At 41.6% G+C, this 71,756-nt stretch overlaps 4 protein-coding genes across 4 annotated transcripts; 3 read left to right on the forward strand and 1 right to left on the reverse strand.

Annotated features, from left to right (window-relative positions):
- Window positions 1-341: 341 nt before the first annotated feature.
- LOC139667479 (fibronectin type III domain-containing protein 7-like) lies at window positions 342-9,539 on the reverse strand (the record flags this gene model as incomplete). The annotated part of the gene is made up of 7 exons (XM_071546949.1): window positions 9,242-9,539; window positions 7,806-8,066; window positions 6,050-6,310; window positions 4,732-4,995; window positions 3,037-3,291; window positions 1,807-2,064; window positions 342-596 (listed from the first exon to the last, which is right to left on the reverse strand). Coding segments are annotated over exons 1-7 (1,852 nt in total), but the record flags the coding sequence as incomplete, so codon positions are not given.
- Window positions 9,540-10,571: 1,032 nt separating this feature from the next.
- On the forward strand, window positions 10,572-28,408 carry stxbp3 (syntaxin binding protein 3). Its single transcript, XM_071546948.1, has 19 exons — window positions 10,572-10,644; window positions 13,004-13,053; window positions 13,305-13,386; window positions 13,692-13,768; window positions 13,857-13,929; window positions 14,122-14,222; window positions 15,354-15,499; window positions 16,164-16,257; window positions 16,727-16,851; window positions 16,946-17,044; window positions 17,403-17,460; window positions 17,938-18,003; window positions 18,945-19,025; window positions 19,350-19,485; window positions 19,722-19,828; window positions 19,949-20,047; window positions 23,391-23,476; window positions 26,179-26,327; window positions 27,121-28,408. The coding sequence occupies exons 1-19, from the start codon at window positions 10,602-10,604 to the stop codon at window positions 27,222-27,224; spliced, it is 1,776 nt and encodes a 591-aa protein (XP_071403049.1). The 5' UTR covers window positions 10,572-10,601; the 3' UTR covers window positions 27,225-28,408.
- Window positions 28,409-31,611: 3,203 nt separating this feature from the next.
- Window positions 31,612-41,655, forward strand: ankmy1 (ankyrin repeat and MYND domain containing 1). The gene is made up of 17 exons (XM_071546950.1): window positions 31,612-31,812; window positions 32,109-32,255; window positions 32,355-32,563; window positions 33,141-33,365; window positions 34,656-34,872; window positions 36,132-36,313; window positions 36,461-37,034; window positions 37,127-37,299; window positions 37,382-37,553; window positions 38,340-38,480; window positions 38,615-38,740; window positions 38,898-39,005; window positions 39,095-39,226; window positions 39,435-39,536; window positions 39,731-39,928; window positions 40,383-40,533; window positions 41,138-41,655. Exons 1-17 carry the CDS (start codon window positions 31,612-31,614, stop codon window positions 41,260-41,262), a joined length of 3,183 nt encoding a protein of 1,060 aa, XP_071403051.1. The 3' UTR covers window positions 41,263-41,655.
- A 12,699-nt stretch (window positions 41,656-54,354) lies between these two features.
- LOC139667483 (E3 ubiquitin-protein ligase RNF14-like) lies at window positions 54,355-62,805 on the forward strand. The gene is made up of 7 exons (XM_071546952.1): window positions 54,355-54,739; window positions 55,441-55,571; window positions 55,708-56,235; window positions 57,805-57,883; window positions 59,388-59,588; window positions 60,342-60,514; window positions 61,944-62,805. The coding sequence occupies exons 1-7, from the start codon at window positions 54,580-54,582 to the stop codon at window positions 62,079-62,081; spliced, it is 1,410 nt and encodes a 469-aa protein (XP_071403053.1). The 5' UTR covers window positions 54,355-54,579; the 3' UTR covers window positions 62,082-62,805.
- The last annotated feature ends 8,951 nt before the right edge of the window (window positions 62,806-71,756 follow it).

The raw sequence follows: 71,756 nt of genomic DNA on the forward strand, positions 1-71,756 counted from the left end.
ATATATATATATATATATATATAGTATATATATACCGTACTGTGCAAAATACTTTTTAATATAAATTTCTTAGAAGTCTTAGATGTTTATTTGTTTTCTGCATTAGTGTGTCAGTAGACTGCTGTTTATTGTAAATTTTTGATATTCAGAAACTTTTCATTTCATTAGTTTTGAAAGCCTCTTCGCTTTATGGATTTCTTTGACATATGCCAAAGACTTTTGCACAGTACTGTATATATAATAGAAAATAGGAATAAAAAGTAATATATGAGGTAAACAGGTACAACTAAAAAATACACAAACAAATAGAGATACAATTAATATGTCTGCCGACTGCTCACCTGTTTCCAGGGAAACGGAGAAGCTGGGTAAGCTGACGCTGAGCAGGTTGACTGCTATGGCGCTGACCTCGTAGGCGGAGCCACAGGGAAGGTCGGTGATGTCACAGCTGTTTTGGAGGGTGGTGCAGGTGTGCGTGCCGCCCTCTCCCACCGCGCTCACAGTGTAGGAGGCCACGGTGTTGGCTGCTGTCCAGCTCACAGTGATGCAGGTGGCGTTTTTCTGACTCACCGTCAGATCCGTTGGCGTGCAGGGAGCTGGTAGGGAGGAAGGAGTCAGATGTCTTTCACTGAATATGTCCTATCTTGGATGTTTACTCTTTGAATATTTGCCAATTTAGGTGAGGAATGATGATTTTGGCTCTACTTGTCAATTATGAGATATTCTAATATTTACTTCTAAATTTGCTTTTATGACTACTGTAGTTTCATAAAATATACAAAACAATCATACAAAACAACTACAAATAGTTAATTTATACATTTTCATGCCAGCTGCATCAAGTAGGCTACACAAGAAGAAATTAGTAAAAAAAAACAAAAAAAATACAAAACTTGTAGATTTGACATGCTGCTTCTTAACAAACATTTTCGTTTTGATATCTTTTGTAATTTCTATTTTATGAGGTTTTTTACATTAAAAAATCTGAGATCTTTGCCATATGCATAGTGTTTTCTAAATATTTCAACAAAAAAGCAAAATCCCTCTGTAAATCAGCAGCTACTTCATCAAAATGAAACAAGAAATACTTTCTCCACTGAGAGGAAAAAGTGTCATAACTCGTATGCAAATGTGTGCATTTTTACGGACGTATTAGCTCATTTGAATATGCTAATAATAAAACAAATAAAAGCACTAATACAAAAAGCGTTTGTATTTTTGTCCATATTCAACATATAAAATTTCAATCCGATAGAATGATCCTATTCACCTGTTCACCTGTTTTCTTTTCATCATCTTCATATGAATGGAAGATTCTAGGATTTAGATCCCAATGTGGTGCATTGCATCCTCAGTTTTGATATCTTTTGTAATTTCTATTTTATGAGGTATTTTACATAAAAAACCTGCAAAAAATCTGAGATTGTTGCCATATGCATAGTTTTTTCTAAATAATTCAACAAAAAAGCAAAACTTTTACAAATCCCTTTATAAATCAGCAGCTACTTCATCAAAACGAAACAAGAAATACTTTATCCACTGAGAGGAAAAAGTGTCATAACTCGGATGCAAATGTGTCAATTTTTATGGAAATATTAGCTAATTTGAATATGCTCGTAATAAAATAAATATTTTTGTCCATATTCAACATATAAAATTTCAATCCGATAGAATGATCCTATTCACTTGTTTTCTTTTCATCATCTTCATATGAATGGAAGATTCTAGGATTTAGATGTGGTGCATTGCATTCTCAGTCCTCAGCGTGTGTGTGTGTGTGTGTGTGCGTGCGCGTGCGTTATCCACCTGTGTATTTCTTATGGGCGGGGCAGGCGCGGTTGCAGCCTCTGATGTCATTGCAGGGCGTCACCACCACGCTGTACTTGCTGTCGCAGCTGAGGTCCGAGAGGGCGCACACCGGAGCCGTGTCGTTGCACAGGATGACGCTCGAGTCGTCGGCGGCCCGGGTCTCGTACAGCTCCGCCCCGCGCCCCCCCGCCCACGTGATCTCCAGCGTGTCGGTGCTCACCAGGGAGATGGACACGTTCACCGGGCAGCAGGGCACTGGGGGGCGGGGGGGGACACGGGGTGGAAACGCACACAGCGAGGGGTGAATCGGTTTTCTCATACATTGTGATAGAGAGGCAGGCTTACAGGCTGATTACACTGGAACATAGATAATAAATATAACTTTCAATGTTTAAAAAGCAAATAAGGAAACACCTAGGAACATCATATTTATAGGATGCTGTGCATATGCGGATTTGTAGTTTTTGCTGGTAGCTGTTGAGAGAGTCATCAGTGTAAGTTTTACTCATACATTTTAATGTTATTATTATTGTTTTTTTTTTATGTCTTATGTTTATGTTTATGTTTGCCATTTGTGTTGACTGTAATGTTTACAGTCAACCTATGATAGTTAATGCTTATTAAGCATTACCTAACCCTTAACAGTTAACTAATGTGTCTGGTAATCATTTACTAATGGTGTTCATGTTAACTAAGGTATTAATTTATACATTATTTAATAGTCATCTTTATAAACTATTAAATAATGTATAAATTAATACCTTAGTTAACATGAACACCATTAGTAAATTACACATTAGTTAACTGTTAATTATGCTTAATGCTTATTAAGCATTAACTAACCCTTATTAATCATTAACTAACCCTTATTAAGCATTAACTAACCCTTATTAAGCATTTACTAACCCTTATTAATCATTAACTAACCCTTATTAATCATTAACTAACCCTTATTAAGCATTTACTAACCCTTATTAAGCACTAACTAACCCTTAACTTAGTGTACCCTTATTGTAAAGTCTTACCCTCTCATTTGTGACTACTACAGCAGAATAAAAAGTTAGCAAATATCGCGATTCATTTTTTTTGCCCCGCGATAACATATTTGCATCGCGATATATCGAATTTCCGATATACCGTCCCCTCCCTAGAACATAACGCTCGTAACGCTCCTACAGCTCGTAATGACAGAGGACCACATTGCCGACATGTCTGGCCGCGACTCACGGGTGGTGTAGTTGAGGACCGGCCCCGGGGGGCTGGAGCCGGCCCCGTTGAAGGCGAACACGGACATCAGGTAGGTGTAGCCGCACCGGCAGCGGTAGGTGCAGCCGCTGCCGGTGGTGTTGCACGTCTCCTCGGCCCCGTCGTCCCTCTTGATGAAGGCCATGTACTTGTCGGCGTGGGCCACGGCGTTCCACGTCAGGGTGCAGTTCTCCGGGTCCGACTCCGCCACGGCCAACGACTCCGGCGGGCAGGGGACTGAAAGTACCACACAGCAGGTCACAATGATGCAATTCGTTTAGTCTCTTTAACGCATAGAAGGATGCTCGATCTGTCCGATGCAGAAAAATAGAGTTCATCTCGCTCGTTTCTGTCCAATAACTACACTGCAAAAAATATTAAGGCAGTTCAACTTCAAAACAGAAGTTTCCTTGCTGCCTTAAAATTGTGAGTTGACTGAAGTAGTGCTGAATAGTGAGGTCAAAGATCATTAGTTAGTTGTTCTAATGTAGAAAAGCTAACTGAGTGAACGTAAGACAATAAGTTCAATCAACAAATGTCTAGTCATGCTGATTCCTGTTTCCAAGTTGAATGCATTAATTTATGAACTGAAATCCAGTGTTATTTTTTTTCTCACAAGGTTTGCGAGGTTTAAGTTTGAGTTCCTGTTGTATCACATGATTAATACACAGTTCAGCATATAGTATGCAGCTGCAATACACTTACTTGTAGTGCATTGTACTTGCCATGTGCTTCAGAGAGGAACTTACTTGACTGTGAATTCCCAGATAAGATAGATAGTAGATTTTATCATGTTTTTTTTTTGTTTTTTTTTTAAATCAGAAATTGACCTGTGATTCACCAAACATACATACAGAACAAGTCTCTATCCTGTAACTTCATTCAAACCAGAAGAAGGAAGAGTTTCTGGAGAGTTAAACCGAATGCAATGCATGCTGGGAAGTCTGCTAATAAACTAACAGTGTTGAGTTTAGTGAACGCTTTATAAGCTGTTCTTTCAACTCCTAATTTTAAGTCACAAGATGTGAACTCATGATTTTAAGTCATGAAGCTCATAACTAGCACTTTTAAGTTGAAATTGACAAACACATCTATATACATTGTGTTAATGGATAAAGTTGAGTTGATTTCACTAAATTGCACTATGAGATTTTAGTGTCCAAACTAGTGATGTAAAGGTATTGGTACATCTCTAAATGTGATGCAATAATGTTTTTCATTATATATTGAAGTATGATAATGAACTCATATCTGTCGTACTCTTCAAGTGTATTAAAGGTATTAAAGGGATTTCCGATTATGCTATCATGCTTGTTATTGTTTGACTTTATGACACTGCTGGGAAAGGAACTGGGAATATGAAAGAGACAGCAGGCTGTTGCTCACACATGTGCACAGATACACCATTACTGAAATCTCTTCTTCTACTACTTCTTTTATGGCTATCCTGCCCTTTTTAAGTGAAGATGATGATAAGCTGCTCTTTATCTTTATGCAAAAATACACCAGTGGATACGTTCTCAAAGGTCACTGTGTGTTACAGCACCAAAGGGTGAGTGTCTGTGCATGTGCCAGGCATTCAATCATTTACAGTCATAACACTGTGGTGTCTAATTCTCTGTTTGGGTTTGTGCTTAACCGAAACAGTCTGATCTGACCCAAGACTCCGTGACTCACAGGTGGTGAACACCACAGGGCTGGACGGGGAGCCGGGCCCGGCCTCGTTGGTGGCGGTGACCTGGATGGTGTGGGTCTCGCCGCAGCCCACCGGAGACAAGGTGCAAGGGCTGGAGGTGGAGTTACACCGCAGGTTCTGGTCGCTGGTCACCAGGTACTGCAGCACTCCGTGGACGTCCTGACCGAGGTCCCAGGACACGGACAGTCCTGCCACCTCGTTATCCAGCACCACGGACACGTTGACAGAAGCTGGCGTGGGAGGGCCTGTGGGAAAAGACATAAGGACAGAAATGTTTAGGAAGTAAAATTCATGGAAGTAAATTCAGTTATGATGATACAGTCCTTAAAGGGGAAAAAACATAAATTAATTCATGAAAATGTCATTGATTTTAGTTTATATTGGTGGTAATTTACCCACAAAACCTTTTTTTACATGTCATCTGAAGTACATTTACTCAAGTACTGTACAATTTTGAGGTACTGGCACTTTTTCTGTCATTTTGTGAGACTTTCTGCTTTTCCTCCACTACATTTCAGGGGCAAATATTGTACTTTTTCCTCCACTGCATGTATCTGACAGCTGTAGTTACCAGTTACTTTGCAGAATAAAGTTTTACATGCAAAACATACGATAAACTCATAAAATACGTTGCATTGGTAGAGTTTAAACCAGCCAACATTTTTACTTAAGTACACCTTTGAATACTTTCAATTAAGTATTTTTCCATTATGGTGTTGCTACTTTTATTTAAGTAAAGGATTTGAGGACTTTTTGCACTACTGATGATACCATACAAACTGTAAGCCTAATTATAGGTTTTCTGGTAACACTTTACAATAAGGGTACATTAATTAAGGGTTAGTTAATACTTAATAAGCATTAACTAACCCTTAATTAACAGTTAACTAATGTGTCTGGTAATCATTTACTAATGGTGTTCATGTTAACTAAGGTATTAATTTATACATTATTTGATAGTCATCTTTATAAATTATTAAATAATGTGTAAATTAATACCTTAGTTAACATGAACACCATTAGTAAATTACACATTAGTTAACTGTTAATGCTTATTAAGCATTAACTAACCCTTAACTTAGTGTACCCTTATTGTAAAGTGTTACCGGTTTTCTATATCTTTTCATGTATGTTCAAGCTCACATACCGTATAATTATAAAGACGAATGGACATGGGACATATGTGCAAGTCTATATCTGCTATTGTTTTCCTGTCTCTCCTTATATGTGATCTGACACTCACAACACTTCTAAAAGGTATAAAAGCACATAGACAGATGTGTCCCCGTCCCGCCTTACGTGTCGTCTGGTTGATGTACGGGCCGGCCTCTCCCTCCCGGCCCTCCGCGTCCCAGGCGTAGCCGTTGATGATGTAGAGCGAGCCGGCGTCCAGGTCCGGCAGGGTCAGGCTGGTGCCCGTGGTGTTCAGCACGTCCTTGCCGGAGGAGCCGAGCTTGTAGAAGGCCACGGAGTAGCGGACAGCGTTGGCCACGGGGGCCCAGGACACGACGATGCTGTCGTTGCTGGGAGACGAGGCGGTGAGCTCAATGGGAGGCAACACTGTGGGGGGGGGGGGAGAGAGCAAATTTGATGTAACATAAGAGATGTTTAAATACTGTATATCTCATAATTCCACAAATTTGCTATTTTGTTCAAAGTGCCACACAGTGGTTTCACTGTTTCATTATGATTTCAGCATCTTTACATTGGCTACCTGTTGTTTTCAGAATTGGTTTTTATATTTTACTGATTCCTTTTAAGTCATAGATGGGTGTAGAGCCAATACACATCACTGAGCTTTTAACCCCATATAAGACGGAGCAGAGGCTCCTATTGGCTGTTTCAAAGTCTAGGTTAACAACAAGAAGTTCCTATTGGCTGTTCTAGATTAACAACAAGAGGTTCCTATTGGCTGTTCCAAAGTCTAGGTTAACAACAAGAGGTTCCTATTGGCTGTTCCAAAGTGTAGATTAACAACAAGAGGTTCCTATTGGCTGTTCCAAAATCTAGATTATCAACAAGAGTTTCCTATTGGCTGTTCCAAAATCTAGATTATCAACAAGAGTTTCCTATTGGCTGTTCCAAAGTATAGATTAACAACAAGAGTTTCCTATTGGCTGTTCCAAAATATATGTAGATTAACAACAAGAGGTTCTTATTGGCTGTTCCAAAGTATAGATTAATAACAAGAGGTTCCTATTGGCTGTTCCAAAATCTAGATTAAAAGCAAGTGGTGATCTTGCTTTTGCCATTAGGGCTAATTGACTGTGAAACAAGCTGCTTGGCTAAATCTGTATCATCCTTTGAATCACTTCTTAAAATTCACTTTTCTAGACTAGCTTTTATGCAAGGATTTGTATTAATTGTCTTTGACTTGGGTTTTATATGGTTTACTTTTATGTTCTTGCCTTTTTTTTACACCTTTGTAAAGTTCTTTGCAACTGTGTTTTGGACAGTGCTAGACAAAATAAAGATGATAAAATGGTCCAAACAATGAGGAAGTAATGAATGAATATCTCTCCAGCGATGAATAACAGCATAACAGTAAACCAAAAAAAAATGGTGAAACTGCTTGTGGCATGTTTATGGCTTATGTATCAGATTTTCCCTGTGGGATTGGGGGGGGGGGGCAGCTATGTTGTCAGGATGAGGTGGCCTCTTTGTGTTTTCTATAGAGGGGTCAGGTAGAGTTACCGCTGACACAGGAGAGGCCCCCCCCCGGGGGTCTCGGTGGACAGACCTGGATTTGCACAGGCGCTGAAAACTGGGTTTCACCTAAGAAGTGTGTGTTTACCTTCACTTATCTGCAGTGGCTCCCCTATGGGACAATAAGGGAGATCGAGTGACTTCTGCAGGGGATAGGGAGCGATGAGAAAGGTGCTCAGTGTACCTCAGTGAATGAGTGACTCATTTCTATATACAGATCAGCCCTCGGGCGTTCTTTTGTGTTTTTTCCTTTTTTTTTCATCTGTGAATGCCTCTTCACCAGGATCTCTTTTACCCTATAGATAGATCTAGAAAGTGCGTACATTCCGCATAACATGAGGATGCGTACCTGTCTTTGCCTCCACAGGAATGGACGGCTGGCTGCGGCCTGCGTTGCTAGTGGCGAGGACGCTGACGGTGTAGTCGGTGTACGGCGTGAGGGACTCGATCAGAGCCGGGGAGGAGGACACCGTCTGCTCGGCGAACAAGCCGTCGGCGTTCTGGATGCGGACGATGTAGTTGGCGACACCGGTCGTCTGGCCGAACTCCACGATCAGGCTCCTGCTGTCCCTCGGCTTCACCCTCTCGATCTGACCCATCAGCTCGGGGGCTGAAACGTGAAAAGAAGAAGAAAAGGGGTTGTTAGTGCAGAAATCAGACTGCAATGACATCCACAGAGTTACGGGGAAACAGCATTTTCTCTCCTATCCATCTCCACATCACTCATTGAATATTACCACAGAAAACGCCCCATTCAAGATACTTGCCTGACAACTGAAGAGACTTTACCTTGTATACCAAAATGCTTCTTAAGGAGCATGAGTGTAAAAATATGAGCAAAGTTGCTGAACAGAATTGTATTTCATCCTCAAGCAACAGCATTAAGTCAGTGATTCTCAACCTTTTTCATATCAAGGACCCTTATTTAGTCCACATTAGGGCCACTGACCCCCATTTGATGAGATTTTGTCTCTTGGACCCAAAACTGAGATTTTTTATTTTTTTTTTGTCCAGAATTCCACGACTATCTGTATTGTAAGTAGAGAGATAACCGGTGAAACTCTGACCAAAATAATTGTGTTAAGTAATGGTGAAGTTTGACACTTCATCAATTTGCTGGGGACCCCCTGGAACCCCCTCAAGGACCCCTGGTGGTCCCCGGACCCCACGTTGAGAACCACTGCTCTGAGTAACATTTAGGTGTTTAAAGTGACATTTTCATGGTAATTACATGAGATTTGCTATAGGTTTTGCTAGACTTCCCTCTACGTAAGACTGGGCGATAATTCAATATTATCGTTTATCGTCTTTCAGTGGAATCATATCGTGATGATATGAAGATGTTTTGATATCGTGACACACATTCCTGCTGTCTGAATTGATGATGACAAGCAAATTTTACTTAAAAACTCTCATACTATTTGAAAATTTCAGTTTTGTTTGACATCACACCTAACATTACCATTCGGTTCAATGAGACGAACATTCATTTGATTATTTAACGTGATTTTGCATACTTGAACCATATTGTGATATATATTGATATCGAGAAAAATTCTTATTATCATGATATTGATTTCAACCATATCACCCAGCCCTACCTCTACGTTCCCCTCTAATCAAAACCAATCCATTTGCAACATCAAAACATAAAGTTAACAATAGTTTGTTGTTGAAATGGAGCATTTTTTCTGCATTTTAAATGTCAAAGTATTTCTGAGCTATAACTCAAAATGCCTACTACATAGCAGGTAATATGAGCTGGCAGACATGTCTGTAACTCACCTGTCGTCGCCTCAATAGTTGCACTGCTTAGTACTTGGTCATTGTCCAGAGCTTCAACCATAAAGATGTACTGGGTGTTCGGGGAGAGGGAGGCGACCGAGCCCAACACGGTGTTGGGGCCAAAGTGGGCGAAAGCAATCGGGCTGGTCGGTGTGGATTTTGGGGAAACGGTGATCTTGTATGAGCTGGCTCCGCTGAACCTGGTCCATCTGAGGAGCATGGTCCTGGATGTTGCCGAAAACACGGATACTGTGATATCTGATGAGAGAGATGAGGAGGACAGCAAGACTTTTTTCATCCACAAATGAAGATTTGTTCATGACAATGTCAACCACACAGAAAGATATGATCATCAAGGTGTTGTGCAATTTCATCCTCATATTTGGCAGTGACACAAACAGCTACAGTGGTATTTATGCAAAAGGAGAGCATACCTGGTTGAGCTGCAGTCTGAAAATGTAAATGAATTGGAAAAATAGTTAAACAAATGTCATTTAAAATTATATCATCATAGTATTAAGCTATATATCTCTTGCATCTCAACTGTTAATGTGATGTTAATTACATATAAGGATAAGGATTTTCATCAGTGAAATTCTTGTGCCTGTATTTGCAGCAGGCCTATTTATCATAACAAATTGCATTGCATTACTGTACCTGTGAGCCTATGCCCATCAGGGCAAACATCATCAGCCACTTCATGGTGCCCATTCTCCACGCCTGAGTCTTGAAATGATCCTCTTGCTGTTTCTCACTCTTGGCAGCCTGTTAGATTTTTAAAAAATGCTTTGCTCCAACTTTTTTTCTTTTACCTTTTCTTCCACAGATTTGGGGTCTGTGCTGGTTGAAATACCTGCACCTGGCCCCTCCCACTGGAGGCAAATGCCCAATCATAGCCAGGCAGAGAGATGCACCTTGATGCATGTGCAGGGTAACAGGAGGAGTGGATAATAGCTTTCTAGCTATAGGCTAGATCTTGCATATTCAGGCATGTGATCAAGGCAACACAAAATGCAGGACATGTTGGGATTGTGTGTGTTGGGTGCAGGGTGTGTGTGTGTGTGTGTGTGTGTGTGTGTGTGTGTGTGTGTGGACCTGGAATAGAATGGAACTGTAAACATAGGCTGCCATGTAACGTGAAGCTCTAACCGGTTGGCTATGACCCTCATATCAAAACATAGCTATATCATAACCGATTATAGCCAAATCAACAAATAAACAAAGAGGTTATATGTCAGAGGAGTACTAAATCCTCCTGATATTAAACTACAGCGGTGCTCCGTCGCACACTTGTTGACACTGATGACGTAGAAGGCAGAGGACACGGGACAGGAAGAGGCGCAGAGGAAAAAGAAACAAGATGGCTGGTTTGGATCACGGGCTGAAACGGCTCGTTTGGCAAAGTAAGTTGGTTCTGCTGGTGGAATAACTGTTTTCCCGTTTAATGTTAAAGCATTGTGTTTCAGTGCGTCGCTCGGAGTTTTGTAGCTCTTCGCCGTGTTTTCAGACCTGTTTTCCTGCTTTGTGTGCTTTGAATCACGGGATGACAGTTACAGAAGTTTCACTCCACTGTTTTCTGCGGCGGAAGTTTGCAAACTAAAAACCTCCTTGACGCAGACTGGGGAAATGCTAGCTAGCTACAGAGGAACCAGACAACCCAAGCCAGACACTTGGGCTAGCGGCTAGTGCTATTATTTATTCTGACACAGCACAACCTGCTACTTGTTGTACTGTTGGCAGGAGCAGCTGGAGTGAAGTCACTTTCCATCGCCTGAAGCCCCACCCCATTGTCTGCTAGCTAACACAAGCACACATTAACACACATTAACGGTGTTAGTAACAACCTTAACGTTAACTACTAACCACTCGGTCACTCGCGTAATTTCCAGTGTTTACCGGCATTTTTATACGGAGTTCCCAGCCGAAAGCTAAGTGACGTAAATTCATACACATTTCAGAAGCTAGGTATCAAACTTCATAAATAGCTATACACGTTTAAGCATATAAAACACTAAGTTACGAACTTAGTCACAAACAAGAAGCAAGAAGCCTTAAATCCCACTTTTGGGCGACAGTTACTTCATGTAGAGAATCGGTATTGGCTGATAAATGGAAAAATAAGAGCCTTGAATACATAGCCTGCACTTCTTACAAGTATCTGTAACATTGTGAAGGTACAGGAAGGGTTAATAAAGGGTTAATATCCAGTATATGAATACACCAATACGGACGAAAGTAAGTGTCCGGAGTTGGATACGAATTTTGAATCTCAGAAATAGGTGCGCTATCAGCAGGGACTGGAAGAAAACTAACCAGTAGACACCTGTCAACCCTGCCTTGACTTACACGCTTCTATTGGCGTTCATAGTGAAGCAGAGTGTGAAAAATAAGTGTCTTAACTACTGAGCTACTACACACAGCAGCTAATCAGCCACAGCTACACCTCTGGATATGGCTGGGATGGCCCCGATTGTTTTACTAAGGAGGTCAGTCACTCTATTGGCCCACTCGCTAGCAACATCAAGACCACCTCTAAGAATCTTGCTATTCTTTTTGACCAACATTTGAACTTTGAACCTCATATTACTTAGCTTATTCAGTCTTGTTTCTTTCAGTTGAGAAATATTGCAAAAATCAAACCCATACTATCGGAACTTCTAGTGCATACCTTAATCTTTTCTCGCTTAGACCAGTGATTCTCAACCTTTTTCACATCAAGGACCCTAATTTAGTCCACATTAGGGCTACAGACCCCCATTTGATGAGATTTTGTCTCTTGGACCCAAATCTGAGAATATTTCTATTATTAGATATGATTTTGTCCAGAATTCCATGACTATCTGTATTGTAGGCAGAGAGATAACATTGAAACTATCATCAAAATAGTCATTCTTCTACATTCTCTAATTGTGTTAACTTCTTGTAAATGAAATAATGGTAAGTTTAAGAATTCATCAGTTTGCTGGGGACCCCCTGGAACCCCCTCAAGGACCCCAGGTGGTCCCCGGACCCCACGTTGAGAACCACTGGCTTAGACTACTGTAACTCCCTCTTCACTTGCATTGCTCAGTCCTCTCTAGCTCGTCTTCAGTTGGTGCAAAATGCCGTCGGTCCCACATCACTCCAATTCTTGCCTCCCTTCATTGGCTTCCAGTAAAACACAGAATTGATTTTTTAAAATTTTACTAATTACGTACAAGGCCTTGCATGGCCTGGCCCCTGCATATATAGCAGAGTTGTTGAGCCCCTATACTAGAGGTTGGCCACTCCGATCATCTGATCAAGGCCTTTTATTTGTTCCGTTCCTATTTTAAATCCAGAGGTGATCGTGCTTTTGCGGTTGTAGCTCCCAAACTTTGGATCAGCCTTCCCCATCCCATCAGATCTGCTGAATCTGGTTTGTTTTAAGCAGCTTCTGAAAACTAATTTCTATACGTTAGCCTTTTTTATAAAAAATCTCTCTCTATTTTTCTTCAGTTTTGTTTATTTTGGTCGTGTGCTTTAATTTTTGCTAACGTGTCATATGCATGTATACATGTGTTTGTTTGTGTGTATGTATGTATGTAGGTATGTTTGTATACTTGCATTTGTATGTGTGTATTTTATATGTGAAAAAGTGCTATATAAATACAAATATTATTATTAAGTACTTCCATTCTGCTCACTGTTGTGATCCAAGCTGCCCAATGTCATCTGTAATGGAATGATTTTGCTCTGGGTTGATTAATGGATGGTCTTCATGACATTTTCTCTCTCTCGTAGAACTAAAAGAAACGATCATTGCTGATTGCAGAAAATCTGAAGTATGGAAGGTACGACTCAATACTAATTCCTAAGATTGCAATTGAAAATATGGACATTCTCCTCATTCACGTCTCCTTATCTGATTGATTCCACTTATGCAGCAAATTAGAAGTGTAATTTCTCACCCTGGGACCCAAATTGATGAGAATACACCCCTACACTTGTCACGTCCCCAGAAGTAGACCTGCAACCTATTAAGTGAAAGGCACCTCTGTGTGATATATATCAAGTGACCGCTATCCACTTGTCTCCTTCACAGATCTTGATTCTGGACCCGTTCACCACCAAGCTCCTCTCATCATGCTGCAAAATGTCAGATCTGATGTCAGAGGGAATAACAAGTAGGCAGCAGCGTTGTTTGATAATGACATGAGCCGACTTTCCACAGCAGAGCGAGAATCATGCTTACAAAGCAGGAGCAAGAGTACTGTTTGAAACCAGATCACTATTGTTGGTGACAATATACAAGAGGATTGCAGACATGTTGGTTTTGGGGGAAATAGAGTGGTATGAATAATGAATCTCAGATGACAGCATTTTGAAAACAGTGTTTGTACATGCATATTACTGATAATAGCCTAGAATGGTGTCGTCCATATGTCTATGTCTGTAGCAGTTGTGTTGAAATGAACATCTTTTCTCTCAGTTGTGGAGGACCTGTTCAAAAGCAGAGAGCCTGTTCCAGAAATGAAGGCCGTCTACTTCATGTCGCCTACTGCAAAGGTATGATACATATTATAGTTTTCATTTTTCTGTGAATTCAAAAGTTATTTTGTCAACCAGCGCTTTGATATCTTACATTTTCTTACAGTGTGTGGATGCCTTCATTGCTGACTTCAAGCTGAAACCCAAGTATAAAGCAGCATATGTTTATTTCACCGACTGTAAGTAAATTCTAAATCACCGTTTTGAATTTGCTTACTTTGGACTAGAAAGTAAATTATTTTTTGTATCAATGGTCTGGGGGAGCTAGCATGATAGGAAGAGCTATTAATTGTCATGACAGAGTTATTGTTGTGATGAATGTGTTTTGTTTGACAGTTTATATGCAAACTAAAACCTTTTTGTTCCCACAGACTGCTCTGATGACCTGTTCAACAATATGAAGCTGTACTGTGCCAAGCACATACGTGTCTGTAAGGAAATAAGCATGTCCTTTTTGCCACAGGAGGCACAAGTAAGTGTTTTGTTCTGTAGTAATTATCCATTTCCCCTTTTATCCCGGCTGTGTGATTACTTGCTAAGTGAGGAATCATTCACTTTTGCCAAATGTTTTCATACACCATCGTTATTGTTTAGCCAAACAGTTTTATTAAATACATATTTACCGGGTCTACCTGTCAAGGTCGTGTTTCTAACAGTGAAGTAATGTAGACTGAGAGATCAGGGGCCAGTTGCATAAAGCTAGTTTAATACTAGTCTAAGCCTTAGACTGGTCTTAGATTCTCAGGTTGGACTAGGCTAATTAAGACTGTCTGTTGCTTAAATATAACGACTGATTTATTTTGAGGTAGGAAAGTTAGCCATCTTCCCCCCTGGCTAATCTTGAGTTAAGAATTTTGTTATGGCAACGAGTCGGCCTAAGTCAGAGTGGGAAGTTTAAATACTGAAGTTATTTCATAAAAGATAGTAAATCTTTGGTTTTTGGAAAGAACCTGAAGAAGAGAGAGAGTCTTTAGAGACAGAAACAACTCATTAGAGATCTACAACAATCAAGAAGTAGTATGAACAGGTAAACATACAGTAAGTGTCTATAGCAAGTTTGACCAAAGGTCACATTTAAGTCTAAGACTAGGTCTGTCTTTATGCAACTGGCCCCTGCAGTGTTCTGACAGTGCCTCTGAAGGGCGTTGGCTGCTCTAAACTTGATATTATGTAATAGTGCTACAAGCCATATGTTCTGACTTCCTTACTGAAACTCTGGATAACCTAACACTGGATACTCAGTATTTTGAAAAAGAAAAAGGCCTGAGGATTCCTTCATATTTTGAGGTTTTATAACACTCAGAATAAAATGAAATTGACGTTGATCAATTGAATTCTACATGTATGAGGGAATAAAAAAGAATAATAATATATAGGTGCAATAACCTAGGATTTCAGTAGGCAAGTGGACAATGACTTGAGCCCACACAAGAAAAAAGAAAAAAAGAAATAGAAGAGAGAATAGAAACGATCATAAAATGAAGCACTATCCCTTTATCTCTTTCCTTCTGACTACTGTATTGTTTTCCAATGAGCGGTATTATTATTTGGCTACATGCAATCACAGTGATTCGCCAGCGGCTTGGATCCACTCCTTTTTCAGGTGTTCACATGTGATAATCCGGGGGCTTTCCGGAGCATCTACAGTCCCCACAGTCAGGACAAAAGGAAGACACTGGAGACTCTCGCAGACCAGCTCGTCACGCTCTGCGCCACGCTGGATGAGTACCCAGGGGTCAGATACAAGAAGTAAGCAGGAGAAGATTCGCTTTCTCAGCTTACAGCACTCCTTAGCCCCCGAGCAGACGGAGACCTTTTTTATGAGAAGAGCTTTTTGCGGCTCAGTGTCTTTATTTCTCATGGCTGACGAGTACAGTTTCATATCACAATTCCCCTTACTCTGCCCTTGTAAATTGTGAAAGAGCTTTGAGTTTTTAGAGAGTTTGCTTTTTTTTAACTTTTTTTTTTTTTTATGCACCTGCACATTCGTTTTTGGATGTGTGGATACCTCGAGTAGGCCTGAATGAGTTTTTTCATACATCCAAGTTCCAAACATTGAAAATGAATTGCCCCCAAGTGAAACAAAATAACTGGCATGTGGCTTAGGGGAGGTTACAATACCATTTTTCATAATACTAAACTTTAAGCATTGATCAATGCCAAATACTGATCTGTTACTTTAGCCAAATACACTAGATGTAAGCCATTCTTCTCCATTTGAGTGTTGCAAAACACCATGAGTCACTTTGATTTCTGACATGTTACGTGTCCTATGCAAGTTTTCTTATTCCAAAAACCCTATTTCTGTCTAGCATCTGCCTAATATCCTACACCAATATTTATATCAGTGCACCCCTATTATGAATTACCTTTACTCTGTGATAACTCGTGGCTAACCCTGTATCATTATTAGGGAAAGCAACATGGAGAATGCCAAGACCCTGGCAGAGATGGTGGACAACAAGCTGGCCAGACACTACGAGCTAGACGACAGTGGCAAGAAAAAGGTGAGGCATCTGTCTCTCGAAGAAAGTTGACGGAACAAACAAGGTTACAAACAAGGTTCCTTCAAGTCCCTGGAAACATTATTATCCGTTGATCTACCACAGCCAAAGTTTGAAATTCTGCCAACTAGAATTTATAACCTCCTCCTCTCCTCCTCTCCTTGTCTCCTCTCCTCTCCTGCTCTCCTCTCCTTGTCTCCTCTCCTGCTCTCCTCTCCTCTCCTGTCCTTGTCTCCTCTCTTCCTCTCCTCTCCTCCACTCTCCTCTTCTCTCCTCTCCTTGTCTCCTCTCCTCCTCTCCTCTCGGGACACACAAACACACAAACCGCTCTCCAAATATAGTAGTGGGATGTCACTGTATGCTGATGACCACCGGTTTTATGTAATATGCAGTTTTCTTATGTTTTTCTTTTCTCATCTGTTGTATTTTACCCCCCCCCCCCCCCCCACACACACACACACACACACACCAGGGAAAGACTCAGGCCCAGCTGCTGATAGTGGAGAGAGGCTTCGACCCCGTCAGCCCCATCCTGCACGAGCTGACCTACCAGGCCATGGCCTACGACCTCATCGCCATCCAGGACAACATCTACAAGTAATACAAGCTATCCGTGCCGTATCTCTTGCTGTTTCTCCACGCTCACATGGCAGACAAGCTGTCATTGATTGAAATTTGCTTTTGCGGTCAGGTACAAGTCTAAAGACGGCTCGGAGAAGGAGGCCCTGCTGAACGAGGAAGACGCGCTCTGGGTCAAGCTGAGGCACATGCACATCGCTGAGGTCTCAGAGTAAGTGTCACAGATCTGAGGTGGGGGTTTTATTTGTAGTTCTGGTTGAGAATGTTCTGAGAATTGTTTGATGCATCTAAACAAAGCATATACCATTCAGCAAATATTAGCAAATGCACCTAATTTAGTTGAGCTTGCCTCTATCCCTTCTTTGAAAAACTCCTTTCTACTTCTACATGTTTAGTTGCTACATAGTAAAACATGAATAAAATGTTCTACAACTATCATGTATGTGTCAAAGATGTGACTTTTCATGATTTTGTAGAATTTTAGCATCTTGGACAGCTCCAATTCTTGTCTTCCTCATTCTCACCCTAACCCCTTCTTTTTCCATGTTTTTTTTTTTTTTAAACAATAGACAAATCCCCAAGCTGGTGAAGGAAATAGCTGCTAACAAGAAACAGCCAGATGGAAAGGTACAGTACAAAGCTTTTTTCTCGTATTCTTTCCTGACCTCTTGAGCTTGAATTTCATCCCTTATTGCTATATGGAACCAACATTTTGAGGCAGTATAGACAAGCAATTTTGCCAACAATAATGACTTTATTGATTTCCTAATCCATATTTGTTTTCATTAGTTAACATTCATTTCTACAATATACCGTCTGACTAGAACAGGTGGTATTTTTTTGCATTGTGGCATGCTTTTATGAATGGCATTCACAATATGTAAATGATCAAAAGGGGTGGAAGTACGGGGAAAACGGTAACGCTACGATATTTCACGTTTATGAATGAGAAAACATATATCTTACATACATATCTTCCCCTAATGTCACGCTAAACCTGCCGGTAAGTTTTAAGAATGAGCCCCTAGGTGCTTCGGTCAACTCTCGATTGCTTGCATTCCTTCATTATTTGAATGATTTAATGATCATTTCATTTTTTTCCAGATCACGATCAGCGGTTTGTCACAACTGATGAAGAAGATGCCCTCAGTCCGTAAACATGTGACTCAGGTACGCAGCACCAGGTGATCATTAAAATCATGATGAGTGTGGTTTCTCAGAGGCCTTGTAATAACACAGGATCAAATGTGCTCTTGGGGACTTAAGGACTAATATAACACTAATTACTTACTACTATAATAATAATAGTGAAAGTGATCATTATGGTTATTGTTATGTTGTGGTTGGGTGCGGTGCCTCCAAGGCCTAGTATCAGGTGGAGCAGCCAATGAGCATCATCTCTATGGCAGCAAGACAGAATGGAAAATCACCATCTCTGGCCTCTATTACAACTAGCTTAGTCATTCTTCAGGGAAATCATTTTAAATCTCCATCAACAAATATACCAACTTAGATTAGTATATTAAACACTATTATCCAATTGAGTTCAATTGAGGTTTTTCTAGCCCATTTCTGGTACAATTTTTTTCCTAATCTACTAGTTGCTTGGTTCTTTTTCTGTCCCAAGCACTTTCTTATCAGGCTACTTGTTTTATTGAAGATAGGTGAATATTCTGCAGACACAGGAATGATTTCTGAGTGTCTTGCCAATGTTACTTTTGCCCTTTCAGTTGTGCTATTTTGTCTGATTGTCATGTCGATTCAGAAATTTTAGCTGTTGCAGCTATTGTACAGTAAGTTGTGCTGTAAGGCTTTGCTGAATCTTCAAAATGTAAACCGCCTTCTCGGCCTCAGCAAACGCCAGATTGTCTTCCCCAGCCAGAATTTGACTAGTTGTCTGATGGAGGTGGTGTTGGACATGGCAGCTAAATGACCCCACCGGGCTCATGGCCAAAATCCTTATCTGCCATCCCTGGAGTGGAATCCATGTCTGTGGGATTTACCACGCTTTTGTTGAGTTAATCCCTCTCTTCTGTCGAGGTTTGATATTACTAACACGTCGCTCTATTCAGATTGTTCTGCTGAGCTCTGTCTCTCTGTCTGAACCCTAGAAAACAGTTCATCTGAATTTGACCGAGGACTGCATGAACCATTTCCAGAAGAATGTGGAGAAACTCTGCAAAGCTGAACAGGTCTGTCTACGCTCTGTGATCTATTACAGTGGAACAAGGGCCAAACCCATGTACCACTTACCCCTGCATGAGCACATCAATGGGCAGCAGGGAGGGTGTAGTAATGTCTTTCTTTTGGAAGGGTCGGGTTGTCCCCTGGGAAGTCCCCATGATGTGCTGAAGCGTTGAGCGAGACATTGAATCCCTACGAGCTCTAGGGCTGCTGTTTTGTAGCTGAGCTTGACCTCTGACCTCTCTGTGGAGGGGGGCTCTTGCTGCTTATTTATAAGGCATCATCCAAACTGGCCCCCTAGAGGCTCTGTTATGACGTGTGCTGCTGTGCAGGACCTGGCGGTGGGCTTGGACGTGGACGGGGTGAAGGTGAAGGACCCCATGAGGACGCTGCTGCCCGTGCTGCTCCACCCGTACAGCACCCACGACAAGATCAGGGCCGTGCTGCTCTACATCTTCAGCCTCAACGGTAGGCCTCTTCCCGTCTTCAGCATGCCGGTCTGCTTCGACTGTCCATTCACTGGGCGTTCTGTAAAGTAGGCCGCAGCTTTTCAGCCCCTTTCCTCTGGGGTGTTTACAGCCTATCAGACTTTTTCTTAAGGGAACAGCCAACATTTGAATTACACTTGCTTGGTAGAATTCAATCCAAACAACAAATTTTCACATTATTGTTTGTGTTTGGGTGTCTGCATGTGTTGTGAATAGGAACCACAGAAGAGAACTTAAGCAAACTCATCCAGCATGTAAAGATCGAGGACGAGCGGGAGTTTATCCTGAACTGGAAAGACCTGGGGGTCCCTATCATATCAACGGTACTGGGGGGAAAACATGATTGTTTTGATATTTATAATGTTCATAGTCAGTCAGTTGTCATTTCAGCCATAGGCACGGCTTTGCTCTTGATCACCGCTTTCTCATACTTCTGTTCCCAGGCCAGTCTGTTCTCCCGCAAGCCGAGCAGACGGGATCGCTCCCACGAGGAGACGTACAACCTCTCCAGGTGGACTCCTGTCATCAAAGACGTGATGGAGGTCAGTGGGAGGAGGCTACCGATTCATTATCCTGTATTATGCAGGCTAACACTCTGAGAGGAAGCCTTGTTCGGAAGCCTTTGTTACCCCAAGTGCCTATCGCTCGCATCTCTAGGTCACAGAAAGAAACAGTCAGTCAGCCGGCGACAGCTTTACCAGATTGTACTTTGGGGACCATTTTGCATCTTGTGTTAGGAGTTGTTATATAGTCCGCCATTACATTGCACAATATCTAACACTCTAAGGATCAGCTGTAGAATTACATTACTTAGAGGAAAAGAGGAAAGAGAGGATAGGAAGGAAAAAGAGGATAGAGGAAAAGTCTATATTTGGGGTAACAGACAACCCATGATTGGGAGCGATGACAGAAATAGGGAGGCAGGGTGACTGGCAGGAGAGGCGTAGCTATAGCCTTCTATATAAAAATAAACATTACTTCCTGGAAATAAATGTCGCTAAAGAATGATCAGTCAAAACTCTGGATTTGTATTTTATGCCTTTGCACCTTAACAGGAGGCTCTGGCAACTACGGAAGTGCCATAACTCCAGATGAAAGGATTTGGGTGCAGCTAGGAAGCAACAGTGTTAAATGGGTTTAGATTAGGATGTAGGATAGAGTCGAGAAAGAAAAGAGGTTTCCGGCGATGACGAGGAGTCATTCACATCTCAACGCATAGTTCGATCTAGGTCGCTATGCTGTCCTGACCTCCTTCTGAACGGCGTCTGTGAGAAAAAAATGATGAATGAGGCTGAAAACGCCACAAAGGCAGGTTATCAGATTCAGGTCATCTGATAGCTAGTATCAGATATGTGCGTGTTATTCTGTTGGTACAAGGCCGCGCTACAGCTTCTATAAGGTGTGATGCTGCAATACTTGAACCTTGTGTGTGTTGATCTGTGGGGCTAAGCCATTGACATCATGTCCAACTTGTTTGAAGGCTTTGGAAGTAGCGTTTCAACAAGGTCCCTCTACACTACTCCTCAGATGTTTTTTTTATTGTATGTTATGTATTCCACATGATAGGTTTATAAGAGTAAGCTGAGATTAAGCTCTGTGTTTGTTCGTTTGTTTGTTTGTTTGTTTATTTAGATCCCCATTAGCTACTGTATTGTAACAGTAGCTACTCTTCCTGGGGTCCATTAGCATTTTTAACAATACTTCAATAACAGACAATACATCACTACACATCCGTAACATTCATACTAACAATAAGACTCAATACATAACACAACCACTAAGACACATAACAACAAACACCAACTCAAAGCCTGTCTAATACATACGATAGCTCTATATAATAATTTCATCTCTTGAGTAATTGAGAAAAAGAAATCACTTAGCAACTCATCCACTAAATCACAAATAAAAGTGGGATGGATAGCTCAAAAACAAAAAGTCATATAATATTCTACACTATTCCTTGTGTAAACAAATACAATCTTAACTTTTTTTTAAAACATGTTGCATTACTTTTTGAAATCAAAAAACTTGGTAATGAATTCCATGCCACCATTGCTCGATAATGAACTGTTCTCTGTATTAAACTAGTTCTACACGGAGGCAACAGAAAACGACCCTCTGATGACTGCCGAGTAGAATAATGATAGGTTACTATAAAGTATTTCTGGGGTTTTAGTTATGATGATATTTTTAATAAAGCACACTAGAGAATAATGCAGCCTGCTTTTTACACTTAACCAAGCCAAATGATTATTCATTGTACTTACTCTTGTTCGATATGGGCAGTGAAGAGCAATACAAGCTGCTTTGTTCTCAACTACCTGTAACCTATTCAAATTACTTTCTGTTGTGTTGGACCAAATCACTGAACAATAATCTAACTGTGATAACACTAAAGCTTGCACTAATCGTTTGGATAGATAGCTAGGCATGAATTTCCTACAGTGTTTTATAGCAGCCATGCCTCTGCCCATTTTTACCACCATTTGATCAATTTGGCTGTTCCAAGACATTTTACTATCAACAGTGATCCCTAATAACTTTGCATCTGTTACTTGTTCAATATCTATATCTCCTGTAGTTAAGTGTAAAATTGGTGCGACTTTTAATGAATATTTTGAACCAAATACCATACATTTTGTCTTTTCTATATTGAGAACCAATTTATTTACCGTTACCCATTCTTCTATTAACTTTAATTCCTCATTTAAAACCCTAGCAAGTTCTCCAGGTGTGTGTGCTGATGCATATATTGTAGAATCGTCTGCATACGTCGCAATGGTGGCATAATTCAAAATTAGAGGTAAATCATTTGTAAAAATGGAAAACAAAAGCGGCCCTGAACAACTTCCTTGTTCCTTGTGTTTAAAACACAGGTAGCATGTCGGGGGCAGGTGCTGCCTTTTCGTGGCCTGGGCAGTAAAACAAGGCATATTGATTTACCTTCTCACCTTTTCTTTTGACAAGTTCGCTTATGGCTATTTCTTTTGAGTCATGTAAGTTTATAGGAGACATAAAATATCAGTTCCAAGAGGATATTTCATTTAAACCTCTGTTGTTGAGTCCACTTCTCAGAAAACGATTAGGAACCCGAGAGAGACAGAGTTACCCGGATGCCCTTTGGCTGTGAAAGGTCAAATTCTAGTCGGTTCATTTCAGGTACTCTCCAATTCACTGTGTCTCAGCTTTCTAAAACCATGACACACCTGCTCACAAAGTATCAGTTAATTTCATGTTAAGTCTAGTATGGTCACATAGGCTGGTGACAATTGGTGATTTCACTACATTTCACTACATTTGGAAGAAGCCGATGCAATATTTATTTATTGCGAAGTACTGGACAGCGGATTGTTTTCACATCCCCTGCCACATCATGTAGTCACTAGAAGTCTTCTTGTGGTCAGCCAATCATGGCTTCTGCTTTCTCCGTAGTTAAGCAATTTAAGTTTCCCAACTTTCCCAATCGAATCCACATATATTATTGCTGCAGCAGTCTAGACTTGTGTGCAAGTGGTCTAATTCCCAAAGCTTAAAAGAGCAAAGACTCAAATCTCAAGCAGGATTTTTGGGTCACCTTGGTTAATGACAAATAAGAGATTGGCCTGATTTTGCCCTGAGTGATTGTTTTTTTTTCCAGAGAAATTTTGATTTAAAATGTTTTGTGACAATGAAATCCATCTCATTTGGGTATAAAAGGTCAAACATGATGACTCCTCAAACTCTGCTTCAAATCCAGTTGACAGTGAAGGAGCTCCAGAAAGTGTCTCTTGATGACATTTCAGCCAATGAATTGGGGCAAAGTCAAATATCGCTAGGAAAAAACAGGAAAACGTCAAGAGAAGCATATGAATTCAAATGTTCTGTGTGGTTTGTTTTGTCCAGGATGCCGTGGAGAACAAGCTGGACCCCAGGGAATGGCCGCACCAATCTGAATGTCCCGCGGCCTGGAACGGCTCCGGGGCCGTCAGGTGGGTTTTAACACACCAGAACCGGATCGAGTGATATTTTGCAGATAAATTCATCACATTTCCTTTTACCAGCAGGGTAGAGATTACAGAATGAGGACACTCTCACATACTGTCCTGTTCGATTGTCTCGACTTCCTGGCGCTCTTTGCGTCGTCTCATGTGGCAAACCCCATCCATCTGGCACCTAACGAGGCTAAAACCACTGAGTGTCTGCAAATTCTCTTCTCTTCTTTTCATGTCTTCCAAAGAAACTGCAAGACAAAATCTACCCATGTCCGTATCGCACATACAAGCTCCCACTCGCTCACAAAAACACACACACACACACCCACACCATAACAGTGAGTGATCTCCCTCCAGTGGTGAATTTAAGCTACTACATCCACATCCAGACCCATTAATCCAATGTGTGTGTTGGTGTCAAGTGTGGTGATTTTGAAGTTTGTTGAACATGTTTTTGAGTTTCCTTGCTTCTGGCTCTTTGACGATACAATCTCCTGCAAGCAAATAACACCATGACATACTTTGGGGTGTCTGTTGATTCCAAGTAAATGATAAAATATGCCAAACAGAAAGCAACTCACAGGGGTTACAGAACAGCCTTTAAAACCGACAATAATATAAAATAGACACTGGCCCACTACTGGCGTTCTTTATCGGATTAAAGGCATTTTGTTCATGCTAGCATTCATTGTCTGAGCTTTTGATTCAAAGGCTGATACAACGGAGATTATGTGACAGCTAAACATGAATTTTACATGTCATTGAGGCTGTAGGATGTTTGTTTCTATTGGTAATAGTTACACACCGGAGTAAAATACGCAGTGGTGGAAGAAGTACTCAGATCTTTTACTTAAGTAAAAGTAGAAATACCACAGTATAAAAATACTCTGTTACAAATAAAAGTCCTGCATTCAAAATGTTACTTAAGTAAAAGTACAAAAGTATTAGCATCAAAATGTACTTGCAACAAAAAATGCAACAAAAGTGAAAGTACTCATTATGCAGAATGGCCCATTTCAGAATAATACAGTATATATTATATTATTGAATTATAATTATTGATGCATTAATGTGTAAGCATCACTTTAATGTTGCAGCTGGAAAAGGTGAGGCTGATTTCCACTACTTTATATACTGTTGGGTAGCTTACAGTAATCTATAATAATACATCACAATTTATTAGTTGATTATATTTTGTATTAATAATCTGAATCTGCAAAGTAACTAGTAACTTAAGTTATCAAATAAAGGTAGTGGAGTAAAAAGTACAATATTTCCCTCTGAAATGTAGTGGAGTAGAAGTATAAAGTAGCATAAAATGGTAATACTCAAGTAAAGTATAAGTACCTCAAACTTGTACTTAAGTACAGTATTCGAGTAAATGTACTTAGTTACTTTCCACCTCTGAAAATACGACTATATTTTAAGTTATAATGGGTTATGCAAGCTCTTCAAGTACATATATGACAGTACCCCAAATGTAGATGGTCAAGTAAATCTCACATTGTGCTCTTAGACTGTTTAATTTACTCTGAGAGAATTCATGGCACTTAATGTGCTTTGATAGATGGGTTGGGTATTGAGGTCAGGAGACACACTCACACTGGCTTCCACTAACCACTGGGTGTGTTGTGCATGTGTAAGCTGATAATAACTGTCCCATACTATCTTATTGAGTCAGGCACACAAGCTGACCACATCATCATTTTGAACAGTTTGTTTTCATCCATTACAGGTGATGAGTCACCTCTGTGGCTGCCTTGTTTTTCTGCCGAGCCCCAACGTCAGAACACCAAACGGATACCATGAGTCATTTTTCAAATATTTCCTGGTGCTCCCTTTCAAATGATATCAAAAGAGTCCCCCCCCCCCCCCCCCAAATATCAGATTGTAGTTGAATCATCCAAAAACTATATCTCACCCTCATTGCCTGATTCATTTTCTTCATAATTAGTCGTCGTCCTCTGACACTAAACTAAAAAGATAGAAAAGTTTATTTTTTCTCGGTGGAGAAAGCCCAACACTGCTATAGACCAGTGGTTCTCAACGTGGGGTCTGGGGACCACCAGGGGTCCTTGAGAGGGTTCCAGGGGGTCCCCAGCCAATTGATGAAGTGTCAAACTTCACCATTATTTGATTTACAGGAAGTGAACCCAATTAGAGAATGTAGAAGAATGACTGTTCTGATCATAGTTTCTCTGTTATCCCTCTACCTACAATACAGATAGTCATGGAATTCTGGACAAAATCATATCTGACAATAAAAATATTCTCAGATTTGGGTCCAAGAGACAAAATCTCATCAAATGGAGGTCTGTGGCCCTAATGTGGACTAAATTGGGGGTCCTCGATATGAAAAAGGTTGAGAATCACTGCTATAGACAGTGGAGACGGCTAAATACTCAAAAGTTGATAGGACTAATATCATGATAAGCTAATTAGAATTCAATACATCCTAAGATATGCTTCACCATCAGAGGGTCAAATCAATTATTGTTACTACGTTGGGAATCTAGTGCTGGGGACAAGTGTCTACCCCACAGCCTCTCAATGGGATCGTGACTTTGCAGTTTCTTTCCAGGAATTCCGTTTTTTTTTTTTTTCAGACACGCGCTTCCTGCTTTTTCTTTCTTTCTTTCCTTCCATTTCGTCCGTCTCATCGCTCTTCTGTTTTCCCACCCCTCTGCTCCGCCCCACAGTGCGCGTCAGAAGCACAAGGCCAGCGCTCAGGACGAGCGCCGGAGCGGCTCGCGCCTCATCATCTTCGTCATCGGCGGGCTCAGCTACTCCGAGATGCGCTGCGCGTACCAGGTCACCCAGGCGGTCAAGTCCTGCGAAGTCATCATAGGTGGGCATTAGTAGAGTATACGCAGGTATAAGGCTTATTACACCCGCCTTGGCAACAGAGATGAGTTCTGGAATTCTAATAGTGGCTTTGAGGCAGTGTTAGAAACATGAAAAAGCTAACAAATCACTGCCCATTTTCCTTCCTGGTGCTTTACTCCCCCTGCTGGAGCTAAACGGTAATGTAAAAGGAGGTTTGAATACTAGGGCTTAATGATACAGTGGACAGGGTTCCTACGCAGGTCTGGAAAAGTATTAAAAATGAATTTGATCATTTCCAGGTCTTGAATAGTTTGGGAATTTGAAAAAAATGTCTGGAAAAGTATGGAAAATGTTGCGGTTCAGGTCCGATACAAACATAATTCTATCTTTTATGTTGTTGTAGAGACACTTTGAGTCCACAGTTTTTGTTGATGTGAAGAATAATGTTCAGATAGAGGGACGCTCTTATTACCCAGCCGCTGTCAGCATGAATTATATCAAATACCCACCAAAATCAAATCCGGTCAAGAACATAGGGTCTGGGAAAAATATGGAATTTTAAAATGGAAACCGTGTAGGAACCCTGCCAATCATCTCACATATTCTGATATTTGTCGCTGTGAAGAACAATCTTCATCTATACAGTGATATGACCTAGTTAGCAGGGGCAAGATGTCTATCTGCGTAAATCATATTGAACACCAGACAAAATCTTCAAAACAAATCAAGGTCTGGAAAAAGTATGGAATTTTCGAATTGAAAATGTGTAGGAACCCTGAGTGGATTGAGCGATTGCTTTTGCTTTTGATTTCCAGGGTCGTCCCACATCGTGACCCCCACCAGCCTCCTGGACGACATCAAGGCCCTGAGCAAAGGCCCCATGGAGACTTTTACTATAGAGGAGAGGAGCAACGCCTGACGAGCCCGACCCTCCCCTAACCCCACCCCCCCCACCCCCACACGCCTGCCTCCATCTCATATCACTCAGTGCACTCAAACTTCCAGGATGGAATGGAAGACCGAAGGGAATTAAACTTATACTCACCTCTTTTTTTGTCTTAATACTCTTCTTTCAACCCTGGCGCACATTTGCAGCAGGGCTGTGGACAGTTCACTTTCAACTCAAGTCAGTTCAGGAAGCCGATTTTCTTCTTCACGGTCATACCCACCTTATTAAGACATAAATGGAAGTGAATGTCTTTGCATTAGCAGATTAATCGCACTTTCTATACATATTCATATATTACAAGTTAATTGACCCCCACCCTGCGGATCATTTTCTGCCCTACGAGGAGCATTTCTTTTCATCATTCTGTCTAACCTGCCTATCTGTGTCCGTTTTAGTCCTCACAAATATGCTGTTACATGTTGGAAGACCTCTGAGAAATGCTCAGAGACAGAATGAGAGGGGGAAAGTAGCGCTAATCTAATGTATATACTGTATGTAAGCACTGAATCCCCGCTACGCCATCTTCACTTTCCTCTGTCGCCACTGTTTATATACTATTCACATATAATTCTGAAGAGTGTTTTTAACATAGAGTATTTACTGTTTTTCTTGCATTGAACAACTGACGAATAAATGGATGAAGTGGTTCAATCTTGTCACTTGTAAAACTGAATGTTGCTGTGTTTTGCAGGTGTTTGTTAGATAGCTGCAACATCAGATACACTTCAGTACCTGTGCTTTTTTTATTTGCTGCAAGACATTAACTTAAACCAAAACCTGAACCCAGTCAATCAGAACTCTGTATTCGTACCATGAGCAACTATCAGTGGTGGAAAGTAACTAAGTACATTTACTCAAGTACTGTATTTAAATACAATTTTGAGATACTTGTACTTTACTTGAGTATTTCCATTTGATGCTACTTTATACTTCCACTCCACTACATTTCAGAGGGAAATATTGTACTTTCTACTCCACTACATTTATTTGACAGCTTTAGTTACCTTTCAGATGGAGATTTGACACAATGGATAATATAACAAGCTTTTAAAATACAACACATTGTTAAAGATGAAACCAGTGGTTTCCAACCTTTTTGGCTTTTGACGTCTTACAAAAAGCAGTGTGTAGTCGGGTCACATTTCAGATGTCTATGAGTTGTTAACAGCTCCACCAAATAGTGATTTTTCCCTCTAAACCTCACGTGGTTTCATTTCAATAAATGTTCAAATGATCCAATATTTCAGCAAAAATAAAGATTAGAGAAAAAGTCCAAAAACTGAAAACATTTTGTCATGTATTTGTGTATAAGAACTTTGTTTTTTCTTCTTTCCTCTCCCATTAATCATCTCACGACCCCTCAGATTTATCCGGTGACCCTTTGGAGGGGCCCGACCCCTAGGTTGGGAACCACTGGACTAAACTAGCTAACTGTATATAAAGTAGTTCAAACTAGCTCCACCTCCAGCAGCTACAACAGTAACATGCTGCTTACACACTGATGCTTCAGTATTAATAATCTAATGATGTCATATATAATAAAATATCAGTCAGAGGGACCAAACCAGGGACCAAATTTTACTTAAGTAGGATTTTTCATACAGGACTTTTACTTGTAATGGAGTATTTTTACATTGCTGTATTGGTACTTTTACTTAAGTAAAGGATCAGAGTACTTCTTCCACCGCTGGCAACTATACACTAAGAATTCCAGGTCTGTGGTTGGACGATACACACGCCTGTCCGGTTGTACGCATGTGTGTGAGGATGAATAGTTTGCTGATAGAATTATGGTAAAAAAAAACAAAAAAACACTTAATCAGATTGTCCCATCAGAACAACAGCAACTCGATATTCTCCGCCTGCACAGAGTCAACCAGGCCCCTCCGTGAATAGAGGAGGAGGCCGAGCGCTCAATAGACAAAGCAACAGGAGCAGCCAGTGTGAGGACAGAGGATATTATGATCGCTCCGTGGGACAGAGGTGTCCAATGAACACGCTGCGCTCATACCTGCGGGACAGACAATGGGGGAGCCTCCTCTCACCGAGGATATTGTGAGGCTTCTGTAATGTTATATATCAAATCTGCCCTACTTTTCGCACTCTCAAGGTAATAGTTCCACAGCATTTTTTTTTTTTTTTTTTTTTTTTTACAGCTGGTGGAGTGTTAGCTGCATTTTCAAAAGACTGTACACACAGTATAGGGGCATTGTGTTTTTTAAGTGGCGGGGCAGTATATGTAGGTTAATGGAATGTTTGTGAAGCTTATGTCAGAAACCACTCAGGTCTTAGTGCAGTGATTGCATGGGAATAGAAAACAGGATGGAGACGGTTTAAAGCAGTGTTTCTCAACGTGGGGTCCGGGGACCACCAGGGGTCCTTGAGGGGGTTCCAGGGGGTCCCCAGCAAATTGATGAATTGTTAAACTTCAGCATTTTTTCATTTACAAGAAGTTAACACAATTAGAGAATGTAGAAGAATGACTGTTTTGATCAGTTTCACTGTTATCTCTCTACCTACAATACAGATAGTCATGGAATTCTGGACAAAATCATATCTGACAATAAAAATATTCTCAGATTTGGGTCCGAGAGACAAAATCTCATCAAATGGGGGTCCGTGGTTCTAATGTGGACTAAATTATGGGTCCTTGATATGAAAAAGGTTGAGAATCACTGGTCTAAAGCATAATTCATGACAGATTACTGATCACTGGTTTATAATAGCGTTGACCCAGACTCAATGCACAGATGTGTTAAAATCTATTGTAAAATATTGGAATCATTGTCATTCAGTGTTATGTCAGATGCGTAGAAAATCTGTTTATGACCATTTTTAGGCTCAGGCCCGACTCCTGATCCTGTGGAAAAGTTTAATAGGAATAACTCAAAATCATCTAAGGGAAATTCTCCCTTACTCATTAACAGATATTAAGCTACGGTGTCTCTGTTTGATTGGTCCCATTATCTCCATTCTCACCCAGCAGTGGATAACCAGCAGTATCTAGTGGTGAGAGTGTAGAACTGCTAGCCCATCAAAGAGAGTCTGGTTAGGACCAGGCATTAAATTACATTTCACTGATTTTACTCACTTCAACCACAGCATTGGTGTATTTACATCTACTGAATTCAATTGTATTTACACAGTATTCACATATTCCTGAGACTGAATCTCAATAATTAATACGTATAATTTTATTTGTGTGTGTGTATTCAATTTATATGATGTAAACTTCAATCAAGGTGTCTCAAGGTGATTAAAATGTGCATTAATCAAATTATTATTGTGTTCACTTCCGCAGAACGGGGCCGAGATATGTTAAGTGCAGCAGTGTCACTTACAGGGAAAGTGTCAAGTGACATATGAACACACACACACACACACACACACACACACACACACACAGGTCGTCCTGCTCCATTGGTCCTATAGAGGTGCACTTACACTCAACAAGGATAATCTTGCTCTCTAACAATGACCTACTCTCCATTTCCAGTCCTATTTATATTTCATTCTAGCCTTCAAGCTGTAGGCCAGGGTTTCACAAACACTCTCATGTCACAGACCCCCCCAAACAGACTCTAATTTGATAAGGTTTGCACCCATATGCAAAAACATGTTGTTGATTTAGAGTTTAATTGTATAACTCTCCACACTGTACATGGGGAGATAATATTGTTGAGATTGAAATCTATGATAAGAATAGTCATTTAATTCGGATGATTTCTAGTAAATTAAATTATGGTGAAATTAAACTCCTCCTCATTTTGCTGGGGACCCTGTGGAGCCCCCCTCAAGGACCCCTGGAGCCCCTGGGTATTTCTAGGCTGCCATAGACTACTGTACAGCCGTCTGCCTCTGAGGGATTGTCCCAAAGCAGGAGTCTCTCTCTCTCTCTCTCTCTCTCTCTCTCTCTCTCTGTGCCTCTCGTTGCCTAGGAGTGAATGAAACTTTCCTTTGAGAGATTCCTGTTGTTTAAATAGATCTAGGGAGTGCAGACATTACAGCCGATATTTTCTTGCATTTGATTGGTCGACAGTAAGAACCATAACGATAAAGCTTATAATTGATAGATCAACGGGATTAAAAATAACAAAATCATGTAATTCTCATTGTTCAAGCTGTCTCTGAACTACTCTTTCCTTTCTGCGCATGCGTGACCGTTCTCTTTCGCTCCGCGCGGACTTGATTCTACCCGTTGTCATAGCAACCAGCACTGCCAAGAAAGTAAAAACTAAAAGCTGACCTCTGACAGCTCGAGTTTTCCCCATCCAGAAACGTTTGTCATTCTTGCACTTGTTCTTACTCACATTTATTCAGGTGAGCTTAGTCGTATGAAGGATACGCCCCGGATAAAATGCTGTCAACCTGCCAAGGTGCTGCAGGTGGGCGGCCGAGGGCAGGGACACAGCACAGCGGCTACAGAGGAGCTCAAACCGGGGAGGAGAGACGACGACGACTCGGCTCTCAGGAGTGGCCCGACGGAGCCAGATATGAGGGAGAATTTATGGACGGTTTGAAACACGGCAGAGGGAAATACACCTGGGAAAACGGAGAGGTAACGTGAAATGAACAAGTCAGAAAACCCACTGTCATGAGTCTGGTAGCTTTACATTATTTTCTTTGTTCCAATTCAGTCGAGTTCAGTTCAGTTCACTTAAGCTAGCTAGGTTAAGTAACTTTTATTTGCAAAGAGAGACATGCTACACACTGAGAGCGAGGTTGTCATATTCTGCTGTGCCTTGTGTGAAAGGCAAAAACATTTAAATTAACGAACTAACTAACGACGTTTTGTCTTCTTATCCTATGCGAGAGCCACTGACTGCTCTCCCTCTGTGTTTGTCCTGTGTGTAGCACTATGAGGGCTCCTTCTACAAAGACTACAGGCACGGTGAAGGAGTGTACTGCTGGCCCACAGGACACAAGTTCATTGGCAAGCTCTACCTCAACAGGAAGGAGGGGTACGGACTGCAGCTGTCCCCTGATGGAACCGCCTTTCAGGTAAACGAGATAGATGGATGGCAGGTGTTGGATGACAGTGAAGATCCAGTTAATGAACTCATCCCCTCCCCTCCTCTCCTCTCCTCTCCTCTCCTCCAGGGTCTGTACCATGTTGACCAGAGGTTTGGTCCAGGTGTGGTTAGTTATCCGGACGGTGGTCAGGATGTGGGTCTTTGGCACAGGGAGCGCCTGCTGAGGCTCTGCACCTCCATAGAGGGGGGCTTCAGCCTGAACAACTTCCCTGAATACGCTGCCTATATGGACCCGACTGCCACCATAGACTCCCTGACTCAGGTACATGCTGACCAGTGTCTCACCTACTACTGAATAGATAGGGCGGGCTCTGTAGCAGTGTTTCCTCTGGGCGAATGACATGAAATGACATGAAATATATTGTATATATGTGTATATTCAAGAAGCAAAAAATTTTATTTAATATCAAAGAGTGTGTGTTGGTTGGATATGGCCAAGGGTGTCCAGAGTTGGTCACCAGTACGTTACATTTGTCATATTTGTCAAGGATTCTTAATCTTTCTCCTCTCCTCTTTAGACCCCTACTCCTTCCAGTGGTCTCCAGACAGAAGCCAGTCCAGAATGTGAGGTGAGCTATTTCTGTCATAATCAATTGCATTATCTCCTCGAATTTACTCAGCATCATCAATGCATCACCAAATACAGCTTCATAGTAATGTATTCCATGTATGATCCTTTTACACATTTTCTGTTTTTACAATCAGTCCATCATGCCATCAACCAGGCAATCACTTGCTCATTCAATCAATCAGTCAGTCAGTCAGAAAATTAGTGAATGTGCCAATTATCAACCAATCACCCCATTCCCCATCCCGCTCAGGTGGAAGCGGACCCCCTGCTGAGCCCCTACAGAGACCTGCTGTCGGATGAGCGTTTCGTCCTCCCCCCCGACATGGAGAGTTACTCCACGGACGGCGACCACCTGCCGCTGCCTCCGGGCCGCAGGAGAGAGCTGGATCAACGCTTCCACGGCGAGCTGTGGGAACCGGACCCCCGCCGGAACAGAGGCCACGACCGAGACCCGCTCTGCACCCTGCCCCTGCTGCCCCGCATGCAGGCTCTCATACACACACACAGGTGAGACAGACACACATAGAAACACAAATACAGCTTGGTCATACAGACTTCAGAGTTCCTACGGGCATGGAAAATCTGAATTGTGTTGTCCAGGCCTGGAAAATTTGTGAAAATGATTAAGTAATTGCATATCATGATTTTAGTTTCTAATAAGGAATTTGAATAATCTTAGAATATTGGTATATCAGCAATATTGAAATAGGGCTGGGCGATATGGTTGAAATCAATATCATGATAATCATAAGGATTTTTCTCGATATCAATATATATCACGATATGGTTCATGTATGCAAAATCACATTAAATAATCAAGTTAATGTTCATCTCATTGAACCGAATGGTAATGTTAGGTGTGGTGTCAAACAAAACTGAAATTTACAAATAATATTCCTACTATACTTCATTTTATGAGAGTTTTTAAGTAAAATTTCCTTGTCATCATCAATTTAGACAGCAGAAATGTGTCACGATATTAAAATATCTTCATATCATCACAATATGATTCCACTGAAAGACGATAAACGATAATATTGAATTATCGCCCAGCCCTATATTGAAACATTTAATTTCATTTATAATGGCCGCTGTTGTTAAAAATTGTCAAGATGTTGATAGAAGATGCCAGATGTGCAGGATTTTATCTCCAAGACTAATAGTTGTGATCACAATGTCTAGCAGAATAGAAATCAGGATTATTATTGTGCATTATATCAGTGATTCTCAACCTTTTTCATATCAAGGGCCCCTAATTTAGTCCACATTAGGGCCACGGACCCCCATTTGATGAGATTTTGTCTCTGAGATCCAAATCTGAGAATATTTTTACTGTCAGATATGATTTTGTCCAGAATTCCATGACTATCTGTATTGTAGGTAGAGAAATAACAGAGAAACTATGATCAAAACAGTCATTCTTCTACATTCTCTAACTGTGTTAACTTCTTGTAAATGAAATAATGGTGAAGTTTAACGATTCATCAATTTGCTGGGGACCCCCTGGAACCCCCCCAAGGACCCCTGGTGGTCCCTGGACCCCACGGTGAGAACCATTGCTTTATATAGTTGTGAAACAGTTGCAGAAACGTTATGGCAGAAACGTTATGGCATTCAATTTGCAAAAATGTGGCAGGGATGCAGACCAACAAGACACAAGTCAGACAGTAAAAAATAGACCTTCTTGCTTGCTTGCATAATGTATGCTAATGTGTACTTGTGTGTATGTGATTTATGCGTATGTGTATCTGCATGCGTACCTGCTGCCTGTGTGTGTGTGTGTGTCTCCTCTCCCAGACTGCAGGCAGCGGGTGTGGGCTTGGACGTGGCAGCGGTTCTGTCTCTGAGCAGGGAGCGGTTCGGTCCTAGAGGCCCGTTAGAAGTCAGCTCGGAGCAGTTGATCCGGCAGGCCTCCCTGGGGGAGCGGCAGGCTGTTTCCCAGAGCCTCCACAGCGGCTCGGTCCACCCCGACGTAGCAGATGCACGGGGTCACACCGCACTCATCGCTGCCACAGTAACACATTTTATTCATTCATTTTTCCCTCCATTTGTTTGTTGATTGATTCATTCATTTATTCATTCACTGTCCTTTTGAGACTCCACTATGGGCAAAAATTCAAGTTCTTTTTTTGATTGTGCCATTACATCAACAGTTGACCATCAGTTGTTGTCCCTCATATACAACTTGATGTGAAATCCATTTAGAAACTCAACAGCAAAAGATACCTATAGCTGCAGTATTGACTGTATGTGCCTTTTACAAGAGAGGATGGACACAAATTCTATAATGAATTGAGATACTTTTGTTTGACCCTGAAGGATTGTGTGTACAGTTGTAAAGATGAGCCTACTGTATGCATTGACAGGAATACTTTGGTACTTGGTAGGAATACTTTGGTACTTAGAACAGTGTAACACAGCATTCGAATGGCTTCATCAAAACGGTGTTGTTACACTGTTGTAAGTACACTATGTATTAGGGAGATTTTCATCAAGTACGTACACAGTAATAAGATAAGATAAGATATCACTTTATTAATCCCCTTGGGGAAACTCGGGTGCCACAGCAGCAGCTGGCAGAACACTACCAGGGAAAAATAAGTACAGGAGATAATAAAGAGAAGAGGTAATAAGATAAAAAATAAAGGTAATGTACATAATATAAAGCTATAGAGACAAAAATGCAAATAAATACAAACAATAATAATAAATGCATATCCATATATATATACAGTACTGTGCAAAAGTATTAGGCACCCAAGAGTTTTTATATAAATTGTGTTAGATGTTTATTCATTTTTTTTCCTGCATTAGTGTGTCAGTAGATTGCTCTTTATAGTACATTTTTTAATATTTCGAAACTTTTCATTCAATTATTTTTGAAAGCATCTTCGCTTTACTTTTTTTCTTTTACATGTGCCTAAGACTTTTGCACAGTACTGTATATGTAGTGTATATATACATAATCAGTGGTAATATTGTGTACTTACAATACATTTCCACTGGTTAATACACAGGTTAATACACAGGCCATTGTAAAGTAAAGTGTTACCTAAACTTCAAAGGTCACGGTATCCCTTTATCTTCCAGTATTTATTCAGATGTCTTATTTCTTGGACGGGCAGTGACATTTATCTGTCCATCTGCCTCTGTCTGTCTGCCTTTCCATTTGTCTATCTGGTGTATCTCTACCTCTATTTCTCTGTCTGTTTGCCCCGACTTGTCTCTGTTTGTCTGTATTCCTGACTGTTTATTTTTTTTTCTGTCTGTCAGGTGAACTGCCATAACGATGTAATCCACGTGTTGCTGGACATGGGCGCCGACATTGACAAGTTGAATTGCGAAGGCATGTCTGCGCTGGCTGTGTGCCATGTCCTCTACTACCCCATCCAGTCTCTACACACCACTCTTGCCGAGAAGATGCCCCATAAACCACTTTATAAAATGCCAAAAATGTATGGGTTCCAATAGAAAAACCAGCTGTTTTTTTTTCCGATGCGTGATGCAAAGGTTTTGTAGGATACTAGCCATTTGCTGTTGTTTGGTCATGTTTATTAAATTGATGTATTAACTCAAGTTCCATATCTGTGGTGGCGTATCAGGACAACAGAGGAGCTGACAGAGCAGATCCCAGGTCAGGGCAGCGACGTGTCCGATGACAGCGACCGCGGCGTCTTCGCTGACCTCCACAGTGATCCACAGGATAAACCTGAGACCGATGGAGACACTGAACACTTTGAGGAGGAGCAGAGAGAGGAGGAAGAGGGTCAAGGGGGGGAAGGGGAGAGCGAGGAGACAGACAGGGAGGGAAAGGCGAGAGAGGGAGTGGAAAAAGAAGGCAGCGATAGGGACAGCGAGGAAACGGAGAGAGAGGGACGGGAAAGAGAGGTAGAGGGAGAAATAGAAGGGAAACAGGAGAGAGCCATGGGACAAGAGGAGGAGAGAAATGTGGTAAAGAAGAGGGGAAAAGCGGAGGCAGACATTGAGCTCAGTGCAGGCAGAGAAATTGAGGCAGCAGAGGAGGATGAGGAGGAGAGAGAGAAGAATCAGGAGGAGGACGCAGGAGAGAGGGAGGAGGAGAGAGAGGAGCGCTCTATCCAGGTGCTGGACGGTCACATCCCGCTGGGCAGCGTGCGGTGGTGGGAGGGCGGAGCTCGGACAGCAGGAGCACTTCAGGTAGAGAGAGAGAGCACAGAAGTCCCGTCCCGTACTCGGTTTGACTGACCTGGAGGCACTCTTGTCCGCTCACCTGTCTCGTCTGTCGGCAGCAGGAACGCGGCGTCACCCCGACCTTCGACTCGGCCCGCTCCGTGGAAAGCTACCGCATCCTGGTCACAGAGGAAGTGCTGCAGCGCTCGGCGGAGGCGCTGAGTCGCACGGGGATCCCCCAGCGGGCCGACACGCAGGAGACCGTCCGCAAAATGGCCGCCATGAAAACTGAGTGAGTGTCCCGTTCTTTTCTGTTCTTTTCTGTTCTGTCCTGCCCATTTCTGTGAATATGTGTTCCATCCGTGTGTGTGCAGGCACCGTGCTCGCTGGAACACTCTGAAGCTGTTGCTGGAGCGCGGAGCGGACCCGAACGCATCCAGAGTCCCCGTGCCCGTCCTGTTCCTGGCCGTCAAGGCCGCTGACACCGAGGCCGTCAGGAGACTGCTGCTGTGCGGAACTCGCACTGACATCCCCCTCCCACCTGAGGTAATCCCAAAGCCTTCTGTCTACATACATAGCACAATGAGGGATTTGGAGCTCCTGGGAAGCCAAAAGTCAGCTCACTAGTAGGAATTTAAAGGTCCCATATCATGTAAAACAGGATTCCCCTTGCCTCTGTGATGATAAAGGAGTTGGATGGTCTATCTAAACATGGTGAAAGTATCAAAACACACAGTCAGCAACTAAATCCAAACAATCCATATTAGAAAAGCGAGCCTCTAAACGAGCCGTTTGGACTTCCATAACTTTGTGGCGTCACAAAGGTTCGCTCATTATCATTTTTGTAAGAAATAATAGACTAACAAAATGTTTTTTTCAAAGCGGTTGAGCGGTTGTCATTGTTTATTACCGGAGAGTTTTCCCTACCTGTAGCTGCCGGGCTGCGGTGTCTCACGTTTCACTCTCGAAACGGTTAGCCTATCGGAACGGACGGGTCGTTAATATTAATGAGCCTTAAAGACACGGCGACAGAAACAGCCTGTTCTCGGTAAGGCTCAGAGAGATGCTGGAAAATGAAGGTGTCAAAATGGATTGAGAGTGTTTTTTGGTACATGACACCACACACACAGCTTTGAATGGACCTCAAGACACAAAATAAAACACTAGCTACCAAAAGAAAATGTTGAAATCTGTTTTACTTTTTCATGTAAAATGCTTCTGAATGAGGTTTCTTCCTCACTCAGGGGTCCTGAATAGATTTTAGCAGCCTCAAGTTTGCTACTCAGTTGTTACACAGCAATGCATATCTCTTGTTTTGTGTGTGTTTTATAGAGGAACGGCCTGTATCCCCTGCACATAGCTGCAGCACTGCCCGGTCCAGCAGGTCCCAGAATCACAGAGCTGCTGCTGCACGCTGTCACCGACCCGGACGCACAGGCGAACGACCAGGACGACACCTATGAACTGGATAAGGTGTGTGTGTACTTTTAGCTCCTTTTAGCTCTGTTAGGGTCCTTGCTAGCGTTTGGTATTGTAATATTTGGGCTGGTAGGGAAAGATTTTGGTATTGGTGACAACAGCCCTGCTTTAATCTGGGTCCCCTACAGACTTCAGTGGGGTCCCAAGCAGCAGCTGGCCCCAATGCTGAGTACAGCTCCGCTCCCAGAGAGGCTCCTGTGGAGGGGGGCAGGACGGCCCTGCATGTGGCCTGCCAGAGAGACAGCGACTACAGCGTCAGTGCACACACACACACACACACACACACACATGCACACACCCAAACACACCATCATTCATATGAAACATGTCTACTCAGATAATAAGTTGCACAGTGGATTAGGGTTAGGGTCTGTTTAAATGAATGTTCCTGCTTGTGTGTTGTGATTGCAGCATGCCAGGGAGGTGGTCGCCCTCCTGCTCTCCCACAGAGCCAGCACACACCTCCTCTGGAGTGGGCACTCCCCGCTTTCCCTGGCTATAGCTAGCGGCAACGACCTGGTAACACACGCACATACACACACACACACACACGCACACACACACACAACGTCTTTCTGTCCTGGATTTGCCCTCTCCCCTTGCCCTAGGCGGTGGAGGAGCTGTTGAAAGGAGGTGCAGATCCCAACCTCCCCCTGGGCCGCGGGGTAGGCAGTGCCCTTTGCGCCCTCGCTAACATCAACTACCACTCAGGTGGACACCCATGCAACAAAGCTAAGCTGGTACACACACACACACACACACACACACACACACACACACACACACACAAAGACAAACAGCCATATATGTGAATGAAAATGTATCAGGGCCAGGTGTTTAACATTTTGGATCCCAGATGAAAAATACAAGCCCTTGTATTGAGTCAAGTCACAAAACCTATCTTTCTGTGTGTGTGTGTGTGTGTGTGTGTGTGTGTCTTTGGTGCAGCTGGACATGCTAGTTAAGGCTGGTGCCAACATGTTGATGCCAGTTATGGTGGGTGAGGTTCTGGGCACCGCAGTCGACTACGCACACTACGCCTTCAACCAGGTAGGTAACCACACATATATACATAAACACTTACATAGTACATACACCTGCACATATCATCATTCATACAGTACTCATACCCATACATATACATATACACATACACATATGTACACAGAAAGAGAGAAAAAGCTTCAAATCAGTTCTATCTGTCTGTCTAGCTGTCTGTCTGCTTTATCTGTCTGTGTGTCCAGGACTTGCGTATTGCCAACACTCCCTTCCATGCGCTGAACATGCGGGAGAGGGAGACGTTCAACGCGCGGCGCCAGCTGCTGAGCATGATGGGAGATCTGCAGAGGCAGGCCGCTGTCCACATGGAGAGAGAGCGGCTGGAGAGAGACCAGCGCCTCCGACTGCACGGTCAGTACTGTCTGAGAGAGCATGTCAGGAGTGTGAGTGTGTGTGTGTGTGAGTGTAAAACATGACCCTAACCCTATCATGAGTGTGATTCTTTGTGTATGTGTGTGTGTGTGTGTGTGTGTGTGTGTAACAGGTACCAGCAGCACAGAGAGGTTTGTGTATACGGGGGCAGGAGCCATTCCTCCAAAGGGGCGGATCCCCAGCTGTGAAACCCAACTGCCCATCAGGTACACAAACACACACATAACACACACATACTGTATGTATATGCTCACACATACACACACACATACACACACAAACATACACACATGGATGTATCTGCACAGTGTCTCTTTCTATTCCTTGTTTTGTTGTTTCCTGCACTTGTACTTGAACTGGTGTACTTGTGAGTATAGGACAAAATGTAATGGGTGGGTGAAATGCCCCTTTAATAACTAACCAGTTACCGTGTGTGTGTGTGTGTGTGTGAAACTCCCCAGGAAGCCGCTGTTGAAGTTCTGCTACCAGTGCGGTCGCTCTGTGTCCGTGGTGCTGACAGCCTGTAGCCGCTGCCACCAGGTCCTGTACTGCTCCAGGATCTGCAAACTGAAGGCCTGGGACGAAAGACACAAGGACGAGTGCATCCGGGTGTCAGGTGGGAAACACGGCCTCCCCAACCAGCACTAACCACCCCCAGCAAACCCAAACTACACCCCAAACTACCCCCGCCGCAGGAGCACTGAAGATCAGGCCAGAAACATCAACCCATAAGCTGTTATTAAAGGGAAAATGTGTAATAACATTTTTGATAGTGTTTTTAATCTCTGATATCTATAAAGTCTTCTGATGTTCTCCGAGATGTTCTGGAGCACCACTGCTGATGTATAATATTATTATGTCCCACCATCATGATACATGGTAATGCGGGAGGGGATCTGTGTGTGTGTGTGTGTATGTGTGTGTGTGTGTGTGTGTGTGTGTGTGTGTGCCATAATAAAGAACAATACATGATAGAAACTTCACACTCACACCACAGGTTCCCCTTGTAGAGTAGATCGTATTCGATTTTGGAGCACCTTGCTGCATACATTTGCATATTAATGAGGGAAATTACAGGACATTAGGCAGCTCAAGTGTATCAATTGGAAAACGTTTCTATGAGGTCAGTACGGTTCTTACCATAACCCATAAGCAATGGACACTTTTTTTTTATCTTTTGGTCATTAAAACACTTTCTCTAACTGTCTGTTTCTCTCCAGCAAGGGGAGCTGGCAACCAGCAGAGTGTCGGGTTGAAACCCCAAAGGAGCCCCAGGCCCTTGAGCATGGCACAGCAGATTTCGGAGAGCCACCTCAACCTGAAGGAGAACTACAGCTCCAACTGAGCCACGCTATTAGACCACAGCTTCACACAGCTAGTAACGGCTGACCTGCAACTTCATCGAACAAGTACAGTGAAGAAAACAATATCTATCTGTCAAACTGCATGGGAGAGAAGTGAATTTGTACAAATGTATTTGCACATTGTTTTTGTTAAAGCAGTTATCTATTACATCCGTTCTCTTGAGTCTTGGAACTTGAATGTCTTGTTTCATGGTGAAGACACACTGACAATATTTTCAGCCAATACAGATGGCCAATTTTGCACAAACATTTAGCCAACAATAATGTTTTTTCTTGGCATATTTGTGGTTGTATAACCCATCATATTTTCCATAGTGATTTTGTCATACGTTTGCAGACAGGATCTGTAGTACATTGCCTTCAAATTATGTGCCATGGCTTTAAAGGGGCATTTCACAGAAAATGTACCTCAATATTTCAACAGTGACATTAGATAAACAATGTGATTCAACATTGATATTGGATGATTGTAAGCTTTTGTTTTGATTTGAATACCTTTGAAGACCTATACAGTTGCATGAACTCTTCCAAGTATATATACTAGATACAGCATGGTCCACTAATTCAGCAGAAAAATATGAATGTCTGTCCCTCTCTGTGGGATTGCAAGGAAAATCTAGCAGCCATTGAATGTCCACAGTTACATATTGAGACAGTGAATTCAGTGGAGCCCACCAGTGTCAGATTTTTTATGTCTGACTTTCAAAATGTATTCCTATTACTGTTATTACTTTTCATTTCCAAAATTTCGATCATACCAGCCTCCCTCTTTCCTCTTTCCTCATTCTGTTAGTACTCTGGTTGTGTACTGGTGCAATTCCTGATCTGGTGAGCCAATAGAACAAGTGTAAGAAAAGAGTTACACAAATGTAGTTATTATTGTGTCACCCAAGGTCAGAGTGCCTTGTAGCTTTTTTTCTACAGGATTTCTCCTACTCAGTGTGTTTCATATTCATATTTCATGTTTCCATATTCATATTCACTTTTCTGTGTGCTTGAGTGAGGAGGCAGAGGGATGGGTTGGGGGTTAATCATTGTGTCACTTTTTTTTTTTAGATTTTTGTACTCTTTATATTACTGACAATAAACACGTCTTTCATATCCAATATATTTCTTTGATTTATTTCAATCAAATGTATTTTTTGAGGGCAAAATAAAAACTCAAACACAATACAATCTCTTTATTGGTCATACACAACCTACATGGCCAAAGGAGTTACCCATGCTGCTGGAACAGACCTGACCAAGCAGCTGTCTCTGTCTCTGTCTAGAGTTTTAGTTTAGTTTGGGGAAACTGTATTTCTTGGATTTCTGTGTTTGATTGTCAAAGTAAAAGGGCAATGTTCTCGGTTCTCTTAAAACTGCAGTTTCATTGTTTTTCTTTACACAATATTGTTGAATTGGCCATTACGTGATGATCTGAACAGTTTATATTTTCCTTAGCACTAGTGTAATTCCTATTGTTTAGACACATGTGCAGACACAGTTTTTTCAGTCCTATTATGGTCAGTTGAGCGGATATGGAGAACAATTCCTTCTCTGCAGAAAGAAAAGTCAGTACCATTTTTGCAATGAATGATTGAATGATTCTGAAAATGTTCAGGCCGTCAAACTGTGCATAGGTACCACATTTCTTGTGTTTTTACACAAATCTGAAAGTAGAAGTAGAGGAGGCAGGTTGAGGGAAAATGGGTGCACCAAAAAAATAAATTGCAACATCACAAATTGGTGAAATCTAATAGTGTATAAGTATCTAAAGGTGGATCTTTCCTTTAATGTTCTATAGTGCATCTTTTTTTGCAAACATTCTGTTTCTACTAAATACATCACATCAAATCAAATTACTCTTTTCAAATTACAACTTACAAAGTAAGTTCATGTTGAAGTGTTGTTGCAATGCAACAAGAGGATGCAAACAATTAAATTGTAAACAAGAGCAGAAATGTAATTTCTGAAAATGCAGTCTATAACTTTACATATATACATCAATACATATACTAAACTGCAAACTACTGTATATTAATTCATATTTGGATAACACTAGAATAATGAACATTTGTAAGCCTTAAACTATGATTTAATGATGAATGAAATAATAATAGGTTACTTGTGTTGATGAATATTTGAGTAGAAACATTATTAGTAATGTGAATAGTGAAAACGTGAAGAGTACTACTGCAAGTACATCATTTGTACATGATTAACCAATGTTATATATATATAAAAAAAAGTCATAATAAATGTCATCATAAGAATGTATAGTTAGACCTACATAGGAGCCAATAAAGTTACATTTGATTTTAATGATGATGTATATTTGATGATGTGTATTTGTATCTTGATCATAATGCTTCAATGCTTCATAAATTATTTACAACTATTAAAATGTTGCACTGCACTTTACTCATGCGTTACTTATGTATTATAAATGATTTGTTGGTGCATTTCTCAGACTTGTTGAACAGTTGTTGAACAAGTTTTTGTCGCCGCTAATCTTAGGTTGAAATTGTTCATATTGTACAAGCATGTATAAGGGTTTTTAAGCTATTTGAGAGTTATTATTATTGATTTAGGTCTTGTGTTTTCACCTTGTTGTTTGGAGTCTCTGTTGGATGTTGACTCGACTTTTTCTGCCTCTCCAAACTTGTCTAACACATTTTTCTCCACTTTAATTGATTTTCTCCCCAGCATTACAAAGAATTTAAGGGATTTTACCTGTCTATATTATGTAATGGTACTAAAAAAAATCTATGCAATAATTAATTGGATGTTGAAGAGTTTAGTACAGAGCTCCTGATAGATCTACATCTCTGTTCATCCTTAAGAAACTCCTTCATTACTTGAACATTTGGAAAGACATGCACACAGTTTATTGCCTCTTGGTCTTGAACAGAACTCAACTTGCTCTGTTGCTGGCCTTGACTTAGTCTTGACCCCCTTTGAACCTGGTCTTGACTCAAACTCTGAGGAACCTGGTCTTAGAATTTACTTGGATTTGAGCCCTCGTGGGACTTTCTCCACTTCTAGCAAGCAAGTGCAGCAGATCTTCTCTCCATGGTTTCTCCATCTGTCCAGTGGGATGTGACTCAGTGGAACTTCTCTACTGAGCTTGTTGATGTGAGCAGCAGCTTCCTGTTTTCTGCTCTCCAGTGGTGAAGTGGCTTGGTTGCTGTGGGCAGTTAATGCTGAGTGTGTAGCACTAACATAAAAGCAGCTTTAAGACAGAACTAGGATGCTGTCGGGGGCCGACAGCAAGGGTATATCCCCGAAATTCCCCAATCCTCGAGGCCCCATTAGGTCAAATGTAATAAAAAGCCATTCAATAATCACACAATGAGACTCCAGGGTTAATCTTCCCAATTATACTGGTTGTAGGTCCCAACTGTTTTTATTTTGCCAAATAATACAATTTTTACTTCTTGGGCTAATCTAAAGTTAATTATATTATTACTCCTAAACAGTCCAAGATGAGTGGATATAATCCTCTAGGGATTGTCTCCCCAATAATAAAGGGTATGTACCTATGGAAGAAAAATTTAACATATATGTATGAACAGCTGAACTGGGGTTTCATGATGAATGACCACCTCACTGTAACCCTTGTGCCATAACTTTCTGTGCCCGAGGTCTTGTTATCAGAGTGGCTCCTGGATGTCCCCGAGATGTCTGTGGAAGCCCTAACTTATCTGTTCTAATGTCAGCACACCCTGTACATCCTTGGAAGATACGGTACATAAAGGACTGGTCTTTCTATTCCTCTTGGAAGAAGTGTATGTAGCCTCTGAGCTGTGTGCATCTCTTCCTCTCATGAGACTCCTATTAATAAATATATATTCAAATTAGATGAACCTCTGACTCAAGAACTCTTTCCTCAACAGTACCTTAACTATTTTTTTTAAAACTCAATAATACATTTAAGTAATTAAATATAGCCACTGGCGGAGATGGCTGGGTTCATGCCACCATAGCAGCCAGAGCTGAAACATGGAAGTTTGCATTAAGATTACTGTCAGTTTTGTCATATTAGACTGTTGAGCCATCAGGCCCCAAGCTATCAAGTTCTGATACTGAACAATGTAAAAGCAAGTTAAAATGTGTCAATATCTAACTTCGTACTGGCTTTACTGTGTTTAGCTGTACACTCAAAATGCTGCTGTTGATCTGTATGGAAATTGGTGTGCATGTTCCACATAAAGGTTGGAACATGATTACCAAGTTTCATAGCGATTGTGTGAAATTCTGTTTGAGTTATAAGCCAAAAAGTCATAGGCCACGCCCACTTTCACTAATGATGACCAAACTTCAGATCTGGCACTGGATAAAAGCTGGGTCACTGTGTTCAAGCAGGTTTATCCTCAACCGAAAATGGTGGCGGGTAATAGCCCAAATTCTACAAACTGTTATGTGTGTGGGTTGATCCTACACAGTACGGATGAAGGACTTCCACTGATGGCTCCACCTAAAACGCTGTGACACCTGGTACCTATTCCACCTTAATTCCACCTATGAACATTATACCTGCCCCAGTGTGTGTGTGTGTGTGTGTGTGTGTGTGTGTGTGTGCGTACGTGTGTTTGTGTGTTGCATGTGCACGTGTTTGAGAGAGATAAAGTCTGTATCTCTGTGTGCTGTTTGAATGAAACATCACACCTCTAGAAGTAAAACTAGCAGTGTAGAAGTGAATATATTCCTGTGAAAACATATAATACTGACAACAGCACAACACTGAATTTGTTTTTTAAGTGAATTGGTTTATTTTTGAAGGGAGAACTTATTCATTCATTAATTTTCATTGACATTTATTCCTTTTCAGGGTTAAAGGACTAGCAAGGAGTAGCCTGGTTCCAGACTCCAGATTTTGACGAGTGATTCAGAGTCTGGTGTTGCTCTGGGCAACGGTGATTTTCGGAGAAACGATTGAGCCAATCAGCACCTTTGTGGGCGGGACTAAAGTTTTTCATCAGCGTTTCAGCAGAATAATATTTGTTGAAATCACCCCCTTAACCATATTGTCTTTGCAAAGACGATATTTTTGTCAAAAGCGGCCGACATTCTTGGTGAAGTCAGAATATCAGGCTAGGGCTATTTCCCATGATGCCACATGCATTTCCTATCAATATGGCGCTTTACAATACACACAGCTCATTGGCTGTGGCTGTCATTTGGTTGTAATGACCTGTTAATTTATTACAATCACCTGTTATTTTCCTACCAAGATGGCCGTGTGGTGATGTAACAGAATACTGTGAACACTGACTTTTTAGGAGTTTGGTCCATTGGTCACCTTACCCAATATGTGACCAGAGGATTGGCTGTAAAATCATCTCTGTGTCTCCGCTAGGCCTATCCCAGCATTTAGATGTATGGGCAATTTAGAGTCTCCAATCCACCTGAGCTGCATGTCTTTGGACTGTGGGAGGAAACCGGAGAACCCGGAGGAAACCCACGCAAACATGGGGAGAACATGCAAACTCCACACAGAAAGGACCGGGTATGGGAATGGAACTCGTGTCCTTGCTGTGTGGCGACAGTGCTAACCACTGAGCCTCCATGCTGCCCAGAGATCTATGAAGGTTTTTCTTCTCCTGAGAACTTGCATGATGGATTTTACACTCAGAAAATGTTCACCCACCTGTGTTCTTAGTCTGAAGTCACAGAAAAGATGGATTTTTTGTCCGGTTTGAATCGGGACAAAATATGGCGGCTATCGCTATCGAGCTTTTTACATCAAGTGAGCTAAAGTCTAATAAGGGAACTTACCACTGGTGACAGAATGGAGAGAAATGAACAAGCCTAACATGCGTATTAAGCACATTCCACAGTTCTAATTAAGACTGTGGCCCATGGCAGTTAGCTAACATTACCATAAAATGCAACATGTCTTGTAGCGTAGCAAAGCTCCGCAAGTGTCAAATAGAAAGGCTTAGTAGCTTCACAGCTGCAAAACTAAACATCAGTGGCTCTAACGTTACCTTTGTAAGGACCCAAGCAAAATTTCAGTTAAAAAAAAACAGTTCCAGCCCCGGTAATGTAGCAATGTCTTTTATTACATTTTTGGCTGTGTCATCTAACTATAATTTTGCTTAGGTCCTTACAAAAATAGAGCTACATGTTTAGTTTTGCAAATGTCAAACTATGCTTGCTGATTTGAGACTTGCTGAGCTTGACTACGCTACAAGACATGTTGCATTTTATGGTAGTGTTAGCTTACTGCCATTTATTTTATTTATTTGTGCTTAATATGCAAGTTAGGCTTGTTTTTTTCACCAGTGGTAAGTTCACTTGAGTTCAGTTCAGTTGATGTAAATGGTTTAAGTATCACTGTGCCATTTTTTTTGGGGGGGGGGGCATTTTTGCCTTCATTCGATAGTCTATAGTGAAGAGAGACGCCCTGTGTGAATATTTTCTAAGCGTAAAATCCGTCATGCAAGTTCTCAGGTGTGTAGTTAAAAAACCTTCACAGAAAACTTCACTTCGCATGTTGGTTCTTGGGCGCAAAGCAGCGGCGAAGTGCCTTCATCATCCCGGAGAAGAAGCGTCGGATTCCCTTCTTCTTCTTCTTCTTCTTCTCCTCCTTGGGCTCGCTGACCTCTGAAAATCAAAAGAGCACAGTCAATGCCTCAGCCTACCTTCATGAATTAACTTGAGTGTGGGAGGACTGGACAAATCAGACACAAGTTGAGGTGGAGATCTCCTACCAGATGTGGTGTGAGAGGACTCTGTGCTGACCAGGTGGCTGCTCAGGGAAACCGATGAGGTGTCCACAGCAGCAGAGTCCACAGCTGGAATAGCTGCAGCTCCGACCTGAGAGGAAGTTGTTATTATTAACAATAATCACATTCATTACTGGTTGAATCCATTTTTCTACTGTACAATATTGCTAATATATAAATCATGCTCAGCAAGCGGTGATTCCTACCTCTGTGGCGTTGAGTGAGGGAGTCTCCTCAGTTATGGCAGAAGCCATGGCAGTTTCACTGATAGACTCCAACATGAGACCGCTATCATCCACAACTACCTGTGTGGCGTTCAGTGAGGGACTGGCCTCAGTTATAGCAGAAGCCATAGCAGTTTCACTGATAGACTCCAACATGAGACCGCTATCATCCACAATCTCGGGACAGCTGGAGGTCTTCTTCAGAACTGCCTGGGGTCTAAACACACACACACACACACACACACACAGAGTCACTGTTGGAAGTTTTATAGAGCAGCACTATACCAGAAGTGGAGTGACCAGAAGAAATAATCTTACCTAATTTGGTGTTCCGTAGCCCCATCCTCCTGCATGCTGTTCACGGAGGACATAGGGCGAACCAACATGACACCTGGCTGTGGTGTTGTGGAAGTTGCCCTAGTGCTGATGAATGAAGACACAGTTAACATATACTGCTCCCTCAAATTTGTTGTTCAGGTATATTCAGTAATTCAGCATTCGATTCAGCAACATCAAAAGGTTTGAATCTGATAATAAAGCAGCTGTGGCCTCTACCACACAATCCTCTAGCACCAGCAGGCCAATGGAAAGATGGACCAACACCTACCAATCATCAGCCTTGGTCTTCTTCCCGGTTTCTTGGGATCTGGTCTGGGCCTGGCTGCTGCGGGGTTGCAGTGCTGCAGGCTGAGACTGCTTTTCATCCACATTCTCACCATCTCTCTGCATGGTGGTGGCAGGAGGCAGAGCTTCACTGCTACCAAACAACAAACTCACACCGTTATACTCAGGAAACAGGGCTTACCACAGAACAAAGTATGTCAATCAGTGAACCAACTGATCAATCATCACGTACGCCACACACACAGAAACACACACACACTTACTGAGAGCTGTGGCGGGAGCCGTTGAGGTGGCTCATCGTAATAAACGGATGGGCGAGGACTTCGCTGGGGGTAATCCTCTTCCTGGCATCCATTTGAAACATTGCCTTCATTAAATCCACAAACTCTCTGCTATCATCAGCCTTAGTCCTGTTCTCTTCACCCAGGCTCTCCTATTTTTGGAAACAATAAGCAAATTCCAACCGAAAATCAGACAAATCATCTCGTCAGTGAAAGTCCTGAATTCAGCCAATGCTACGTCTTCACTCTTCAGCAGCTTCCACCTACTTGACCACCTACCTCCTTCAGTTCATCCAGAGAGCGGAAGGTGTAGTGCCTGTCGTCTCTGGACTGTGTGCCTGTTCTTTTGGTGAACTCCTGTGGAGTCTAAAAGAACATAAAGTCTATTTGAGATACCTCTTCCCAACAAACAGAGAAGAAAATGTTCAAGAGAAAATGAAAGCCAAAGAAGGGGTGTTGTGGTACCAGGAGCCTCCAGCGTGGGCCCCGAACGTAGAAGGGAGCTTTTTTGAAAAACATCTTCGATTTTAGCCCGGCGTTCAGAAGACGGTCCGCAGGCTGACCCAGCATGTCGACCATGAATCGCATCTGGAAACAAAACACAGCATCATCTTTCTAGACTATCAAGACTCCATATGCTGTTGGTGATTTGTCTGCTGTGAACATTATCTGCTGCTCTTATAATAGCTACTGTAATCAATAATGAACATCTAGACCCTGTCATTCTTTACACAGAGAACTGAGTCTGGCCTTTCAGTAAGAGTATAATTATGTGGATGCAGCAGTACTAGATGTATTAGGAATAGTGTCCAGCTGTAGTAAGGTACTGACCACATCATATTCACACTGCCCAGGGAAGGCTCCAATGGCAAGATACAACATGAACATCACACAGCCCACTGACCACATGTCGATGGCCTCACAAAATGGCAGACCCAAAAGGATTTCTGGAGACCTGAGTGTGGAAGAACAGCAACACACAAAATGAGAAACATTGTCATGTTCTGAGGAAAAAGAATACAACATGGGACATGGCAGAAATCCCTCACAAACAAGAATGCACAGCATCAGTACACGGTTGTCACAGCAGCTGAGAATTATGGAGCCGTGAATTCATCATTTGTCCTAACAAGTATGGAGAGGAAACACACACACTGCTATTCATTTACAGTACAACTGAGAAACTGCAAGCACCCTCCAGTAGAGATCCATGTTTCTATAGACCTCACCTCCAGCAACGGGCCTGAAGCTGAGTGCCTTGGAGACTCTTGGCTTCACGTGTCCGAATGGCCAAGCCGAAGTCGATCACCTTCAACTTGAAGGGCTTTGTCAGTTGATCCACCAGCATAATGTTGTCCAGTTTCAGATCTCCGTGGATCACTCCGATGCTCTTCAGGGCTTCGAGTGCTGTGGCCATCTGCAAGTACAAAGTCGCTCATAAAATATAGAGCATGTGCCACAGCTGAAAATTTGAATTTGGCTTTCTATCTGATAGTATCTGTACCTGTTGGATGATGGGTCTTATGTGTTTTAAAGGCAGAGGGCGACATCTTCTGAGCCTCAAGTAGTCCAGCAGGCTGATGTCCAAGACCTCGAACACCAGACTAGTTCCACTGCTCGTCTGGAAGGAGTCATGAAACTTCACGATGTTGCTCTTGTCTGGGTCCAAAGCTCTGAGCCTTCGTAGAATGGCCAGCTGGGAACACATGACACGTTTGACATGCTTACAATATGTTATCAAAAGATAGTTCATGTGTTACATAGCAAACCTTTTAAACGGCTAAAGCGAATTTGGACCAACTAATCAAATGTGACACAATCTTTGCAAGTGCAAAATCAGTAAAGTAGCCCACCTCTCTGGCGATGATGTGGTCCTGGCTGCTTTTGATGGTCTTTACAGCCACAGCCTCTGCGGTGTCCAATTTAATACATAGGTCCACTTTTCCAAAGACCCCCTCTCCCAGATGGTCCAGTACCATATAGTTCATGGAGGGAGGTAAAGTGTCCTCGTCGTCTTCCATAGTATTTCTATCACGGAAACTGAGGAAAATGGGGAGAAAAGAGAGAAATCAAGTTGCTATTTTCAATCTCTACTACTTCCATCTATCTATCTATCTATCTATCTATCTATCTATCTATCTATATATATATTCCTTTTAATTATAAGTTAACTCCATATTTCAAATACAATAACAGTTTTAAGTAGGCTAATAAGTTTAACTGCATGTTGGGGCTGATGAAAGAAGAAAACCACTGACTTACCTTAATCAGTTGCAACAGTAAACTGAGGAAAATACACATCTTGGACATATATATGTGCATTAGTTCCACAACAGCTTTATGATGCAATAATCTACAAATTCTTTTTTGACTGGGCAATGACAATTGGTTCCAACCAGCAGGCTAAGACAGTATCTTTACACTAAAATCACATTTAGACCAATAATAATGTAGTAAATCATGTACTGTCAGATAAATTGAGCAGAAATAACTTTTCATTCTAATAGAATTGAAAAAAATGCAGAAAGTGGGTGGGGTGGGGCAGGGTGTGAAGACTTTTTCTTGCCATTATACTTGATGGATGGGATGATGGATGTTCTGCAAAACATCAAAGTCCTTAAAGGTCCCATATTTTACACTTCCCAGGGTTTTATTGCATGTTTTGAGGTCCATTAAAAAAAGTTTGTGTGATGTCATGTATTTAACATGGGTGTAGGAAGCAGTTGGCCATTGGGGGGGGGGGGGGGGGGGGGGATATAATAACAAAGATAAAGAGGTCAGGTGAAACTATGGGATGGAAATGGCTGGTTATGCACCGTACCATGAAGCATGAACCTCTCATCCCACAACTGCCTCATCAACTTAGACAACTGTTTTCTCTATACATACACCATTGATTCCACAGTGTTTTCTGTAGCTGTGGTCAGGGAGGAACCTCCATCATATTAGAGCTGGACGACACCGACTGGCCGATATTTGATATTTAACAAAAAGGCCAATATCGGCCTGATATATCTGCAAACCAATACATTGGTATAACCCAGGTGTTGTCTACCTGATGGAAGGAGTTGGGTATTTTCTGTCCAGGATGTCAGTGGGGACTGCTGTGATCTACACACACTGGCCATTTTATTAGGTACACTGCTTGTTACTACAGTCTCTAGAGTACCAGAGAATGGTGCAGTGAACAAAAAACATCCAGTGAGCGGCAGTTCTGCGTCCGAAAACACCTTGTTAATGAGAGAGAATGGGCGGACTGCTTCAAGACTGAACTGACTGGCTCCAATAACAGTCTTTACAACAGTGGTGTGCAGAAGAGCATCTCACAACACAAGTTGTTGGCCCTTATGATAAATGGGCTACAGCAACAGATGACCAACCGCTACTAGACAGGTGTACCTAATAAAGTGGCTGGTGAGTGTATATACGTGATAAAAGTGGGTTAACCTGTGTTGTAGTTTGTCAGAACTTGTGTCATGAATACCAAAAAACCTGTAAAAGAGGGAAGAATTATGCTGGAGAAACAAACAGGGAAATCGTCTTTGAGATTCAGGTAAGGAAGTATTTATTCTTTGATTTGTGTGGAACTGGGTTAATCATGAAATCATGGGTTGATCGCACTCACAGATACACACACACAAACACAAACACACAGTCTAGGGTGCTAGCCTGGCTGACAGACCAACAGGTAAACAGTGAGTCAGTGCATCAACCAGCTGTTAGGGCCCTATGCTGGAAAAAACATGTTTCCTTGTGACCTTCTTGCAAAAATAAAGTGTCCCATTAGAATGTCCCTTTGGATGAAAAAAGGAAATAAGGAGACTGATGTTAAGACTTACACACTTTTTCTCATTTTAGATCATTTAACTATTTAGTTGACAATAAATCATTTGTTGTATTACTTTGAAACATGTGTGGTCTCCATTTTTGTCAAGTCCATTGAGCCTGGGCTGTGACAGTGTGTGTGTGTGTGTGTGTGTGTGTGTGGGAGCACATCACACAAGGAACATGTGTGATGGGAGAGCACAAGGGATAGCTGCACTGTATCCTGGGTGTTAGTTAAGTGTCTGCCTCTTTGCTCAGGTCGATCCACTCAACCACATCGCTCCTACATCACCGGCATCAGTGAAGTAGATGAGGTCATCTGGATCCTTGACAGCGACGAGGAAGAGGAGAACACCAGTCCTGAAATCGATGTCGTCATCCTCAGCAGCGATGACTCCAGCTCCTCTGACTCCACTAAGCTTCTTATATTCAATCATCTACACTGTATTGAGTTTTTGTTTTTAGTCTTAGCTTTTGCATAATCATTTGGTATTGCTATAAAAATAGAGTTTTGGATTCTCTATATCCTGATTTGAACTGTGTGCTTTTTCCCAGTTCAGAGATTAGTGCATCAGACAACAAAAACCTTGTTTTCATTCATCAATCACTTTTTCATTCCAAGCTTTTTGTTTTATAAGGGATAACTGTGTATCTATTCTGGTGGGAAAATGTTGGTTTAATACCTCTTATGTTTCTGAATATAATACATCAAGGGCTTCATTCCAAAATGGACAGAACTGACCTGTTTTTACTGGTCAGTAATACTATTCAACCCTGACTTTTACTTTTATGATAGCAAATCATTTTTTAGTCGGTGTCTTAGTTTCAAAATGGAGGGAAAAAATGATGATGATGATGATGGTGGTGGTGGGGCAGGTACAGCAGAGAGGGAATGGGCCAGTACTGAGGCTTATGGTGTTCCTGTATTGCACAGCGGTATTCAAGGCTGCAGCCTGATAGAAGTTACATGATAGTGAAAAATAAATTGATACTAGTCTGAAAATATAATTATAGGCCTATAATTGTTATTTTTTTAAAATTTTCTAATTATTTATTTATTGTTTGCTAACATAGTAGTCCCACTGCATCACTGACTCTATAGCAGAAAACTTTACTTTGGGGAAGAGGTGCTGTGATGAAACTTTGCAAACAAGTGAGCTCCATCCATTCTCAATTCGCCTTTCCTGAACTATTTGATTGAACTGAACTGACAGCTGTGGAAACACAGAGGGCACGTGCCGTGTGGTGAGTATGACTCATGTAAAGCACTCTGGCCTGTTTTGACGAGCCATACCAACAACAGTAGGCTGAGCTAGCTTGCTGCTGTATCCTCTGTCTTGCATCAGACCGGCCAGATAAGATAGACAGGTAGACGGGAAACTGACCGACTGCATGGGATAGACTGGTGTATTGAACAGTGTGAATAACGGGTATTTCGAACAAAAGGCACAAATAGAGACAACCGTAGCCCGAGACTTCGACTTTTAACAACGAAAGTAGCTCCAACTGTCAACAAACCGGCAGACTGTGAAGAATAAGCTGTTTCGTTTCAACAAGTTTCAGTTTCGTCTGAAGCGTGTGTGCGGAAGGGAGGTTTTTACTCGGGAGTCATTTTGGGACGGGACAGAGGTATGAGTGCGGACCTGGAGGAGCAGGAAGATGAACTGCTGGCCCTCCGCAGTATCTTCAGCCCGGAGGAGTTCGTCCCGGCCGGAGAGGAGCCGAACTGTGCCGGAGAAATCCGAGTGTCCGTCGAGCTGCCAGCGGACTTCTCTGTGGCTCTGAGAGAGGGTAAATCACTAAATCAGGCAGAATAGTGACCGTGTTACGGCTATGAATAATAAAGTGTGGATAGTGATTAGAAGAGAATATTTAGGTTGGCTTTGATTCCCACTGGTGCCACCCATGCTGAAAATGTATGGACTCTGGATGGTGCTTTAAACCAAACCAGTGGCACAGAATAGGCTATATATTTGTCTGACTAGTATGGAAGACCAAAAGAGTCAAATTGAAATGCAATCACAAAGTACAAAATGTATTTACTGCCACAATATTATGAAAATATGAAAATTATAGTATCAGAACAACATGAAAATTCACAAGCATTTTCATTTGAAGGTTAAAAGTTAAATCTAAACTTTAAAATTAAAATAGAAAATTAAAATAGTAAAGATTAAAACAAATGGGGGAAAAAAAATCCATTTGAAAATTAAATGGGGGGATTAAAAAGGGGAAAAGCCAAATGGGAATGGGAAAAAGCAATAGGAAACGTCAACCATCATTAACATTTGAATGTTGCTTTTAATTTCACATTTCGATTTCTAATTTTAACTTTTCATTTTCAGCTGAGAGTAAGTTCAGCTTCCACAGCCAGCTATGCAGTCACACAACAGCATTAGATAGATCAATCCCTCTTTCAAAACCAGTTAGATTTCCTATAGTGTTTTAACTGTACTTTGGCCGTGTTGTGTCTTATTGTTGTTCTTCTCCAGGAGACGGGCTGAGGCAGTACGGGATATCGTTCCTCCCCCCTCTGCTCCTGACCTTTGACCTCCCTGAGGACTACCCCTCCTCCTCCCCTCCCTCTTTCACCCTCACCTGCAGCTGGCTAACGCCCACACAGGTAGGCCTAGAGGGGTGTGTGTGTGTGTGTTTTGTTCCATTCGTTTATATAACCGGGCGGGTCCATCGTAAACATTTATATTCACATTTACAACCCGGCAGTGTGTGTGAGTGTCAGTGTGCTTCCGCTCCCACAGCTCTCTGCACTGGGCGCTCATCTAGCTGATCTGTACGGGGCCACTGGGGGCGGAGTGGTGCTCTTCTCCTGGGTGCAGTTCCTCAGAGAAGAGGCCCTCAGCTTCCTGGACATCCGCTCTCTTCTGGAGCTGCCCTCCTCTGAGGAACGCGACCCCCTGAGCTCAGACCCTAGCCCCTCTGTCCCGTTGGCGGAAGAGCAGGCCGCTTCTCTGCCGGCCCGGGAGAAAGACGAAACCCTCTCCCGTCTCCCCCCGGCCCCGGCCCCGGCCCCGGCACAGACCCTCCCGTCCCAGCTCCTGGTCCACAACGAGGCCCAGAAGCAGAGAGCGTTCGCGGGCACGGTGTTCGACTGCGGCGTGTGCTACGCGGCCCGGCTCGGCTCGGACTGCGTGGAGCTGAGGGAGTGCGGCCACGTCTGCTGCCGGCCCTGCATGAGCCGGTTCTGCAGGGCGCAGATAGAGGAGGGGAACGTCCGAGGCGTCACCTGTCCCGAGGCGGACTGTCCCGCCACGCCTACACCCGCACAGGTACGGTCTTGTCTGTCTGTCGGGCTGTCTTTCTGCCCAATACAGGTGCTTTCTGAGTGGCATGCAAATATGAGTATCCAGGAAGCTTTTGATGACCATTATCTTATTTATTTTTTTTACAATATTTTTTATTATGCTTTTAAACACAAACACAGACAAATTTAACAATACACAGTGGCCACAAGAACTAAACATCTGGGGTCGGCTGCACAAAACACATTAAGTTTTCTCCTTAAGTACGACACTTAAGGCTTAATTTGTCCTAACCTGAGGGACTTACTTAAGGGTGTTGCACAGAATCCCTTAAAAGGTTTCCTTAGTTAAGGAAAAATGTTAAGGCATTTACTGCATTGAAAGAGATTTTACAGCGGTAAAATTCTACAGTTTCCATGGAGACCGTTTGTTTGCTTGCACTTGCGCTCGTGATACCTGTTATCGCCTCACCTGTTATCGTCTCACAGAGTCGGCCTATAGATAGTAAAAAAATGGCAGAAGACAAGAACACCAAATTGGAGTTCTTGTCCTCCAGAAGATTATACTTCTGGAGGAATACAATAAAAGAAAGCACATACTAAAAAGTAAATTTGCTGTTATTTGCAAATTTGCAAATAACAGCAAACAGAAAACAACGAATGTGGGAGGAAATTCAAGAAGTCTGGTGAAGAGGTCCATACAAGAGGTCAAAAAAAATATGACAACTTCATTTATCGCCATAAACTCGGCCATGTTGCGGTGAGGTACCTTAAGTTTTTTTCCTTACTTTGGTTGCTAAGGTCTTTTGTGCAACTGTTTAACTAACTTTAAGGGACTCCTTAAGTATAAGACCAAGATAAGGAGAAAACCTTAAATACTCAAGTGAACATTTTAAGGAAACCTTAAGGAGAAGACTTAAGGGTGTTTTGTGCAACCAATTTTACTTTAAGGAAACCTTAACTCGGACTTTGAGGAAAATCTTAACTTAAGGTGTTTTGTGCAACCGGCCCCTGACTTAGATCCCTGATACATGACACATATAGCACGTAATATACTCGAAGAAATGATTGCACACAATCACATAAATAGGTCGTGGAAAAATGTCATAGCATCTATATATGTATAAGCATAAGGAAACGCTCAGTCCATTACAATCGACAGTGATGCAACAACTAAACATCTGGAGAGAAAAAAGGGGAAAAAAGAGAACATATTATAATTAAAGTAAATAAATTAAAAGATTTAGAATGTTAAGAAAACTCAGAAAACAAAGCATAGAAATGGATAAATAAAAATCAATCAACAAATAAATAAATATACCACCTTATGTCCCAAAAATGTCACTTTGCCAATTTTCAGTACTGCGATCTATCATTCCCTTTAATACAGTATTCATAAGTCTTTTATCAGCATATTTAAAGAAGGATGTCCAAGTCTTAAAAAAATCGCCCGTTTTACATTTAAATCTGTATTTGATGACCATTATTGGCAAATGAAAAAAAATCTCTGTCTCTTTCTGCCCCCTTCCCTTCTCTTTTTGCCCCGCCCACCCTCCCAACACACACACACACACACACACACACACACACACTGCAGGTGAAGAGCCTGGTAGGGGAGGAGCTGTTCAGCCGCTACGACCGTCTCCTGCTCCAGTCTACTCTGGACTGTATGCCTGGTGTGTTTCTTTTTTTTTTTTTTTTTTTTTTTATTAACAAAAGGATAATATACAAACATTCAGGTAAACAATAGCAGCACATATATCAAATTTAAACACACAAATGTATATGAGGAACATAGAGGGAAAAATTTAAAAGATAATTACATAAAAATAAGAAACAGGAGTACACATATACACAAATGTAAACATATTTAGTCAGAGGTTTCAGGGAAAAAAGTTCCATAATGTTTCAATAGCTTATTACTTTTTTTGTTGGTTACTAAACTGAGTGATTTAAGTAGAGAATTCAGTTCTAGGAGAAAAGGTGAGATCTTAGGAAGTGATTTAGAAAACTTTTGTTTGTGAATAAAAAACTTTGCATATAGGATAGTGAAATTAATCAGCTATTCAAGAGCGCCATCATCTGGATTATCATAGTAACAGATAATATCCCTAAGATTAAAAGAGTAGACAGAGTTAGCAGCTTCAAAAAAGTGAGACTCTAGATCTGTCCAAAATTTTTGGGATATTTCACAATCAAAAAATAGGTGAGAAATTGTTTCTATATTATGTTTGCAGAAGGTACAAGAAATATCAATGTCTGTAAACTTAGCAATAAGACAATTAGCAGGGTATATCTTATGTAAAATTTTGAAATGTACTTCCTTAGCCTTGTTTGAAATACTCTGGTGTGTTTTCTCCTACAGTATATGTAACACTGGATGTGTATTCAAACCCTGTATACATCAGTGTGGACAAGTTTGTATTATAGCTGTCATATTGCTGCTCCCTCTCAAGAACCAACAAGTATTGACTACAAACATGTAATAACACCCTCAATAACATTGTGAATATTGCCTATAACACAGACAAGTGGGTTAATGTAGCTTTATATTTGATGCCAAACACTGCAATGCCACAACTCTTTCTATGCACACATGCATAGACACACACACACACATAGTATTACCTACTAGGGCTGAACGATTTTGAAAAAATATCTAATTGCGATTATTTTGACTGATATTGCAATTGCGATATGATTTGCGATATTACAGGGAATGATAATTTTTACATCATTATTCTCATTTTCACTGAAAAACGTATTCAAATGATTATGGTGTGATTTTTGCGGGGATCTGTACCAAACAAAGATGTTTTCTTAAGTCTGTAGAATATGATGTGTAGGCCAGGACATCTCTGCAGCACCACAATATTTACTTTAAAATGCTATTTTGACACATTTCACCTTTAACAAATATTGCGCCTCCTGCGATTTGAAAATTGCAGTAGGGCCATATTGCGATTTCGATAAAATTTTGATTAATTGTTCAGCCCTATTACCTACCTACATTGTCTCAGAATGTTGCATGTGTATTATACCCACTGATGTAAAATGGGGAACAAATGATCTCTTCCAGACATCCCACTGGTCATGGAATTTAGAGAAGGGATATCAGGGAGTTTTACATTTGAGTCACTTCACAGGAATATACCTCCTCCTCTCCTCTCCTCTCCTCAGACGTGGTGTACTGTCCTCAGCGCTCCTGCGGCTCGGCCGTCATCCTGGAGACGGGCAGCAGGGCGGCGCTGTGCCCGGCGTGCGGCCACGCCTTCTGCGTGTCCTGCAGGAAGACCTACCACGGCGTGGAGGACTGCCACGGGAAAAAACGGGAGAAAAAAGAGAAACAGGACGCCTATGCGGACGTACCAGAGACTGAGGGTAGGCAAGGATGTTGCTTGTGTGTGTGTGTGTGTGTGTTTTTATTTTGAAAATGGCACGACGGGAACCACACTGCTTCTGGGTCTGGACCAATAGAACACTGTCTTAGGTGTAAAATGACAATTAAAGGTGTAAGTTGTGATTTCTCTCTCTCTCTCTCTCTCTCTCTCTCTCTCTCTCTCTCTCTCTCTCTCTCTCTCTCTCAATTTTTTTGAATTCAAGGTGCTTTATTGGCATGACAGTTCACAAACAAACAATATTGCCAAAGCACGTAACAAGAGATTAATCATCAATTAAATTATTAAATAACACAAAAAAAATAAGTAACAGAAAAATAATTCCATCTCCTCCCATGTATTATTGTGTGTGTGTGTGTGTGTGTGTGTGTTGCTGTGCCTCCACTGTCTACTGACTATCATTGTTTCTGTATTTATGTCGCTTGTGTTTCTGAGGAAACATAAACCAGCAAAATATCACCTTAGCCAATTAAAAAACAGAACTTTTCACATACATTCATATAGTATTCTTCACATTTCTCATTCAGCTGTGTGTCCCTCTTCCCTTAAAGTGTGACAGCAATCTACAAATTTAGCAGCTAATGCTGCACACTGACTTTTCTCCCCACACAGGTAGGGCAGTTTGAGAGGATCAGGCAGATGGTTGAACTCTGGGTAAATTCTACCTATCCTCTCAAAATAAGTCTGTCTCACATCTCTCTCTCTCTCTCTCTCTCTCCCTCTCTCTCTCTCTCAGCTGGTATGGTGGCTCTGTGGGAGGACTATGCCAGCGGCAGTGCGACTCGGCGGAGATTGTTGGAGAGCCGGTACGGCCGGCGCACACTGCGGTCCACCATGTTGGACGCCCTGAGCGAGGGCTGGGTGGCCGGCAACAGCAAAGACTGTCCTCGCTGCTCCTCCAGCATACAGGCCAGTATGATGCACACACACAAGCACACACACACTGACGCACTTCCAGACACACACAACCTTTTCATCGCCTTGAGAAGATAGAATTCACAAAGACTTTCATGGCAGCCCTATGGAAGCCCATTTCCGCCAGTGTGATGAAAAAAACGGTCCTGTAAGTCATTATGAGAAACTTAGTATCTCAAAATAATGAGAAACTTTCTCAAAATAATTAGTTCATTATTTTGAGATACTAACTCATTATTTTTTAGAAAGTTTCTCATTATTTTGAGATACTAACTCATTATTTTGAGAAGGTTTCTCATTATTTTGAGAAGGTTTCTCATTATTTTGAGATACTAACTCATTATTTTGAGATACTAACTCATTATTTTGAGATACCAAGTAATTATTTTGAGAAGGTTTCTCATTATTTTGAGATACTTATTATTTTGAGATACTAACTCATTATTTTGAGATACCAAGTCATTATTTTGAGAAAGTTTCTCATTATTTTGCGATACTAACTCATTATTTTGAGATACAAAGTCATTATTTTGAGAAAGTTTCTCATTATGTTGAGAAAGTTTCTCATTATGTTGAGAAAGTTTCTCATTATGTTGAGAAAGTTTCTCATTATTTTGAGAAAGTTTCTCATTATTTTGAGATACTCATTATTTTGAGATACTAAATCATTATTTTGAGATACTAACTCATTCTTTTTTAGAAAGTTTCTCATTATTTTGAGATACAAACTCATTTTGAGAAAGTTTCTCATTTTGAGATACTAACTCGTTATTTTGAGATACAAAGTCATTATTTTGAGAAAGTTTCTCATTATTTTGAGAAAGTTTCTCATTATTTTGAGATACTAACTCATTATTTTGAGATACTAACTCATTATTTTGAGATACTAACTCATTATTTGGAGTTTCTCATTATTTTGAGATACAAAGTCATTATTTTGAGAAAGTTTCTCATTATTTTGAGAGTTTCTCATTATTTTGAGATACTAAGTCATTATTTTGAGATACTTAGTCATTATTTTGAGATACTTAGTCATTATTTTGAGATACTTAGTCATTATTTTGAGAAAGGTTCTCATTATTTTGAGATACTAACTCATTTTGAGATACAAAGTCATTATTTTGAGAAAGTTTCTCATTATTTTGAGATACTCATTCATTCTTTTTTAGAAAGTTTCTCATTATTTTGAGATACTAACTCATTATTTTGAGAAAGTTTCTCATTATTTTGAGATACTAACTCATTATTTTAAGATACTAAGTCATTATTTTGAGAGTTTCTCATTATGACTTACAGGATCTTTTTCTTTTTTTCATCACACTGGCGGAAATGGGCTTCCATACAGCCCTCTCGCGGTTGTGTGACTATTTTAGACAAATGCGTGCAGTGTGCTCATGTGTGTGTGTTGTGTTTGCGTTTGCAGAAGAACGGAGGCTGCAACATGATGACGTGCACTCGCTGTGGACAGTGCTTCTGCTGGGCCTGCCTCACCAGACTGTCCAGCACTGCGTCCAGACACTTTCTGAACAGCGCCTGCGTCGGCTACGATGTGGGCACATGAGTGAGGAAACACCAAAACTAGACCTCTGCATATCGATGAATACGCTCCTCTTTCAAAATAAAAGCGCGGTGTAGAGCGGCTAAAACGTTGACGACAATGCAACGTGAAAGCTACTGCAATCCGGCTGCACAGCATCAGATCTTATATATACACTACCAGTCAAAAGTTTGGACACGCCACATTTTTCTTTATTTTGACTGGTTTTCATATTTTAGAGAAATAGTAAAAACATCAAAACTATGAAATAACACAAATGGAATTATGCAGCGACCAAAAAAGCGTTAAGCAAATCAAAACTATCTTATATTTTAGATTCTTTGCCTTGATGGAAAGGCAAAGGCTTTGGAAAGAAATTCATACATGGGATCACCTTCACTATTTCTATTTGTCTAAGAAACTAATTTCAAGCATTGAAGCATAAGCCTTTAGATCAAAATGGCTTTAAGAGAATGAAAAACAACAGATTCAATCAGGTGTGTCAAAACGTTTGACTGGCAGTGTATATATATATATACTGCATATATTGTTTATTTTATCATTATATAAATTATTGGTAGCTGTGGATTTTAACTTATTTTGCTATAATCAAATCAGATGTATTTATAATGCACTTTTAACATGCAAATGACAAAGAACATTAACTCATGAATGAATAGATCCATTTCAAATATTGATAATTCTGTACTATTGTATAGTACATGTTTTAAAATGAAGTATCATCTCAAAACAGTTTGAATGTATGAACCTTTTGTACACTGTTTTGGCAATATTGTTTCTGATGAACAGTCATGCCAACAAAGTAATTCAATTTCAGATAAAAAAAAAATAAAAAAAAGAGACACAAACAAGAAAGTATTTAGTATTCCTAATCAATTTCAGCCTGTTTGTTTTCCTCACCCTCTATTAGAAAACAAAACTTCCAATTGGCAATGCTTTCTTTTCTACCCTTAGACTCTTTCACAAAATCACATCATGTGTCATACTGTCTAATGACCAGCAGAGGACGCTACATAACAAGAGTGACCAGGTGCCATGAGCTCAGGCTCAAGGAAAAGTTTGATCAACTTGAACCTTTTTCGATTCAGTACTTAAGAACTCAAAGTAATTTATTGATCCTTTTTATGTAATATGGCACTTTAAGCTCTGAATGCAAGGATTGGTAATGTATGTAAATGTTTTTTGGCAGACACAGGGTACGAACCATTTAAAAGTGTTCATCCCTAAGCCATACTTTCTACTCAGGTACATGTGAAGGTACCTGATGCCTAGAACTCTCTACTGTGTCATGAGAGTCAATTTCAAGTAGTTATAGTCTTTTCTAATAGCATTTTTGGCATTAATGAAGCTCTACCTCTGCAGGAGTTTAGTATGGACCTTACCTTCTTTTGCAGCTGTGTTCCATTAGTGTCTTATATAGGCTATAAGGCCTGGCTGCTCTGCTTGATATGATCAACAAACTGCAAATCGGAACCTAGTTCTTTACTGAATGGTCTCATTTTGTCGTCATTGTAGTCATCAGATGTAACCCAGGTTGCTTGTTGCCATGGCGACTTTTTGGGCATAGAGGAACTAGGGACCTGGAAATGAAGCCCGAGCCCCCGCGACGTTCAGGCCTGACCCGAAACTAAGCCCGACTGTAACGCAACATTTGAAGCCCGAACCCGACCCGAAACCCGAAATCACAACGTTCCTATTTAAAAGCCATAGCCTCGTGGTCCGTGTATTTTTTGGTCATTCTATTTTCTTTACAGAAACAGAAATTGAAAAAATCCACATCAGAAACGGTAGATACTGCAACATTTCTAAAGGACTTGATTTTCCCTTTAGCATTTGTAAAACAGGAAATGAAGTAGTGAAACAAAAATGAAAAAAGCCCATTGTTGTACTTATTTCAGCACCAGTGACACAGCGGAGAGAGAGAGAGAGAGAGAGAGAGAGAGAGAGAGAGAGAGAGAGAGAGAGAGAGAGAGAGAGCTGACACAGAGCTTCAGGAAAAAGCGAGGAGCATAAAACATTCCACGCATGGAAAAAAAAACAACCGAGCCCGAATTATTTATTTTTAAAAAACCAAGCCCGACCTGGTCCGACATACAGTCTCGGGTCCCGTCGGGGTTCGGGTCGGGTCGCGGACCTCCGAGAGGAACTGTGTTGAGGGTTTTCACGAACGGTCATAGACCTCAGGTGCAAAGGCTCCTGGGAATTGTTTGTGGGACATTTTTCATTTTTCTTCACAGATAACGGCATCTATCGGGCGTTTGGATCGGCTCCCCGTTCCTGAACTCGTTCTCCTTTTTCATACTATCCCACATCTCCCTCCTTTTCCTCCGAGTTCTTGAATGTCCCCGAGCCATCCGAGACATGATTACAAATCTACAGCTGTCTCTCGTACGAAGCCAAGAAAAATCCTGGCCCCTCTCTTTCGCTGCGTACGTGTGCGTGTGTGTGTGTGTGTGTGTGTGTGTGTGTGTGTGTGTTTGCCCCGCAGGGAAATCCCAGTTTCCATACAGGGGTCGTCACTTCCTTTACAAAGGTCTAAGCATCTGTTCTCCTTGCTGACCCCGCGGTCCTTTAGCTGGGACTGGGACTGGAGCTGTGTGTGTGTGTGTGTGTGGGGGGGCCGGGTGGGGGTGGGGGTGGGGGTGGGGGTCGGGGGGGTGTGGTGGTCAGACACGCCCCAAAGATGAACTACATCGAACAAAGCAGAAATTCGAAGAAAGTACACAGAACGTGAAAAGAACCGGACGAGGTTCAAACGGGGTTCACTTGGAGAAAGGAAAGCAAGATCATATAAGCTTATGAATTTGAACTAGTGATGTACCATGTAATATTTTTACTTGGAGGATCAGGCGAAGGGGGGGGGGGGGGGGCCGGGCTGAGGATATCAAGATTAAGTCGAGTTTAGCGATGTGAAACAGCTGATAAGGGCCGACTAGAAAGAGTTTAAGAATGCTTGAATAATTCACTTGACGTTCTTCTTCTGCTGCTCTGATGTCGCGTTAGTCCCAGCAAGACGAACCGTTCTTAAAGTACCATTCATTCATTTGACGCTATATAGATGAAATATAAAATAAAACATGTACATAAATCAGGTGGAGCTCCTTCTGTCTTCCTTGGATGTCTCGTTCATGGCCAATCTGCTTTAAACTGACACTGTACCAAGGAGCTTTAGCATCATATTCTTGAAGTTGACCTTGAACTTTAAGATAATTTACATGTAGTAGACTCAGAGAGAGCTGGTACAGAATATTACACAGACTGCAGCACACTCCTCTCTTTCTCAGCAAAATGAACCCCCAGATCTCGCCCCTCTGTGTGAAGTGTAAAAAAGAAGTAGGATCTTACTATCATTGTATCTGGCAATGCCTCTTGATATCCAGGTACTGGAAAAATATCACCAAGGAGCTTTAGCATTAGATTCTTGCAAAATTGAGCATTTCATCTCATGGCATGGCAAAGTTGACCTTAAAATCAGGGAGAGCACAGACCTCCACAGACCTTTCGCTCAATTTTCCACAAAACAGTAAAGATGGAACCGGGTTTGTTTCTCTTGAATATACCTACGGGGCAGTTCTCTTTATCCGCTGGACAGCTGACTTTAATGGGTAAACTTCTGCTTCTAGCAAGGTGTTGCATTCTGTTCCAGTGGATCAGGAAGACGCCTCCCTCAGTCACACAGTGGTACAGAGAAACATTTCAGGTTTTTCCAGAACACCACAATGCGACATTAAAGGGTAATGACAACTTCCTTTATAATATTTGGCAACCCTTCCTTGATTATCTTCCTGGTGGTCTTGTAGGCCTACTGCAGAAATGGCGCCTGCGCTTTCACAAATAAGTCATAGACTAGGGCTGGGCGATAATTCAATATTATCGTTTATCGTCTTTCAGTGGAATCATATCGTGATGATATGAAGATATTTTAATATTGTGACACACATTTCTGCTGTCTAAATTGATGATGACAAGCAAATTTTACTTAAAAACTGTCATAAAATGAGGTATGGTAGGAATATTGTTTGAATATTTCTGTTTTGTTTGACATCACACCTAACATTACCATTCGGTTCAATGAGATGAACATTAATTTGATTATTTAACGTGATTTTGCATACATGAACCATATTGTAATATACTGATATCGAGAAAAATCCTTATGATTATCATGATATTGATTTCAACCATATCGCCCAGCCCTATCATAGACACTGTTTTTTTCTTTCCTTTGACATGGTACTAATGTATACAAAAATGTATATAATGTAATTCACATGTATGTAATGCAACCCATGTATGTTAACTAATATATTTATTCTTGTTTTGCAATTTGGCAATATCTGTGCTGTCTGGTTCTTTGTTTGGTTGTGTAAAAAAATTATAAAATATTATAAAAAACCCCAAAAAACTTTAAGATAAATTGATTTCTTGACCCTGCAAACATGCCCTTAGGCTTTGGAATCGAGTCTCTATCTCCGTCGGTTTCATAGTTTTCATAGCGGAAATCCCAGGTCTGGACACCCACCCAAATCTGTTTAGCCCTAGGCCCAGCTAATTTCATGGGAATCCATTCAGAAGTGTTTGAGATATCCTGCTGACAGACGGACAAAGTGACAGGCCACAAAAACATAACCTCCTTGGCAGATGTAATAACAGGAATAACGAGTAAAGCCTGGTTAGCGGTGCGGTGGAAACTAGGCTATGGAGAATACAGCGTGCTCTTCTTATGAGCCGACAACAGTGTCAGGCTAACGCAACGCTTATTTCCCCTGGAGCGGAGGAAGAGAGGAAACACACACACACACACACACACACACACTCGCTGTAATAATCATCAACTCGACCCCCCGGTTATTAATATCATCTGGGTGTTTATTCAACTGTCAGAAAACACACACACGCACAGCCCTCGGAAGTCGGTCAGCCAGGCATCCATTCAGTCAGTCAGTCAGTGGTATATTGGCAACATTGTTCAGAGGCACTGAGAGTGTGCTGAGGTCTTCACAGGGGTGCTGCTAGGAGGTTTGGGGGGGCCCCCCTTGACAGTGGATGGGGCTGGGGGGGGGGGTCCTGTACTCAGTCAGTATACAAGACCAGGATACATGGGCTTTTGTCTGAGGCAAGCATTACCTATAATCGTTCGAAAATTTGAATATTACAGGCGGAACAGATGCGTTCGCGGGGAAATGGCACGTACACAAATGCTACTCTTGCTAATCTTGCTACGAACAAAGTGCCAGAGAACGCATCATCCCTCCAAAGATTGATCAAAATCAGCCCGGGTGGTTTCTGAAATATCACATTAGAGTTAAAAAATTTTGACCTTTAATTACGGCGCATCTATTAGCCCAATCAGTGTTAATTCGTGACGACAGCTGGAATGCGTGTAGCAAGTTTCGCGTCAGAGTTTTTGACCTTTCATTGTAGCGCCCTCATCAGGCCAATCGGTGTAAATGATTTTAAACACCAGAACACAGTGCCTGAGATGCATCCTTCCTCTAAGGTTTGTCAAAATCAGACCCAGATATCACCTGAGATCTCACGTGTGACCGACCTGATTTCACGGACAAAAAGATTTCTCGAAATCACGAACAACTTCACGCCAAATCTGTTCGCCACAGTTTTATGGTGATTTTTTTTTTTTTTTCCTACTTGACCTCACAGTGTTGCCCATCTACCATGGTCTGATTAGTCCCAACAGTGCAACGCATGGACAAATACACACGGCGTTACAAATATGATACACATGTCCATAACCATTTCTTCAACTTCTCCCTCTGTAAACATTAGGATAAAAACTTTTGAGAGGCAAATATTGTACAGTTGTAACAAAGTCGTCATTTTAACCAAAGGACATATGGTGGTATCGTTTTCATTATAAACACCAGTGGCTCTTTTAATATTCAGTGCAAAAAAAAAAAAAAAAAAAAAAAAATCATGATACCTTCCATTGCCCCGGTGTAGATTTACAACGTACACACCTTTTCCTCATCGTCACATTCCCTCTCGACAGTGCTGACATTTCAACGATTATTAACTATGACATTACTCATCATGCACAAAATAAAAAAATCGGATACACTTTATACGGTGCAATAAATAACACTTCTTTTTGTCGCGAACGATGGAAGTGCTGAAGCGAGTTCGACTTATACCGCTCTGATAACAGCATCGGTTAATAAACAGTGAAACAAACAAGTTAGCAGTATAAAATAGTCATCGACCGTTATAGTCTCTACAAACAGGTAGATGTAAACACAGCTAGATCGAAACGGATAGAAACGGTACCCAAGGGTATTTGAACTATTTCAACGTGTTACCAGGCCGGACCACGACAACAAAATTAAAAAAAAAAAAACAATTGTATAAGCATTAACGCATTCAAATCCAGTCAACACAGAGCGAACGACAATGCCCAATACTGAAATCATAAGCTTATAATGCCTGTATGTTAGCGAAGATATATTTACCACAGTGGTTTCCTCGATTTCGTTGGCCTTCGACCCCCTAAGACAAAAGTGTAAACGCTGAGGATCCTCCGATGCAGGTGAACACACAGATTGGTGTTCTAGATCTTAACAAGTCCTTTAGTCCAGTATTGGATCTTAAAGTGTTGGGTAAAAATTTGCCAATGGGGTGAGATCATTTTGTTTCTTTCCAATACGCAGCAACTTGTTTCAAGAATTGCCTCAAATCAACTGAGATCATCTTGATACGAGTGGAGTAATTTGCCTTATATCAAGATATTTTATTTTTAAGAAAATTCACCCGAAATTAGGGGAAACTGCTTTGGAACAAGTGAAATTAACTCACCTCATTGGCAAATTGTTCACTTGTTAAAGAAAAATAGTTCACCCAAAATAAAAAAAAGCCATTAATATGGGTGCTCACTTACTGAATTTGACGATTAAATACAAAGTAATTGGTTTAAAACAGTATTTCTACCTATATTCAAATCTTGCGCTTTTATTTTGAAGGCTTAACGGCCAAACCTGCTGAAAGAGCTGAAGAAGAGCTGAAAAAGAGCTGAAGTCTTGTTTCTGCTAATTGGAGCTAGTCTTCTAGTAGATAATGACTGCATTTTCATTTTTGGGTGAACTATTCCTTTAAGGTGGACATATTTTTTTGCGGTTTTCCCTTTCAAGCCCTTTCAAGCTAAGAAAGGCATTTTGCGTAACGTAATAAAATATTCCACTATTAGAAATACATGTAAGTATCACCTTGTATGAATCATTTCATGGCCTCTTGGAAAATCTTTTCCCTTATATGCTGCCATATTGATTCGGGTAAGAATGCATGCGTGAACAGAAACAGAAAAAGGGGTTTCCGTCTCTTTGGTCCGTGCCTGTTCATTTCCTACCATCTCCTCGTTCCTTCCGTTCCCTCGCAGCTGATTATTCCATACTTAAAGGAATAGTTCACCCAAAAATGAAAATTCTGTCATCATCTCCTCACCCTCATGCTAAATGAAACACAGGTGAAATTTGTTAGTCCATATAACACACAGGGAGGTTGCCAGCACAACTTGGTAGCAGCCTTCTCCAAAACAACTGAAGTCAATGGGGACCTGTTCTTTAGAGTTCCAAAACAAAAACAGCCCAACAATCACACTGTGAATAGAAAGACCTATACACCATTATTTGTCACAAATCAATCAGCTGTAGTTAAGATTTGCACTAAATGATGGTGTAAATATACTGTAGGTCTTTGTGGAACTCTGAAGAACTGGTCCCCACTGACTTCAGTTGTTTTGGAGAAGGCTGCTATGGAGTTGTGCTGGCAGCCTCCCTGTGTGTTATATGGACAAACTTCACCTGTGTTTCAACTGGCATGAAGGGTGAGGAGATGATGACAGAATTTTCATTTTTTGGGGTGAACTATTCCTTTAAAAAGGTGTCCTTCACGGAGGACTACACGACAGCTGCGTTGGGAGTGTGACCCCTCTAGCGCTGAATCCAGGAGCCTGTCAGCATCATGGAAGGTTATACTACCAAGCCAGCTAATTCCAATCATGCTTTTCAAGGCGGATAAAGGGTGATATTTCTAAGAGGAGGAGGAGGAGGAGGAGGAGGAGGAGGAGGAGGGGATATTAACAGACTTCAACTTTGTCGGGGGGGGGGACTCCTCCGGTGGCTGTTTCCTACCTCCAGCTTTGGTTACAGCTCTCCTTTCATCAGCTCCCTTTTGTTCTTTTCTGATTAAACTGCACGGCACAGCGAGCTAATGGAACGGCCCGGGCCTTTTATTTCCTCTCTTTTGTCTCTCGCTCCCCCCCCCCCCACCCTCTCTCTCTCTCTCTCTCTCTCATGTTTAAAAATCCCTAAACACCACGGTGCTTCCCCCCATCGCGCCGTCGTTCTCCTGAGTGTCCTCGTGTGCGCGGTCGTGTGTGTGTGTGTGTGTGTGTGTGTGTGTGTTTGTGCTTCGGGGACGAACGCGAGATGCGAGCAGCTGCCTCGGTTCGTTTCGGTGTGTGTCTGTGTGTGTGTGTGTGTGTGTGTGTGCATGTACTAGAGACCTGGGCAAAATTGTAAAAAAAAATATATCGGAAAATGCGGGTAAAAGAGGGAACATCGGTTTCCGCGATACTGTAACCAATCGAGTGCTTCGGTATCGGTTCAAAGAATAGTCTGGTACCCAACTGTCAGAGAGACACGGGTTTTTGCGTTTCATCCTAGGAATATGTTTGCCTGGGTCCAGACCTTTGACTCCCACTCCACGGATTCCGGTTCCGGTCTGGCATCGTGACATGAAACAGCGGTTTCTCGGGTGAAAAATGATCGGTCCGATGAGTGCACCGGAACCAAGGAGGAGTAATAACAACAATGGCGACCGCTATAGACGAGATAGACACTGCTATCCAGGCTGTTTTAATCCATTAAAAGTACCAATTACTTTGAAATCCCAAATACTTTGTTTTTACTTGGCTCCATGTTGTCAAAGATGCTCTATACTTTCTGAACCGTCTCTGGTGTTGTCATCAGTGTCGACTTAAAATGACGTTAGATCCAGTGATCGGTTAGGGAAACTCGAATCCCCCCTCCCCCCCACGGAAATCGGTCAGAGCGGAGGCAACGTCAGACCGGAGATGGAAACGGAGTGGAACGAGTTGACGGTTCCGTCTGATATCAGGCAAATTAATATGGTGACGTTTTTTTTGTCCCGACCCGGTCAACGGCCGCCCTCTGAAAGCAGCGGCGATAATAGCCGGTGTTAAAAAGGCACAGTGCGTCATACTTTTGTCCGTTTTCAAAGTATGATTGTGCAAATGCCTCGTGATTGTGACTCATCAGCAGCAGCGGTGTGACACCCCGGCGTCTCCGACTGGTAAAAAGGCCGCGTTTAAACCGAGAACAGAGAGATCTGAGAGAACGGTGAGAAACCAGCTGGACCTGGGTGGGGTCAGGCCGGGCTGAAAAAAAAAAAAAACACCATCTGCATGTCAATCCGCTCTAGCCGGTTCACGCTGCAGCAGAACCCCGGGTTATCTCCCTTTTGGGAATCGGGATCGTTTGGGAGAATGAAATGATCGGCGTTCCAATTACAGCCATTAGCTCTGCACATTTCAATTTGCAATCTAATTCGGAGTTTAAATGCTTTCAGCCGCATCACCGCGGGCCGTGTTCTCCCCCTCCTAACGCCAGCTGGACTGGGTGTGTAGCAGGGCTGAACGATTCTGAA

Source organism: Centroberyx affinis, unplaced genomic scaffold (genome assembly GCF_046629955.1).
Source record: "Centroberyx affinis isolate AG114_WGS23_722 - 3 ecotype Tasmania unplaced genomic scaffold, CSIRO-AGI_Caff_v1 ptg005555l_1, whole genome shotgun sequence".
Taxonomy (NCBI): domain Eukaryota; kingdom Metazoa; phylum Chordata; class Actinopteri; order Beryciformes; family Berycidae; genus Centroberyx; species Centroberyx affinis.

What these genes read in the sequence shown, in the direction of transcription:
- stxbp3 (XM_071546948.1), top strand. Translation starts at nt 10,602, where the DNA reads ATGGCTGGTTTGGATCACGGGCTGAAACGGCTCGTTTGGCAAA. An exon ending in TTTTGCCACAGGAGGCACAA is followed by an intron (nt 14,223 to 15,353) that starts GTAAGTGTTTTG and finishes CTCCTTTTTCAG; the next exon opens with GTGTTCACATGTGATAATCC. An exon ending in CACATCGCTGAGGTCTCAGA is followed by an intron (nt 17,045 to 17,402) that starts GTAAGTGTCACA and finishes TTTAAACAATAG; the next exon opens with ACAAATCCCCAAGCTGGTGA.
- ankmy1 (XM_071546950.1), top strand. Translation starts at nt 31,612, where the DNA reads ATGCTGTCAACCTGCCAAGGTGCTGCAGGTGGGCGGCCGAGGGCAGGG. An exon ending in GCTCTCATACACACACACAG is followed by an intron (nt 33,366 to 34,655) that starts GTGAGACAGACA and finishes CTCCTCTCCCAG; the next exon opens with ACTGCAGGCAGCGGGTGTGG. An exon ending in CGAGTGCATCCGGGTGTCAG is followed by an intron (nt 40,534 to 41,137) that starts GTGGGAAACACG and finishes GTTTCTCTCCAG; the next exon opens with CAAGGGGAGCTGGCAACCAG.
- LOC139667483 (XM_071546952.1), top strand. Translation starts at nt 54,580, where the DNA reads ATGAGTGCGGACCTGGAGGAGCAGGAAGATGAACTGCTGGCCCTCCGC. An exon ending in GGACGTACCAGAGACTGAGG is followed by an intron (nt 59,589 to 60,341) that starts GTAGGCAAGGAT and finishes TCTCTCTCTCAG; the next exon opens with CTGGTATGGTGGCTCTGTGG. An exon ending in GCTGCTCCTCCAGCATACAG is followed by an intron (nt 60,515 to 61,943) that starts GCCAGTATGATG and finishes TTGCGTTTGCAG; the next exon opens with AAGAACGGAGGCTGCAACAT.